This window comes from Triticum dicoccoides, chromosome 4B (assembly GCF_002162155.2).
Source record: "Triticum dicoccoides isolate Atlit2015 ecotype Zavitan chromosome 4B, WEW_v2.0, whole genome shotgun sequence".
Lineage (NCBI taxonomy): Eukaryota > Viridiplantae > Streptophyta > Magnoliopsida > Poales > Poaceae > Triticum > Triticum dicoccoides.
Window position 1 is genome coordinate 7,902,472 of NC_041387.1, and position 72,089 is coordinate 7,974,560.

Consider the following 72,089-nt stretch of genomic DNA (forward strand, 5'->3'; position numbering starts at 1 on the left):
CTCTGAATCAAGTGAGAATGAATCTGATGAAAACCTCAAGCCCAGCTATTCTAAACTTGCTAAGATTGCTGTGAAACAACAAAAGGCTTTTGAAAAGGTTCAAAACATGCTAGATAAAAGTGATGATATGTTGGGTGAAGAAATGGATCGCACTAAAACCTTGACTGAAAATCTTCAGAGACTTTAGTCTAGGTTTGACAACCTTCAAGGTCATCATAACACTCTCTTATCTAATCATGAGAAGCTTTCTTATGAATTTCTTCAGAGAAAGCAAGATCTTGAAAAGCTAAGAGTTAGTTATGAAGATCTTCAGAAGGAGCGCGATTCATTACTTGCTCAACAAATCATCGCTTCTCAAGAAGAATTTGTTCCTCCATGATTGAAATGCATTGAACGTGAATCTGCTAATTCTTCACCTGAATGTTTAAATGCTTCTAGTGCTACAAACTCTTCACCTGTCTCTGCTATCACTAATTCCTCATCTGAGGACATTGCTAGTATCACTGATGATGCAGGGCTGAAGGAATTGTACATGACATGCATGTACAAAAGCCTCAAAGGGCATCAGACTCTTTGTGATGTGCTTAAAAAGAAGATCCTCAACATGAACCCTAGGAAAGAGGGTATTGCCTTTGAGAGGAAACTCAATGCTGATGGTACATATTGGAAGCCTGAGCAGTACCCCAAAACCTCATGGGTTGCTGCAAAGGGTCCTCGAATTGATTCATCTAACCTATCTAGCTTCACATGTGAATCTCCTCATTCTTCTGATGAGTCATTTGACTCCAACTATAAACTGTTCAAAAATCAGAATGGTGAAGTATTTGCTAGATATGTTGGCACCAACTGCAGGAACGGTTCCCCTATGAAGAAAATCTAGGGTCCCAAAAGATGCCTTGAAAGTCTTCAGGTGAATGTCCTCATGACATCACCTATGAAGAATATGAACCCCAGATCAAATTCTTCATATGGACCAAATTCTTCATATGGATCCAAGTCCTCATACGGACCAAATTCCTCACGTGGATCAAATTCCTCAAAAGGATCAAAGTCCTCATATGAATATCATCGTGCTAACAACTCTGTTTTGCAAGGAAGAGCTAAGGGCTATGAATATGAGCATTATTCTTCTAATAATTATGTTCATAAGTCCTCGAAGAATTTCTTTGCTTATTCATATGCTTATCTTAACTCCTCTTTTGTGAAACGAAATGGATTAGCTTCTATGTCAGCTTTCTCGTATGGACCTTGCAGAGTGATGAACTCTTTGCCACCCCTTCAGATGTGGGTGGTGAAGAAAAAGAACTAATGTCTTCTGCAGGGTCAGGTCTCCAGACGTGCGTAAACGTCTGAAGAATTCACTGGAGACCTGAAAGTGTCTGAAAGGACGCAGGCTAATCATGAAGAAATGAACTTTCATTTCTCACGTCCTCATACTGCTTTATCTGTTGCATTGCTTGAAGAAATTGATCTGATGAATTGATGTCATATTCTTCACTGATGAAGTATATGAAGTTCATAAGTTGCACTAATTCATCTGCAGGATGATCAACCCAAAGCCACTGAGTGGGTCATCAATAGTGGATGTACAAATCACATGACTGGTGACAAGAATCTATTGAAGGATGCTCCCTTATCTCCATCGCATCTGAAGCATATCATCTTTGCTGACAAAGGCAAAAGTCAGGTATTGGGTCTAGCTAAGGTTGCGATCTCAAAGGATCGACACATGGACAAAGTCATGCTTGTCGAGTCCTTAGGATACAACCTCATGTCTGTCTCAATGCTTTGTGATCTCGATATGGTTGTTGTCTTTGGCAAGTATCGTTGTGTTGTGATCATGGAAGCTGACAATTCCAAAGTCTTCGAAGGCTTTAGGAGAGGAGACTTGTATATTGTTGATTTCTCTACAGGACCACAACCAGCCGTGTGCCTACTTGCAAAAGCTTTAGAAGGCTGGCTATGGCATCGACGACTTGGTCATGAAGGCATGAGGAATTTGCACACGCTTGCAAAGAAGAAGCACATCATTGGCATATATATATAATGTCAAATTCCTCAAGGATCACTTATGCGGAGCCTGTGAAGCTGTAAAGATGACAAATGCTAAGCATCTAGCGAAGACTATCATGACTACTACTCGACCATTTGAATTGCTTCACATGGATCTCTTTGGTCCTAACCATTATTCCGCAGTTTCAAATAATGCATCTCAATATGGCTTTGTTATTGTTGATGACTACTCTCGATACACATGGGTACACATTGTTACTTACAAACATGAAGTGCAGGAAGTCTTCAAACGATTTTCCTCGAGGGCTTCAACCAACTTTGGTGTGAAGATCAAGCACATCAGAAGTGACAATGGAACTGAGTTCAAGAATTCAGGTCTTGATGACTATCTTGATGAACTTGGTATTACTCATGAGTTATCTGCTCCTTATACTCCTCAGCAGAATGGCGTAGTGGAGTGCATGAACAGGACTCTTGCTGAGATGGCTCGCACTATGCTTGATGAATACAAAACACCTCGTTGTTTCTGGATTGATGCAATTGATACTGCGTGCCACATCATCGACAGAATATATCTTCACAAATTCTTCAAGAAGACTGCCTATGAACTCCTCACTGACAAGAAACCCAATGTGAGTTATTTCAAAGTCTTCGGTGCTAAATGCTGGATTAGAGATCCTCATCACAACTCAAAATTTGCACCGAAAGCACATGAAGGTTTTATGCTTGGTTACGGAAAGGACTCGCACACCTACAGAGTCTTCAACAACGTTCTTCACAAGGTTGTTGAAACTGTAGATGTGCGGTTCGATGAAACTAATGGCTCGCAAAGAGAGCACCTACCTTCTGTGATAGATGAACCAGCACCTAAGGAATCTATCAAGTTCAAGGCTACTGAGGATGTCATTCCGATCGAAGAATCTGCTGAAAAATTCATTCCAGAACATGAAGAACATCGAGCTAATGCACCTGAAGAAAATGCTGAAGAAAATGGTGCTGAAGAAAAACGTTGATCAAATTCCTCGACGACAATCCGCTCATCCTCGTGTTGCCAACGAAGTGCAGATTGAGAAAATCATCAGCGACATCAACATTCCAGGTCCTCTCACACGCTCAAGAGCTTCACATTTATCTAAGTTTTGTGGGCACTTTGCTTTCATCTCTATTACAGAGCCCACTAAGGTAGATGAAGCATTTATGGAGCCTGAGTGGATCCAGGCCATGCAAGAAGAATTACATCAATTCGAGCTCAACAACATCTGGGAACTGGTCAAACATCCAGATACTCGCAAGCACAATATCATTGGCACAAAGTGGATCTACCACAACAAGCAAGATGAAAATGGCCTTGTGGTGAGGAATAAGGCACGGCTAGTAGCTCAAGGCTACACACAAGTTGAAGGAATTGATTTCAATGAAACTTTTGCACCTGTTGCTAGACTTGAGGCTATTCGCATATTACTTGCTTATGCTAACCATCATGATATCACTTTATATCAAATGGATGTGAAAAGTGCATTCCTCAATGGTAAGCTTGAGGAAGAAGTATATGTAGCTCAACCCCCAGGTTTTGAAGATTCAAAGCATCCTGACAAAGTCTTCAGACTCAATAAGGCCCCTCGGGCGTGGTATGGTACTTTGAAGGAATTCCTCATGAAGAAAGGCTTCAAACCCGGTTCACTCGACCCTACTCTTTTCACTAAATCTTATGATGGTGAACTGTTTGTGTGCCAAATCTATGTTGATGATATTATCTTTGGCTGTACTGACCAACGTTACAGTGATGAATTTGCCTATATGATGAGTGAAGAATATCAATCTATGATGGGAGAATTGAAATTCTTCTTAGGTCTTCAAATTCGTCAACAATGCAATGGCATATTCATATCTCAGGAGAAATACCTCAAGGATGTACTGAGGAAATTCGACATGCAAGATTGCAAAGGTGTCAAAATTGCTATGCCCACAAATGGCCATCTGTGCACTGATGAAAATGGTATTGACTTCGATCATAAGGTATACCGCTCCATGATTAGTTCTTTATTGTACTTATGTGCATTTAGGCCAGATATAATGCTTAGTGTTTGCATGTGTGCCCAATTTCAAGCTACATCGAAGGTATCACACCATAAGGCTGTGAAGCATATTCTTTGATATCTAGCTCACACACCAACCCTTGGATGAGAAGAGATTTAGCAAGTTGCGGTGTGAGCTAAATATCTTAGAATTTTTGAATGTTCTTTGAATAGGACACTCATCCTAACACTTATGCATAAATTGATGACTTAGATGTGCAACACATAAAGAAACGTTTTTCCTCAATCAATGAAGACTAACAATCTAAGTGTGAAGTTTAACGAAGAATTTGATTCTCAGAACCCTACGACAATTGTATGCGGTTTCTGAAATCATCATTCTTATACTGTGGGTCACGCCACCACCAAAGTTGAAAATCCTCAATTTGAGTTTTTCCTCAGTTTTTGAAATTCCTCAGTTGTTCTTTTTCTTCAACTTTGCATCGTCTTCACCTTTTCCGTCATTTTTCTTCATTGGCTAAATTTATATATGAGTTTATGTCCTCTACAACATTCACTTATTTCTATTTCTTCAAGTTGCCTTTTTCTGCTAAGTGAATGTGATCGGACCCTTCCCCTCTATGCTAAACTCAACCCATTCTATTCACAAATTCTTCATGTGCGTTCTATTTGAAACTCGTTCAAAATCTCCACTGTGTCCTTGTGAGCTGAAGAATTTGCGAACATAACTTTTAACTTATCTTATCCAAATCTTTGGTGTTGCCGCTCAAACCGTTCCGCATCCCACGAAAACACTTATCTATTCTCACACGATCTCACACGATCTCCACTTCTCAGTATGTCATGTCAAGCGAATGAGAAGGGTCAGGGGCACGTTCGTCTAATTTCTTCGGGCGAACAGTTTTTTACCGTGGCTATAAATACCCCCTTCCCTTCCTCACTTCTCCTTCTCCGTTCGACCTCTCTCTAGCTCGAGCTTCGCAAACCCTAGCGCCGCCGCTACTTCATCATCACCGGTGAGGAAGAGCTTCACTGCCTCGACCTCGTCGCCGCTGTACTCGCGTCGGCCGCAGATTTCTTCACTCCTCCGCCGCCGTAGCTGTCTTCCTCTGCCGAGTTAGGGCGTGGAAGATCTGCTGACGAACTTCACATCTCCACTTCCCAGTTCATCGTGTTCTTTGTCCAGGGTAATTAAAAGGTACTTTTACTGCCCTCTTTCATTCAAATATTTTCTACAAAATCTTCAAAGGTGTTTATTCTTTAGATTCTCACACACTAAAACTCGTCACATGTCACCTGCTCTTGTTTCATTTCTCTAAGCTATATTTTTCTTCAAGATTCCTCAATTGTGTGGATTTCTGATCCGTACAACTCTGGAACCTAAGACAAAGAACACTTAGTGAAATTCTTCAAGACTCATCTGGTCAAAATCCTCAACTTTGTTCCTTTTACAAAACCTTCTGAGAACGCATATGACCCCTCCAAATTCCTCGCAACCATACTCTGTTCACAGGTACTCATGTCCGCTGCTGAATCACTAGGTTCTCATCAACTTAACTCATTTGCAGCATTCCTCTAAGAAAAGTTGCATACATCTTCAGAAAATTCCATCGTTCAAATTCCTCATCTGAAGAAAATGGCTGATGGAAAGAAACCACAGAAAGGAGGAAAGAGGCCTGAGGTCAACACTGCTTTTGAAATCCCTGAGGACATCTATGCTGAGTACTACACACCCCCCGAGGAAGATAAAAATCAGCGCAAGGTGCACATTCAAAAGATTGAGAGGAGATGGGCAAGAGAGTGGAGGGAGTACAGATATGTTACTCCACATGAAGAAATTCGCTGTTACCCCTCCATGCTCAAGACCTCCTTTGGCACCTGGCCAAGTAGCTGATCCCACCAGCCTCAATGTCACGACCGGATTTTCAACAAAATACTTATTGAGAAACCGATCTTTAGGTCCCAGTATAAGAAGAATTATCCTTACTGGTAGACAAATACTTGATGCAGAAGGCTAGTAGCATAAAATATATTACAGGGTTGAGCTGAGGCTACTCAACAATTTATTACAAACATGCCAATATTGTACATAAGGGCAGTCATGACGCAAGGGCGTGGTGGCATGCTACTGACTCGAGATAAAATTGGTGGTGGATATATCACAGTGGAGAGGATAACATGACTCCTAAACTGGCAGCTCATCGAGCGTCGGGGTGAGGCTCGATGAATTTATTCGGGTAGCGGAAGCGGATATAATACAGTGACCAAATCCAAGATCGCATGAGACTGACTAGGACTCCTCTAGGCGTCGGACTCGCTATCGAACTCTTCATCCATGAGATCGCCTTCATCAACATCTGGCCAAATCAATAAGCTAGGTGAGTACTTTGAAAGTACTCGCAAGACAGTTCAGACATAAGATATAATAAATGTATGCATGAATGCGTCATGAACAATTAACAATGTACATTCAAATAATAATTACTTGCACAACATGATAAGTAAAAGGAAGTCGGGCGGTAGTCTTCCCGAAATTCCAACAAAATAACTAAAAACCGATCGGGTGTCTGGAGCGACGCCTCGAAGGGTAAACAAAATAAATAATCATGCCGCAGTCGGGCGTCTAAGCGACACCACATAAATGGCTTATATTGAAAATAAATGACATTCGTGCCACAGTCGGAAGTCTGAGCGACATCGTAGAAAGGGCTTATATCGAAAGTAAAAAACAGGCGTGCCACAGTCAGACGTCTGAGCGACATCACAGAAAGGGCTTATATCAAAAGTAAATAACAAGTGTGCCACCGTCGGACGTCGGAGTGACATCGCAGAAAGGGCTTATATCAAAAGTAAATAACAAGTGTGCCATAGTCGGACGTCGGAGCGACATCGCAGAAAGGGCTTATATAAAAAATAAATAACAATTGTGCCAGAATCGGACATCTGAGTGACATCGCAGAAAGGGCTTATATCAAAAGTAAACAACAAGTGTGCCACAGTCGGACGTCTGAGCGACATCGCGGAAAGGGCTTATTACTCATATCTGATAAATTCACAAGATATAATACTCATAGGAAATATTCAACACATAATAATAAACGGGTTAGTCCATCCACAGGGACAAACATTTTAACCGGACTTAACGCTCATGTAATTTACCGGAGTTTTGCCACTGAGACTGATACTGACAAGATAAGTTGAACATAGTACTCAGACATGGATAAGATTGTTACAAAGGATTTTGACTCTGCAGAGTTTGTACTAATAATCCACAGCCAACGGATTTCCGTAGTCACGAGGACTAGTTCCATTTACGGTATTTCGGTAGAAACACATCTAACCAGTACACACCCATCCCACCTCACGATGCCAGGAATCACCCTAGACAACGTTCAAGAAAAAACTTTGAGACGGGGAGATCACAACCTCGAATAGCATGGGATCAAATTTATATACGCGTGCTCTAAGGGGTGCCCCCCTCTCGGTCCCAACCGGAAACACCCATGCCCCCTGACCGGATGACGGGCTTTAATCCAGGGCCATGGAACCCTCATCCCGGCCTCTCTATTTGGTGTGTACCAGGAAAGCGGTTTGCAACTTACTAAGCCATATCCCTTGTGGAAAACATGTGGTAGTACGGGAAGGGAAACAGATGGAAACGTGACTTGATTCATGTTGACACTGAAGTCAAAAGGCCTGGCTTAAGACTGGCATGCTACAACACTACCAACTTACCCATTCTCATGCCATCACATGGCCATGCAAACTTATAACCAACAACATATGGATTTTCGAACTCACTTGCCTCAACTTTGCGTGTATTAAAACATTTATCGAAATACTCATAAACATGCCAAGAAACTACTTAATGCAAACATGCAACGAACATTCATCATATCAAAAGTTCAAACATGCTTTCCTGGTTCGGAGTAGTCGGAGTCTAGCTTGGCGAAGTTCGCGGTTCCGTCACCTCCTCCGGTATCTACGGTATAAGAAAATACGTACTTAACGTAAATACCATGAGTGCACAGAAAAGTGTTCCAAATATTTTTCAAATAAACATGAAAAACACTAGACAGAAAAAATAAAGATGGCAGAAAGAGAATCAATCCAAAATCAGTTTCTGTTTAAAAGTTATAAAGGTTTTTGTCGGTGTCAAAACCGGCGGATCTCGAGTAGGGGGTCCCGAACTGTGCGTCTAGGCGGATGGTAACAGGAGACAAGGGACACGATGTTTTACCCAGGTTCGGGCCCTCTTGATGGAGGTAAAACCCTACGTCCTGCTCGATTGATATTGATATTGTGTATGTTTACAAGAGTGGATCTACCACGAGATCAAGGAGGCTAAACCTTAGAAGCTAGCCTATGGTATGATTGTAAGGGTTGTTGTTCTGTCCTACGGACTAGAGCCATCCGGTTTATATAGACACCAGAGAGGGCCAGGATTACATAGAGTCGGTTACAATGGTAGGAGATCTACATATCCGTATCGCCAAGATTGCCTTCCACGCCAAGGAAAGTCCCATCCGGACACGGGGCGAAGTCTTCAATCTTGTATCTTCATAGTCTTGGAGTCCGGTCGATGATGATAGTCCGGCCGATGATAGTTCGGCTGATGACGGTAGTCCGGCTAACCGGACACCCCCTAATCCAGGACTCCCTCAGTTTTAATCCAGGGACTCATCTGTAATGAAATAGAAAGTTTCCACGGGCTAACTTATAAAAACCGAAACGCTTCGCCTAAAAAGCCGTCTGCTGCAAAGGAAAACGTACTCTGCCCGAAGGCGTTTTCAGAAAACGATTCGAAAAAAAGAAAACACTAACGAGGGGTCCCACCCGTCAGGTTGAAATTTCAAACGGGGAGGAACAGAGCTCGTCGGCGCCCGAGAGCTGCGGTGGTCGCCGGCGGTGATCCACGGGGAGTTGATGATAGTCTTGGAGTCCGCTCGATGATGATAGTCCGGCCGATGATAGTTCGGCTGATGACGGTAGTCCGCCTATCCGGACACCCCCTAATCCAGGACTCCCTCAGTAGCCCCTGAACCAGGCTTCAATGACGATAAGTCCGGCGCGTATATCGCTTGGCATTGCAAGGTGGGTTCCTCCTCCAAATGATAGAAGATTGTGAACACCAGGATAGTGTCCGGCTCTGCAAAATAAATTCCACATTCCACCGTAGAGAGAATAATATATACACAAGTTCAATCTGCTGACGTTTTCTGTGGCATGACATCACGCCACTACCAAGCCATTATTTAAATCGTTTTTTACTCTACCACCTCAGCGCATTTTAGCGAAGCGGTTTCCTTGGCACGTCTTGTCGAAGCAGAGATCGTGTTTCCCCTTAATCCGGGATTCTCATCAATACGGACGTGGGTAACCCAACCGCGCCATTGATGGTGATGCTTGGGAGATAAGCAAGTTTTACCAGGCCGGTGGGGGACACGTAAACTTCGTCCGCCCATATAAGGGATAAGGATTCACCTTTTCACCTACGCCTTCTTCCTCCTTTGCTTATCCATCTCCACGCACCCGAGCTCCAGCGCCCAAGTTCGCGCATCTCGTCTCAACCTTCTCCTACCATGTCTGGAGCGGGAGGTAAATGGTTGGCCTCCACCATTAAGGAGGAGCACATCGCCAAACTGCGCGGCGCCGGATACCTCTCCAGCGACATCGCGCACCGGCTGCCCGACGAGGGGCAGCTCATCCCCACCCCCAGGCCCCATGAGAGGGTCGTTTTCCTTCCCCACTTCCTCCGCGGACTGGGCTTTCCACTTCACCCCTTTGTCCGGGGGCTCATGTTCTACTACGGCCTGGATTTCCATGATCTGGCGCCGAACTTCATCCTCAACATCTCGGCGTTTATCGCCGTGTGCGGGGCCTTCCTCTGCATCCAGCCCCACTTCGGCTTGTGGCTCAAGACCTTCAATGTCAAGCCGAAGGTAGTGAAGGGCAATCAAGCGGAGTGCGGAGGCGCCATGTTGGGCAAGATGCCCAATGTCCTTTGGTTCGAAGGGGCCTTCGTGGAATCCGTCAAGGGGTGGCAATCGGGGTGGTTCTATATCACCGAGCCGCGTGACCCTACATGGGCGGCGTCCCCCGAGTTTAGATCTGGTATCCCCACGCAGCTCACCTCCTGGAAAGAGAAGGGCTTGCTGTGGGGTAGTTCGGAGGAGCTGACGGGACTCCATGCCTGTATCCAGAAGCTGGTGAAGAAGCTCAGGCTGGTTAACGTGGTCCAAGTCATGCTCGTCTGCCGGATTCTCCCATGCCAAGAGCGGGCATTCAATCTGTGGGAGTTCGATCCGGAACAGCACCAGGCGCTGAGCAGCCTCTTCGACACGACGTACGAAGTTGCCTGGAGGGTGCTGTTCAAGGGCGCCGAAGCCCCCGCATCCGCGAATGAAGATCGCGGATTTCGCTCGCAGCGCCAAGCCAACGAGGTAAGTGATTCTACCCCTTTACGGGACACTTGCTTTTCATAGTTTGACTCTATGCGGGTTTTAATTTCCCCTTTTTCTGTGACAGGACTGGATGAGGAAGGCGGAGCAGATTATCTGCCCGACTCCTATGCCAGAAAATCCAATAGATGCCCATCTAGCGGGGCTACTGGTTCCGACACCGCACGTGGTGCCGGAGAAGAATTCCAAGAATGAGGCCACGGGTGCTCGAAAGAGTTCCCGTTTTCAGGTGTCCGACGACTCCGGGGATGACTCCTCCCCCGAAAATGAGGAGGAGAAAGAGGACTCTCTCCCAGAGGAGGGAGAGAGGAAGAGGAAGGCGTCCCCAACAGGGGAGGCCGAAGGGTCCAAGAGGGGAAGAACTATTCCCCCGGACAGCTCCGCCAACAGCAACGTTGGCGAGGAAGAATGGCCTTCAAGGGCCAGGCCTCCGGCGAGATCGTAAGTATCTGGATTCCTGAATGATTTATAATTTCTTTTTCTCTGCCACATAGTGTCGTTCTGATGCCGCATGCTGCCTGTAGTCCGGCCAGTGATGATCTTCCCGCTTCATCGAGCGGGTCGTTGGCTCCGTCGGATGTAGACTCCATCCCGACCGCCTCCACCCCTCGCAACGCTGAGGACGCCGAGGTGGGATCCCAAGAAGGGACCCATCGGGGGGAGTCTCCGAAGGCGCCACAAGGCGTCCTCCCGGACTTTGCGCCGGACTCCAAATCAGAACCCGCAGTGGTTCAGGAGTCCGGCCGGCGGCCCCTTCGAATGAAGGGCAAGACCGTGACGCCATCGGCTTCCGTCCAACCGGAGGCGCCGGGCAATTTGTTGGAGGCGCTGCAGAGCGCTTCCATCGAGGAACAACACCACACTATTATGAGTGCGGTGATTCAGAAGGTGCAGCTCGCCAAGAGCGGGCTGACCGAAGCCTGCAGTAGCCTTCTATCATGCTTTGAGGTAAGAAGTTAAAAATATGCAATGTAATACCGCATAGACAGTAGCCCCTGATGCTCGGTTCAGTGTTCGGGAAGAAAAGCCGGACTGAGGATCTAAATAAAAGATATACGCAGGGTTGCTAAAAATTATGTCAATATGGGTTGCAGGCTACGCTGCTGACCTCTGCCGCGCTGACTGCGGAGGTCGGTGCTTTGAAGCAGGAGCTCGAGCGGTCCGAGCAAGAGCTCGGCCGCGCCAGGAAGCAGCTCCAGGACAAAGAAGGTGAGTAACACCACTTTGAACTTGTACCTTACAGAAAAGGATTTAGGTTGCCACGAAAAATGACAAGTATAACATGTGTACTGCAGGGGCCACGAACGAGGTGGCGACCCTGAAGGAGGCCGTGTCCGCGGCCGAACGCAATGCGGCCATGGAACAGGCAGAGCGAGAAAAGCAGGAGGCGCGGGCGGCGGTGGTTCAGCAAGAGCTCCAGGCTCTCATGGAAAAGCATGAGAGTTTGGAGCGTGACTCAAAGACTCGAGAGTCCGAGCTTGCCTCGGCTCTCGAAAGTGCCAAAACTGCCAAGGCCGATGCCCATAAGTCCCTTCAGGAGATTGAGTTGATGAGGAAGATAGCGGAGGGTAAGGCATTTTTCATGCAAAGCAAACATGTGAATGTAAATTACGTGTTACTTACCCGAATTCGGAGTTCTCCAGGGGCGTTTGCAGATCTGCCTCGAAGCGTGTCTGATGCCGCCGCATTCTACCGAGCCGAGAAGGGGAGCTCAACGGAGAAGGTCTTCTGGTCTCAGTATGCTGAGGCCGGCCATCCGGTGCCCCCTAGCGACTAGCTGAAGCAGCTGGTCGAGCTCCACAAGGCGGCAGAGCAGGCCATGAAGGGCCTCATAGTCCGGCTGTGGCCTGGAGAGGCCATGCCTGGGAGCTACTTCGGCCACGTGCGACGGTTGTTTGATGCGTGCCCCTGGGTGGAGGTTATCAAGCGCTCCGCCTGTATTGAAGGCGCTCGTCGGGCCCTTGCCCGCACAAAGGTGCATTGGGGCAAGCTGGATGCGGAGAAGCTAATCACTGACGCGCCACCAGCGGGCAAGGAATATCGTACGCCTGAGATGTACTATAAGACTGTCCTGAAGGGCGCCCGCAAGATTGCGGATGAGTGGCCCAGGGATGTAATTATTGAGTAAATTCGCAATGTGTTATCTTGTGCGCTGAAAACTTTGTTCATATGCGCTAAGCAACGCTTGTTAATATAAAATATTACCTTCTGTGCGGCCGTTTATTAAATCTGAGAGATGGAAAGTCGTCGGCTTCAGCCCCCATGCCACGAGTGCTGGGGTGTTCGGGATAAACTTGAGCACTCTTGTTCCCATTTTTGGGTCCATCTAGGGAGGCGCTCAACACAACGAACAAGGCAACCGGACTTATAGTGCTTGAACACTATCACTTAGCCATAGAATTCTATAATTTTAAATTTCGGCGAAGCCCCTAGTATTCGGAAGACCGAATTGGGGCGCTATCCACGCCTTCGTCGGACATTATCCGGAACTTCGCTCGAAGCGGCGTAGGTCTTTAGGGACCCGAAAGGACCTCTCGAACAGCGACCAGTCTCTCGCCTTATCATGACAGTCCGTTTTAGCTTTCTCCACTGAGGCGTTAACCCGGCTCAACCGGGGCGCAATCGCAGTGGTTCTCCCATTGCTACCTTAGCCGATAGAACGGAACGTAAGGTGCCAAACATGGGAGTCGGGCAAACCCAACTATTGACCCAAGACATGATTCGGAGCCGATTCATATAATGCTATAAGTTCGGGGTGCCGCACTTGTGAAAGTGTTCAGACTTTATCACACCATGATGCGGAGAACATAAGCCCCTGGTGTATTTGGCCGTACCAGAATGTACGGGTGCAACATGTCATAAATGAACATATATATATATAAGGTAATGCAATTATAGGAAAAAAAGTGTTGCATTTTATTCGAGAAGATATGCTATGAGTGCGGAATGATACAAATAGGGCGGAAAGCAAGGGATTGGACGAATTAAAGGCGTCTCCCTCCAGGGGTAGACCGCGGAATGTTGCATTTAACAAATTTAATGCTCGTGATGGAGACCACCTGAGTGTTCGCCGCGGCCTTTGTCCTTCCCTGGCTGTTGCATCATGAGTTCGGCAGGTTCGCCGCTGGACAGAGTTCTGTATAAAAAAGAGAGAAATAAAAGAAAAAAGAGCGACACACTTGGGAGCCCCTGGTGTGGTCGAACCGCACTCTGGGTCTATTGTTTGTTGTGCCTTTCCCCCTGTGCCCATGGTATCTCCAGGGCGTAATGATGTACGCGGAGAGTCTGTCTTACAATTTGGCGAGGGCTGGGGTTGAGGCCGCATTGCTATGCGTGCTCGGAACGTGCCAGGTGGTCTTGGTTGATGTTGCTCCGGGCGCGTTTGGCCGTGTCAGGTCGTTTAACGGCCGGACTCGAAAATTGCCTTAAAAGGCTGCTCTGTACTTCTGTCGTGAGAGCCGCTGTATGTTCCTCCGTTCGGAGGGAGCGTTCCATGTTTCTATTGACCGTGATGACTCCACGAGGGCCTGACATTTTGAGCTTAAGGTATGCATAATGCGGCACCGCGTTGAGTTTTGCGAACGCGGTTCGTCCGAGCAGAGCGTGATAGCCGCTGCGTAATGGGACTATGTCGAAGATTAACTCCTCGCTTCGGAAATTATCCGGGGATCCGAAGACCACTTCCAGTGTAACTGAGCCTGTACAACTGGCCTCGACACCTGGTATGACGCCTTTGAAGGTTGTCTTTGTAGGTTTAATCCTTGAAGGGTCTATGCCCATCTTACGCACTGTATCCTGATAAAGCAGGTTCAGGCTACTGCCGCCGTCCATCAGGACTCTCGTGAGGTGAAATCCATCGACGATTGGGTCTAAAACCAATGCGGCGAATCCGCCATGGCGGATACTGGTCGGATGGTCTCTTCGATCGTAAGTGATCGGGCAAGAGGACCATGGGTTGAATTTTGGGGCGACTGGCTCCATCGCGTATACGTTCCTTAGTGCACGCTTCCGCTCCCTCTTGGGAATATGCGTTGCGTATATCATGTTTACCGTTCGAACTTGAGGGGGGAATCCCTTTTGTCCTCTGTTGTTCGGAGACCGGGTCTCTTCCTCATTATCGCTGTGTAGCCCCTTGTCACTATTTTCGGCGATTAATTTGCCTGCCTGCTTGAATACCCAACAATCTCTGTTGGTGTGGTTAGCTGGCTTTTCGAGGGTTCCATGTATTTGACAAGAGCGGTCGAGTATTCGGTCCAAATTGGACGGGCCCAGAGTGGTTTTTGTGAATGGCTTCTTCTGTTGACCGGGCTTGGAGCCTCGGAATCCGGCATTGACTACCGTGTCCTCATTGCTGTCGCCGTTAATGCGGCGCTTGTTTTTGTTTCGACGCAACCTGCCGTTGTGGTCCTTTGTATCCGGACTGCCAGCGTTTTTGCTGAGGTTGTTGCTGCGAGCTAGCCAGCTATCTTCGCCCGCACAGAAGCGGGTCATGAGTGATGTGAGGGCTGCCATGGATTTCGGCTTCTCCTGTCCTAGGTGCCGGGCCAGCCACTCGTCGCGGATGTTATGTTTGAAGGCAGCGAGTGCCTCTGCATCCGGACAGTCGAAGATTTGATTTTTCTTTGTTAAGAACCGTGTCCAGAATTGCCTGGCCGATTCGTCTGGCTGCTGGATTATGTGGCTGAGGTCATCTGCATCCGGTGGTCGCACATACGTGCCCTGGAAGTTGTCGAGGAATGCGGCTTCCAGGTCTTCCCAGCATCCAATTGACTCTGCGGGCAGGCTGTTAAGCCAATGCCGAGCTGGTCCTTTGAGCTTGAGCGGGAGATATTTGATGGCGTGAAGATCGTCGCCGCGGGCCATATGTATGTGGAGGAGATAATCCTCAATCCAAACCGCGGGGTCTGTTGTGCCATCGTAAGATTCGATATTAACGGGTTTAAACCCTTCAGGGATTTGATGATCCATTACTTCGTCAGTGAAGCATAGTGGGTGTGCATCGCCTCTGTATTGAGCAATATCGCGACGTAGCTTGAGAGAGCGTTGTCTGCTGTGTTCGGCCCGGCCGGAGTAGTTGTATCCGGCGCGACGGTATTCGTCGTGGATCTTGGGGCGCCCACATGATCCATAGATGGATCTGGATTGTCTTGCCTTGTCCTCCAATATATCTCGCAAGTCCGGTGCGTTCCCCCGTGGCTTCATGCTTTTTGAGCGATGCCGGGGTACGATTTTGGTGGAGGGCTTGCACGCCTCTCTATCGCGGCCACGAGGTGGTCGGTCTGCCGTATTGTGCGCTGGTGATGCAGGTTTGTACGCTTCCTCCTCTAATCGGGGGAGCAACTTGCGTTTTGGGTAGCTTTTGGAGGGGCGTTCGAGTTCATACTCTTCGGCCGCGAGGACCTCGGTCCATCTGTCGGCCAGTAGGTCTTGATCAGCTTGAAGCTGTTGCTGCTTTTTCTTTAGGCTGTTTGCCGTGGCCATTAGCCTACGTTTGAAACGCTCTTGTTCGACGGGATCCTCAGGCACGATAAATTCGTCGTCGTCGAGGCTTGCCTCATCTCCGGAGGGAGGTAAGTAATTGTCATCCTCGACCTCTTCGGCTGCCGCCCTCTCTTGAGGGCTTGCTTCTGCCTCCTCCTGCGCTGGATCGTGCTGGAGGGAGTTGTCTTCGGCACTTTCTGGGGTGTTATTATCTCCTGTGCCGGAATCTCCATTCTTGCCGTGGTGGGATTTAGAGCGGCGCCGCTGATGTCGGTGCTTGGGCTGTTTCTTTAAGGAATCGGCCTCCGCTGCTTCTTCGCCGTCCCCATCTTTTGGGGTGTCCACCATGTATATGTCGTATGACGAGGTGGTCTTCCAGTGTCCTGTAGGCACTGGTTCTTGGTAGTCTCCGGCATCGTCGTCCATACCGTCAATGTCTTCGGAGTCGTAGTCGAGTACGTCGGTTAAATCGTCGATGGTGGCTACGAAGTGGGTGGTGGGTGGGCTCTGAATTTCTTCGTCGTCCGCGTCCCAACCATCCTGGCCGTAGTCCAGCCAGGGTTCTCCGGATAGCGAGAGATGCCTCAGTGAATTTATGATATCGCCGAAGGGCGAGTGCTGAAAGATGTCCGCAGCGGTGAATTCCATGATCGGCACCCAATCGGATTCGACTGGCAGGGGCGCAGGAGGTTCGGAGTCCGGTAGAGAGTCCGGCACCTCGGAGTCATGAGCTTTATGCGGGAGAAGGTAAGAATTCGGCTCCATCGCCGTAGAAGTTGCAGCTCCCGAGGCGGTGTCCAGCCATCCGTCCTCGATCCGAGCGATCGGCTCCGGACTATGGGTCGGAGCGGATTCGTGTGCGGCCTCCAAGGCGCTGTCCGGCGGCAGAGTTAGGTCATGCCCATCGTGACAGCACGGCACGCTCGGCTGTGGCCCGGATCCATCGAAGATCAAGTCCCCGCGGATATCGGTCGTGAAGTTTAGGCTTCCAAACCTGACCTGACGGCCAGGGGCGTAGCTTTCGATCTGCTCCAGATGGCCAAGTGAGTTGGCCCGCAGTGCGAAGCCGCCGAATACGAAGATCTGTCCGGGGAGAAAAGTCTCACCCAGGACTGCATCGTTGTCGATTGAAGAGGCCATCACGCCTATCGGTGACGACACAGAGGAACTCTCAATGAAAGCACCAATGTCGGTGTCAAAACCGCCGGATCTCGGGTAGGGGGTCCCGAACTGTGCGTCTAGGCGGATGGTAACAGGAGACAAGGGGCACGATGTTTTACCCAGGTTCGGGCCCTCTTAATGGAGGTAAAACCCTACGTCCTGCTCGATTGATATTGATATTGTGTATGTTTACAAGAGTGGATCTACCACGAGATCAAGGAGGTTAAACCTTAGAAGCTAGCCTATGGTATGATTGTAAGGGTTGTTGTTCTGTCCTACAGACTAGAGCCATCCGGTTTATATAGACACCGGAGAGGGCTAGGGTTACATAGAGTCGGTTACAATGGTAGGAGATCTACATATCCGTATCGCCAAGCTTGCCTTCCACGCCAAGGAAAGTCCCATCCGGACACGGGGCGAAGTCTTCAATCTTGTATCTTCATAGTCTTGGAGTCCGGTCGATGATGATAGTCCGGCCGATGATAGTTCGGCTGATGATGGTAGTCCGGCTAACCGGACACCCCCTAATCCAGGACTCCCTCAGTTTTAATTCAGGGACTCATCTGTAATGAAATAGAAATTTCCAGGGGCTAACTTATAAAAACCGAAACGCCTCGGCTAAAAAGCCGTCTGCTGCAAAGGAAAACGTACTCTGCCCGAAGGCGTTTTCAGAAAACGATTCGAAAAAAAGAAAACACTGACGAGGGGTCCCACCCGTCAGGTTGAAATTTCAAACGGGGAGGAACAGAGCTCGTCGGCGCCCGAGAGCTGCGGTGGTCGCCGGCGGTGATCCACGGGGAGTTGGGAGGATCGGAGAGTACCTACGTGCTCAGTGTGTCCTTCCGCGTCGGTGGGTGGTGGTGGAGGTCGTCGGCGAGCACCACGTCGACGGCGGTCCTTGCTCCGGCGGACGGCGGCTCGGGTGGAGTTGGATCTCGTCGGGGAGGGCTATGGAGGTCAAATTGAAGCCGGGGTTAGATCACTGGGTTCCCGAGGAGATTACTGGCGAGATTTGGGAGGCGGGGATGGCCTCACCGGAGTGGATCGAGCTGGTGGCCGAGGCGGATCGGGGCGGCCGGAGTTGGGGGAGGAGACCTCCTTGAGGTCCTCCTAGTGGCTTGGCGGGGGACTGGTGGGGTGCATTGGTGGTGCGTGCTCGAGAACGAGCTCGTGACCGCTTTATATAGGCGATCCGAGGCGGTGGCCGTGAACGAGGATCTCCGGCGATGGTTACGGCGGCGCAGTGCTTGGTCGGGGAGATTAGGGGGTTGAGCATCGACGTGGAGGGCGCGCTCCGTTTAGCATCTAACCTTGGCTGGATTGTGCGTGCTGGGTGGTTTCGGCAGAACGGGGCGGCGCGGGCCCGTCGGCGGCAGAGGGCGCGCTCTGTGCTTGCCGGGCCACGTCGACGGTGCTGCGGTGTGTGCTGGCATGCATGAAGCCACGCGGACGGCTAGGGAGCGTTGGGCGGCGCAGAACGGCGTAGCGAGCTGGCGCTGGCTCCGTTGGCCGCCATGGGTGGCTCTGCCACCGCAGAAGCTGCCGGGTCGGCGATGCTCGCCGCCACCGACACCTGCGTCTGTCCAAGAGGGCGTGCGGTGCTCTGGTCAAGGAAAAGGGGCCTTGCGCAATGCGCCAGAGTGCACGGGTGATCGATGACAAGCCACTGACGAAAAACGACACTGAAGATAACTCGGAAACTTCTGAATTTTACTGAAAGTGTACAGGAACAGTGTCGGCCTAGTGTTTGATGAAATGATTCAAGGATGAGAAAAATTTATCTGGGGCTGATCTTTGGTGTGGTGGCCTCTCAAAGCACCTGGGGACTGCCTGAATTTTGGTGGAATTTTTGGAGAAAGGAAAATATGAACTTCACCAAAAATGATGAATCAGGTCCAAACTTGCAGAGGTTGAAACTTGAAAATTTTGAAAAGAGGAAGAGTGGATCTTGATGGATCTAGGGTGGGGGTGCTAAGGACTATCCAGAGGAGTTGGTTTGAGATCAAAACTCAAAGGAAAACTGGTACTTCCTTTGTAAATCATCTAGGCTTAGAATAAAAGACATAATTGTTTTGGGGAGTAAAATAAATGAATTAAAATCCAAAAATGGGTTGAACTTGTTGGGACAGAAAGTTTGGGTTGCCCCAAAGTGTAGGGAGGGGTTTTGGGAGGATTTACCACATGAGGCATGGTAAAAACCATGGATGGTTTCAGAACAAAAGAAGCCCCAAAACCCATAGGGTTTCTACTTTTTAAAAGAAAATAAATTCCAAAAATATTTTTGAGATTGGAAACTCAGAATAAAGGTTTTTAATAACCAAACACCAGGGTTGAAGAAGGTACAAGAGAAATGAAATCCTTGCCATGGGGAAAAGTTTTGAGAGAGAGAGAGTTTTTAGGAAGGATTTAAATGACCTTCTTCAAAACAAACAAAGTTTTTGTTGAAAACAAAAATAAAAAATTTTGGAGTGTCACAACGGCTACCCCCTTAGGAAAAATCTCGTCCCCGAGATTTCAGCTGATCCTCAAATAAGTGTGGGTGCTCTGCCCGAAGAAAATCCTCTCTTTCCCAAGTTGCTTCATTCTCGGTGTGATTGCTCCACTGAACTCTGAAAAACTTGATGGTTTTCTGTCGTGTCCTCCTCTCAGACTCCTCCGATATTTTTATTGGACGTTCCCGATAAGTGAGGTCTGGTTGCACGTCAATGTCTTCATGAGATACTTGCTTCTCTGGGTTGCTCACGCACTTCCTCAACTGCGAGACGTGGAACACGTCATGGACATCGGATAATTATTCCGGTAGGTCTAGCTGGTAGGCTACTGTGCCTCTTCGTGCCACTATACAGAAGGGTCCGATAAATCTTGGTGCTAGCTTTCCCTTAACCTTGAATCGTTGCAGGCCCCTCATAGGAGATACTCGTAGGTACACAAACTCACCGGGTTCAAAACTGACTCCCCGATGTTTTTGATCGTAATAACTCTTCTGTCGACTTTGAGCTGTCTTGAGTTGATCCCTAATTATCTTAAATTTATCTTCAGCCTCCTTGAGCATGTCTGGGCCGAAGATATGGCTGTCTCCAGTTTCTGACCAATTTAGCGGGGTACGACATCTTCGCCCGTACAGAGCTTCAAATGGTGCCATTTGCAGGCTGGCTTGGTAACTGTTGTTGTATGCGAACTCTGCGTATGGCAAGCTTTCTTCCCAACTGGTTCCATAGGTGAGGACACATGCCCTCAGCATGTCTACTAGAATTTGGTTCACGCGTTCGGTTTGTTCATCAGTCTGGGGGTGGTATGTGGTACTAAACGCCAGTTGAGTTCCCATAGCTTGTTGCAATTGATCCCAAAATCGGGAGACGAATTGAGTGCCTCTATCTGATATTATTGTGTTTGGGACTCCATGCAAGCAGACGATACGGGAAAGGTAAAGCCTGGGAAGTTTCTGAGTGGTGTGGGTTGTCTTCACAGGGATGAAGTGTGCCACCTTAGTCAATTTATCTGTGATGACCCATATGGCATCATTCCCGTGTCGTGACCGAGGTAGTCCAAAAATAAAATCCATTCCAATTTCGTCCCATTTCCACTCGGGTATTTTATTTGGTTGTAAAAGTCTGGCCGGCTTCTGGTGCTCGGCCTTGATGCGTTGACAAGAGTCACAACATGCAATGAACGTGGCTATGTCCCTTTTCATACCGTGCCACCAAATTTTTTCTTCAAGATCCTTGTACATTTTTGTTCCTCCAGGATGAATTTAATACGGAGCGGTGTGGCCTTCAGCTAAAATATGCTGCTTAAGGTCCTTGATATTTGGTACGCAAAGCCTCTCTCCGTACCACAATATTCCCTGGTCGTCTATGATGAACTCTGAGGCCTTGCACAAACTCACTTTCCGTTTTATGCCTTCAATGCTGGGGTGTCCATGCTGAGCCTCCTTAATCTTTTCTATCAGGATAGGCTGTATTTCCAAATTCGACAAACTACCTTTGGTGACCACCATCAAATTGGTTTAGCAAACTCCTGCCGAAATTCAGGTCTCAAGTTTGGTAGGTTGTCGTTGTCCGAGCTAGGGTTCCGACTTAGAGCATCTGCCACTACATTTGCTTTTCCTGGATGGTAGTGGATTCCAACATCATAATCCTTTACTAGTTCCAACCAGCGTCGTTGCTATAAATTTAGTTCCGGTTGTGTGAAAATATACTTGAGGCTCTTATGGTCTGTGTATATTTCACAACGATTTCCAAGTAGGAAATGTCTCCACTCCTTGAGTGCATGGATGACTGCTGCCAACTCTAGGTCATGAGTAGGGTAATTTTCTTCGTGCTTGCGAAGTTGTATGGAGACATATGCGACCACCTTGCCTTCTTGCATCAATACACATCCGAGGCCCTTCCGGGATGCGTCACAATACACCTCAAAATTTTTGTGTATGTCGGGCACAATTAATACTGGTGCTATCGTCAATTTCCTTTTTAGCTCTTGGAAACTTTTCTCGCAAGCTTCGGTCCATTCAAACTTCTTGTCCTTTTTGAGTAACTACGTCATTGGCTTTGCTATGGTGGAGAACCCTTCAATAAATCTTCTGTAGTATCCTACCATTCCCAAGAAACTTCGTACGTCCGTTACGTTGGCTGGTGGTTTCCAGCCAAGTACGGCCTTGACCTTTTCCGGGTCTACGGCAATACCTTCCTGGGTCAGTACGTGGCCCAGAAAACCTACCTGTCTTAGCCAAAATTCACACTTGCTGAACTTGGCGTACAATTGATGTTTCCTTAGTTCTCCTAGTACGATTCGAAGGTGTTCAGTGTGCTCTTCTGGTGTCTTGGAGTATATCAGAATATCGTCGATGAATACCACAACAAAATTGTCCATAAACTTCATAAATACTTTGTTCATGAGGTGAACAAAATATGCGGGGGCGTTTGTTAGTCCAAACGGCATTACCGTGAACTCATGCAGTCCGTATCTGGAGGTGAAGGCTGTCTTGGGGATATCCTCTGTTCGTACATTTAATTCATGGTATCCCGACCTTAAGTCAATTTTTGAGAAGACCTTGGCCTGAGCGAGCTGATCAAATAAATCATTTATCCTTGGCATTGGGTATTTATTCTTGATTGTGACCATGTTAAGTGCTCGATAGTCTATACACAATCTCAGTGTCCCATCATTTTTCTTGGCAAATAAAATTGGTGAACCTCAAGGTGAGGAACTGGCTCGTATATATCCTTTGTCCAGTAATTCTTTTATTTGCTACTTCAATTCTACCAACTCGGATGGTGCCATTCTGTATGGTTTCTTGTAAATGGGAGCGGTTCCGGGTGCTAGATCAATGCTGAATTCTATCTCTTGGTCTGGTGGCATGCCTGGTAGTTCTTCGGGAAATACGTCTGGAAATTCACATACTACTGGAACTTTGCTTAATGCAGAAACGTCCACCTTGTTCAACCTCGGTTGCCGAGATATCCGTCTCTCTTTGGCTGAAACTTTTATTGTCTTCCCGTGATGGTGGGTGAGAATTATGGTCCGGTTGAAGCAGTCAATAAATCCTTTGTTGGTGGTTAACCAATCCATCCCTAAGATGACATCCAGTCCTTTATTTTCCAATACAATAAGGTTGGCATGAAACTTCAATCCTTCAAACTCAATAACCACACCTTGGAAGTAACTCTGAGTCACGTGCTTAATCCCAGGGGACTTGATGATCATGGATTTTTCCAAGGGAAGCACCGAAAAATTATTGTGCAAAGCAAATCTCTTCGAAATGAACGAGTGAGAAGCTCCAGAATCAAACAAAACTGTGGCAGGTACTGTGTTGACAGGGAACGTACCGAGTATGATATTTGGGGCGTTTTGTGCTTCTTCTCTGGTCACGTGTTTCAGATGACCCTTCCTGTGGTTATTATTGGGGTTGAAATTGTTTCGCTTGGGCGCTGAATTATTTCCACCGTTGTTCGGCTTTGGGGTCGAGTTCCTTGGCTTGGGACACTGCTTGGCATAGTGCCCTTCTTCTCCACAAGCGTAGCAAGTAACGCCTGGGCGATATGTGAACTCCTTGTCCCTTGCATGGAAATTCTTGATTGGGTGTGACACATTCGTCGTGGGTTTGTGTGTCCCACTTTTCTGAAATTCCGTCTTGCTTCGGTGGTTGCGGGCAAGAGTAGTCTGGTCCCTTTTGTGTTTGCAGAAATCCTCCAAGCTGCATCGCTCATTTTCCAGGGTAATAGCCTTATCCACCAGTGTTTTGAAATCTGGGTAAGTGTGCACAACCAGTTGGCATATAAGCGTGGGTGCCAGGCCGTCCAAGAAATTTTCCATCTTCTTGCTTTCAGTCATACGCTCTTCGTTGGCGTAGCGAGACAACAGAGTAAACTGGTTGTTGTATTCTGACACCATCATGGTCCTTTGTTTGAGGTCATCAAATTCTCTCTTCTTGATCTTCATAACACTTTTAGGAATGTGCGCCCCACGAAAACCTTCTTTGAACTCTTCCCAGGTTATATCATTTTCGTTTTAGGTGCATGTGTAGGAAATTTTCCCACCATGATGCAGCTGCTCCAGTGAGATAGTGCGGTGCATATAGTACTTTCTCACGGTCTGAACACTGTGCAATAATTAATTTTCTTTTCATGTCTCGAAGCCAGTCGTCGGCCTCAAGAGGTTTGTCAGTATGAGAAAATGTTGGGGGACGCGTCTTCTGTAGCTCAGACAACTTGTATTGCTGCTGATACTGTCCACGGTGATTTCCCATATTGATTGACTTGGTTCATCATTTCCTGATGTTGTTGCCGACTCTGTTCATAAAGGCGGCATACTTGGGTAAATGCTATTTCACTGCCCTGTTGACTTGACTGCCCCTGTGTGAAATTGTTGCTTGGTGGTGTGCCATAATTTTCCTTTGGCGGATTTGGCATGGAGCGTGTCCAAGGACGAGACATTTTTCACTCTGGGGATATATTTTGTAAAACTCATAAGAAAAGAAAATGGGTCGCAAAAGTCAATAAATTCACAAATACGAGAAATTTTAAAAGCTCCAAGATTTTTCAAGAGAATAAACGATTGCGCACGGAGAAGGACTGCTCCTTACATATCTTACACGCAAGCAGTAATTATACAATACTTCACTCAGGATATGCGTACATATTTCTGACATGTTATTTAGGCTAGTGCACTCCTCCCAGTTCCTACATGATGTGCAAACAAGCTACTTCTCACAACCTATATACATATAAACATATCGTACAAGTCGGTACATCGCATGGCGGATAAGCGCGCTCAGTCGGAGATGGTAAGGATCTCCCTTGGCCTGCCGAGGGTGAGGCGCAGTGAGGCTGGGGACTCAACCTCCTCCTCGCTAATAGGCTCCAGACGTGAAGCGCTGCGCTGAGTTGATGGAGCGGGCGCCATAGGCGGAGCGACACGAATAGGAGTAGGCGCAATAGGTGGTGCAGAACGGACTGGAGTGGGTGCAATGACTTGGTTGAACTCCTCAGTGGTAGGCAGGCGACGATCAATGGCGAGAATGGTAGGAGAATAAGATGCCGAGGATGAGACGAAAGTCAGTGGTGGTGCAGTGTGCAGGAGCTCCCTCCTGTTGGCGGCACAGCCATGGACTGAGTCCATGCGGGCAGCCACAAGGTCTCCACCAGGTTGTCGAAGGCTGCCTCCAGAGCTCAGAGGTACCCGACAAGCATCTCAATAGCCTCGTCTCGCTCTCCTCTTGGGCAAGCGAATGAGTAGTGACAGGTGTATGGCACGTGGCACAGAAGGTAGCGGTAACGACGAGTCTTCATTGAAGGAAGAACATCCCGGAGACGAGCTATCGCCTCACGGGCAGCCATCTGCATAGCATGCCTCTCCGTAGGCATGGCTCTCCCCAAGAACGGGAAGCGACGTAACTCAACACGCCCTCCCTTGAATTGCACCGCGGCCTGGTGCATGGTCAGACTGTCGTTGATCTTGTCTGGGTAGAGTGTGAAGACTGGGCGCACCGATGGCCCCATCGCGACCTGGACGATGAAGGAGAGGAGCTTGACGAACCCCTCAGGCACGTTGGCGAACACCTGTGACTCACAAGCGTTACCAGCCATCTACAAAAGTAGGCAAAAATTCTGAATGGTCAGATCATAAATTTATGCTGACTGTCAGAAAATGGCTACATTTGCAAAAATAATAAATTAACTCTATTATGCTAATAACCGATTAGCGATCGCACCTAGTGGCTTTCTACAGTCAGCCTGGCTCTGGTACCAAGTTTGTCACGACCGGATTTTCAACAAAATACTTATTGAGAAAGCGATCTTTAGGTCCCAGTATAAGAAGAATTATCCTTACTGGTAGATAAATACTTGATGGAGAAGGCAAGTAGCATAAAATATATTAGAGGGTTGAGCTGAGGCTACTCAACAATTTATTACAAACATGCCAATATTGTACATAAGGGCATTCATGACGCAAGGGCGTGGTGGCATGCTACTGACTCGAGATAAAAGTGGTGGTGGATATATCACAGTGGAGAGGATAACATGACTCCTAAACTGGCAGCTCATCGAGCGTTGGGGTGAGGCTCGATGAATTTATTCGGGTAGCGGAAGCGGATATAATACAGTGACCAAATCCAAGATCGCACGAGACTGACTGGGACTCCTCTAGGCGTCGGACTCGCTATCAAACTCTTCATCCATGAGATCGCCTTCATCAACATCTGGCCAAATCAACAAGCCAGGTGAGTACTTTGAAAGTACTCGCAAGACAGTTTGGACATAAGATATAATAAATGTATGCATGAATGCGTCATGAACAATTAACAATGCACATTCAAATAATAATTACTTGCACAACATGATAAGTAAAAGGAAGTCGGGCGGTAGTCTTCCCGAAATTCCAACAAAATAACTAAAAACCGATCGGGTGTCTGGAGCGACGCCTCGAAGGGTAAATGAAATAAATACTCATGTCGCAGTCGGGCGTCTAAGCGACACCACATAAAGGACTTATATTGAAAAAATGACATACGTGCCACAGTCGAACGTCTGAGCGACATCGTAGAAAGGGCTTATATCGAAAGTAAATAACAGGCGTGCCACAGTCGGACGTCTGAGCGACATCGCAGAAAGGGCTTATATCAAAAGTAAATAACAATTGTGCCACAGTCGGACGTCTGAGCGACATCGCAGAAAGGGCTTATATCAAAAGTAAATAACAAGTGTGCCACAGTCGGACGTCTGAGCGACATCGCGGAAAGGGCTTATTACTCATATCTGGTAAATTCACAAGATATAGTACTCATAGGAAATATTCAACACATAATAATAAACGGGTTAGTCCATCCACAGGAACAAACATTTTAACCGGACTTAACGCTCATGTAATTTACCGGAGTTTTGCCACTGAGACTGATGCTGAAAAGATAAGTTGAACATAGTACTCAGACATGGATAAGATTGTTTCAAAGTATTTTGACTCTGCAGAGTTTGTACTAATAATCCACAGCCAACGGATTTCCGTAGTCACGAGGACTAGTTCCGTTTACGGTATTTCGGTAGAAACACATCTAACCAGTACACACCCATCCCACCTCACGATGCCAGGAATCACCCTAGACAACATTCAAGAAAAAACTTTGAGACGGGGAGATCACAACCTCGAATAGCATGGGATCAAATTTATATACGCGCGCTCTAAGGGGTGCCCCCCTCTCGGTCCCAACCAGAAACACCCATGCCCCCTGACCGGATGATGGGCTTTAATCCAGGGCCATGGAACCTTCATCCCGGCCTCTCTATTTGGTGTGTACCAGGAAAGCGGTTTGCAACTTACTAAGCCATATCCCTTGTGGAAAACATGTGGTAGTACGGGAAGGGAAACGGATGGATACGTGACTTGATTCACGTTGACACTGAAGTCAAAAGGCCTGGCTTAAGACTGGCATGCTACAACACTGCCAACTTACCCATTCTCATGCCATCACATGGCCATGCAAACTTATAACCAACAACATATGGATTTTCGAACTCACTTGCCTCAACTTTGCATGTATTAAAACGTTTATCGAAATACTCATAAACATGCCAAGAAACTACTTAATGCAAAGAAGCAACAAACATTCATCATATCAAAATTCAAACATGCTTGCCTGGTTCGGAGTAGTCGGAGTCTAGCTTGGCGAAGTTTGTGGTTCCGTCACCTCCTCCGGTATCTACGGTATAAGAAAATACGTACTTAACGTAAATACCGTGAGTGCACAGAAAAGTGTTCCAAATATTTTTCAAATAAACATGACAAAAAACTATACTCAAAAATAAAGATGGCAGAAAAAGAATCAATCCAAAATCAGTTTCTGTTTAAAAGTTATAAAGGTTTTGATCCAGTGACTCATCTGTAATGAAACAGAAAGTTTCTAGGGGCTAACTTATAAAAACAGAAAACGCTTCGGCTAAAAAGCCGTCAGCTGCAAAGGAAAACGTACTCTGCTCGAAGGCGTTTTCAGAAAACGATTCAAAAAAATAAAACACTAATGAGGGGTCCCACCCGTCAGGTTTGAAATTTCAAACGGGGAGGTACAGAGCTCGTCGGCGCCCGAGAGCTGCGGTGGTCGCCGGCGGCTATCCACGGCGAGTTGGGAGGATCGTAGAGTACCTACATGCTCAGTGTGTCCTTCTGCGTCGGTGGGTGGTGGTGGAGGTCGTCGGAGAGCACCACGTCGACGGCGGTCCTTGCTCCGGCGGACGGCGGCTCGGGTGGAGTTGGATCTCGTCGGGGAGGGCTGCGGAGGTCAAATTGAAGCCGGGGTTAGATCACTGGGTTCCCGAGGAGATTACTGGCGAGATTTGGGAGGCGGGGATGGCCTCACCGGAGTGGATCGATGTTGGTGTCAAAACCAGCGGATCTCGGGTAGGGGGTCCCGAACTATGCGTCTAGGCGGATGGTAATAGGAGACAAGGGACACGATGTTTTACCCAGGTTCGGGCCCTCTTGATGGAGGTAAAACCCTACGTCCTGCTCGATTGATATTGATATTGTGGATGTTTACAAGAGTGGATCTACCACGAGATCAAGGAGGCTAAACCCTAGAAGCTAGCCTACGGTATGATTGTAAGGGTTGTTGATGATGTTGTCTAGTCCTACGGACTAAAGCCATCCGGTTTATATAGACACCGGAGAGGGCTAGGGTTACATAGAGTCGGTTACAATGGTAGGAGATCTACATATCCGTATCGCCAAGCTTGCCTTCCACGCCAAGGAAAGTCCCATCCGGACACGGGGAGAAGTCTTCAATCTTGTATCTTCATAGTCTTGGAGTCCGGTCGATGATGATAGTCAGGCCAATGATAGTTCGGCTGATGATGGTAGTCCGGCTATCCGGACACTCCCTAATCCAGGACTCCCTCAGTAGCCCCTGAACCAGGCTTCAATGACGATAAGTCCGGCGCGTATATTGCTTGGCATTGCAAGGCGGGTTCCTCCTCCAAATGGTAGAAGATTGTGAACACCAGGATAGTGTCCGGCTCTGCAAAATAAATTCCACATTCCACCATAGAGAGAATAATAATATATACACAAGTTCAATCTGCTGACGTTTTCTGTGGCATGACATCACACCACTACCAAGCCATTACTCGAATTGTTTTTTACTTTACCACCTCAGCGCATTTAGCGAAGCGGTTTCGTTGGCACGTCTTGTTGAAGCAGAGATCGTGTTTTCCCCTTAATCCGGGATTCTCATCAATACGGGCGTGGGTAACCCAACCGCGCCATTGATAGAGACGCTTGGGAGATAAGCGAGTTTTACCAGGCCGGTGGGGGACGCGTAAGACTTCGCCCGCCCATATTAGGGATAAGGATTCACCTTCTCACCTACGCCTTCTTCCTCCTTTGCTTATCCATCTCCGCGCACTCGAGCTCCAGCGCCCAAGTTCGCGCATCTCGTCTCAACCTTCTCCGACCATGTCCGGAGCGGGAGGTAAATGGTTGGCCTCCACCGTTAAGGAGGAGCACATCGCCAGACTGCGCGGCGCCAGATACCTTTCCGGCGACATCGCGCACCGGCTGCCCGACGAGAGGCAGCTCATCCCCACCCCCAGGCCCCATGAGAGGGTCGTCTTCCTTCCCCACTTCCTCCGCGGACTGGGCTTTCCACTACATCCCTTTGTCTGGGGGCTCATGTTCTACTACGGCCTGGATTTCCATGATCTGGCGCAGAACTTCATCCTCAACATCTCGGCGTTTATCGTCGTGTGCGAGGCCTTCCTCTGCATCCAGCCCCACTTCGGCTTGTGGCACAAGGCCTTCAATGTCAAGCCGAAGGTAGTGAAGGGCACTCAAGCGGAGTGCGGAGGCGCCATGTTGGGCAAGATGCCCAATGTCCTTTGGTTCGAAGGGGCCTTCATGGAATCCGTCAAGGGGTGGCAATCGGGGTGGTTCTATATCACCAAGCCGCGTGACCCTAAATGGGCGGCGGCCCCCGAGTTTAGATCTGGTATCCCCATGCAGCTCACCTCCTGGAAAGAGAAGGGCTTGCTGTGGGGTAGTTCGAAGGAGCTGACGGGACTCCAAGCCTGTATCAAGAAGCTGGTGAAGAAGCTCAGGCTGGTTAACGTGGTCCAAGTCATGCTCGTCCGCCGGATACTCCCATGCCAAGAGCGGGCATTCAAACTGCGGGAGTTCGATCCGGAACAGCACCAGGCGCTAAGCAGGCTCTTCGACACGACGTACGAAGGCGCCTGGAAGGTGCTGTTCAAGGGCGCTGAAGCCCCCGCATCCGCGACTGAAGATCGCGGATTTCGCTCTAAGCGCCAGGCCGACGAGGTAAGTGATTCTACCCCTATACGGGACACTTGTTTTTCATAGTTTGACTCTATGCGGGTTTTAATTTCCCCTTTTCCTTTGACAGGACTGGATGAGGAAGGCGGAGCAGATTACCTGTCCGGCTCCTATGCCAGAAAATCCAGTAGACGCTCATCTAGCGAGGCTGCTGGTTCCGGCACCGCACGTGGTGCCGGAGAAGAAGGCCAAGAAGGAGGCCACAGGTGCTCGAAAGATCTCCCGTTTTCAGGTGTCCGACGACTCCGGGGCGGACTCCTCCCCCGAAAATGAGGAGGAGGAAGAGGACTCTCTCCCAGAGGAGGGAGAGAGGAAGAGGAAGGCTTCCCCAACAGGGGAGGCCGAAGGGTCCAAGAGGGGAAGGACTATTCCCCCGGACAGCTCCGCCAACATCAACGTTGGCGAGGAAGAATGGCCTTCAAGGGCCAGGCCTCCGGCGAGATCGTAAGTATCCGGATTCCTGAATGATTTATAATTTCTTTTCTGCGTCACACAGTGTCATTCTGATGCCGCATGCTACCTGTAGTCCGGCCAGTGATGATCTCCCCGCTTCATCGAGCGGGTCGTTGGCTCCGTCGGTTGTAGACTCCATCCCGACCGCCTCCACCCCTCGTGACACCGAGGGCGCCGAGGTGGGATCCCAAGAAGGGACCCATCGGGGGGAGGCTCCGGAGGCGCCACAAGGCGTCCTTCCGGACTTTGCGCCGGACTCCACATCAGAACCCGCAGTGGTTCCGGAGTCCGGCCGGCGGCCCCTTCAAACGAAGGGCAAGACCGTGAGGCCAGCGGCTTACGTCCAACCGGAGGCGCCGAGCAATTTGTTGGAGGCGCTGCAGAGCGCTTCCATCAAGGAGGAACACCGCACTATTATGAGTGCGGTGATCCAAAAGGTGCAGCTCGCCTAGAGCGGGCTGACTGAAGCCCGCAGTAGCCTTCTATCAGGCTTTGAGGTAAGAAGTTAAAAATATGCAATGTAATACCGCATAGACAGTAGCCCCTGATGTCAATATGGGTTGCAGGCTGCGCTGCTGACCTCTGTCGCACTGACTGCGGAGGTCGGTGCTTTGAAGCAGGAGCTCGAGCGGTCCGAGCAAGAGCTCGGCCGCGCCAGGGAGCAGCTCCAGGACAAAGAAGGTGAGTAACACCACTTTGAACTTGTACCTTACAGAAAAGGATTTAGGTTGCAACAAGAAATAACAAGGATAACATGGGTACTGCAGGGGCCACGAACAAGGTGGCGACCCTGAAGGAGGCCGTGTCCGCGGCTGAACGCAATGCGGCCACGGACTGGGCAGAGCGAGAAAAGCAAGAGGCGCGGGTGGCGGTGGTTCAGCAAGAGCTCCAGGCTCTCATGGAAAAGCATGAGAGCTTGGAGCGTGACTCAAAGACTCGAGAGTCCGAGCTTGCCTCGGCTCTCGAAAGTGCCAAAACTGCCAAGGCCGAAGCCCATAAGTCCCTTCAGGAGATTGAGTTGATGAAGAAGATAGCGGCGGGTAAGGCATTTTTCATGCAAAGCAAGCATGTGATTGTAAATTACGTGTTACTTACCCGAATTCGGAGCTCTCCAGGGGCGTTTGCAGATCTGCCTCGTAGCGTGTCTGATGCCGCCGCTTTCTACCGAGCCGAGGAGGGGAGCTCAACGGAGAAGGTCTTCTGGTCTCAGTATGCTGAGACCGGCCATCCGGTGCCCCCTAGCGACCAGCTGAAGCAGCTGGTCGAGCTTCACAAGGTGGCCGAGCAGGCCATGAAGGGCCTCATAGTGCGGCTGTGGCCTGGAGAGGCCATGCCTGGGAGCTACTTCGGCCTCGTGCGACGGTTGGTGGATGCATGCCTCTGGGTGGAGCTTATCAAGCGCTCCGCCTGTATTGAAGGTGCTCGTCGGGCCCTTGCCCGCGCAAAGGTGCATTGGGGCAAGCTGGATGCGGAGAAGCTAATCACTGACGCGCCACCAGCGGGCAAGGAACATCGTACGCCCGAAATGTACTATAAGGCTGTCCTGAAGGGTGCCCGCAAGATTGCGGATGAGTGCCCCAGGGATGTAATTTTTGAGTAAATTTGCAATGTGTTATCCTGTGCGCTGAAAACTTTGTTCATATGCGCTAAGCAACACTTATAAATTTAAAATATTACCTTCTGTGCGGCCGTTTATTAAATCTGAGAGATGGCAAGTCGTCGGCTTCAGCCCCCATGCCACGAGTGCTGGGGTGTTCGGGATAAACTTGAGAGCTCTAGTTCCCATTTTTGGGTCCATCGAGGGAGGCGCTCAACACAACGAACAAGGCAACCGGACTTATAGTGCTTGAACACTCTCACTTAGCCATAGAATTCTATAATTTTAAATTTTGGCGAAGCCCCTAGTATTCGGAGGACCGAATTGGGGCGCTATCCAGGCCTTCATCGGACATTGTCCGGAACTTCGCTCGAAGCGGCGTAGGTCTTTTAGGACCCGAAAGGACCTCTCGAACAGCGACCAGTCTCTCGCCTTATCATGACAGTCAGTTTTAGCTTTCTCCACTGAGGCGTTAACCCGGCTCAACCGGGGCGCAATCGCAGTGGTTCTCCCAATGCTACCTTAGCCGATAGAACGGAACGTAAGGTGCCAAACATGGGAGCCGGGCAAACCCAACTATTGACCCAAGACATGATTCGGAGCCGATTCATATAATGCTATAAGTTCGGGGTGCCGCACTTGTGAAAGTGTGCGGACTTTATCACACCATAGTGCGGAGAACATCAGCCCCTGGTGTATTTGGCCGTACCAAAATGAACGGGTGCAACATGTCGTAAATGAACATATATATATATATATATATATATATATATATATATATATATATATAAGGTAATGCAATTATAGGCAAAAAAGTGCTGCATTTTATTCGAGAAGATATGCTATGAGTGCGGAATGATACAAATAGTGCGGAAAGCAAGGGATTGGACGAATTAAAGGCGTCTCCCTCCAGGGGTAGGCCGCGGAATGTTGTATTTAACAAATGTAATGCTCGTGATGGAGACCACCTGAGTGTTCGTCGCGGACTTTGTCCTTCCCTGGCTGTTGCATCATGAGTTCGGCAGGTTCGCCGCCGGACAGAGTTCTGTATAAAAGAGAAAAAAAAGAAAAAAAAGAGCGACACAGTTGGGAGCCCCTGGTGTGGTCGAACCGCACTCTGGGTCTGTTGTGGTAGTGCCTTTCCCCCTATGCCCATGGTATCTCCAAGGCGTAATTATGTACGCGGAGGGCTTCTCTTACAATTTTGCGAGGGCTGGGGTTGAGGCCGCATTGCTACGCGTGCTCGGAACGTGCCAGGTGGTCTTGGTTGATGTTGCTCCGGGCGCGTTTGGTCGTGTCCGGTCGTTTAGCGGCCGGACTCGAGAATTGCCTTAAAAGGCTGCTCTGTACTTCTGCCGCGAGAGCCGCTGTATGTTCCTCCGTTCGGAGGGAGCGTTCCGTGTTTCCATTGACCGTGATGACTCCACGAGGGCCTGGCATCTTGAGCTTAAGGTATGCATAATGCGGCACCGCGTTGAATTTTGCGAATGCGGTTCGTCCGAGCAGAGCGTGATAGCCGCTGCGGAACGGGACTATGTTGAAGATTAACTCCTCGCTTCGGAAATTATCCGGGGATCCGAAGACCACTTCCAGTGTAACTGAGCCTGTACAATTGGCCTCGACACCTGGTATGACACCCTTGAAGGTTGTCTTTGTAGGTTTGATCCTTGAAGGGTCTATGCCATCTTGCGCACTGTATCCTGATAAAGCAGGTTCAGGCTACTGCCGCCGTCCATCAGGACTCTCGTGAGGTGAAATCCATCGACGATTGGGTCTAAAACCAATGTCGCGAATCAGCCATGGCGGATACTGGTCGGATGGTCTCTTCGATCGAAAGTGATCGGGCAAGAGGACCATGGGTTGAATTTTGGGGCGACTGGCTCCATCGCGTATACGTCCCTTAGTGCACGCTTCCGCTCCCTCTTGGGAATATGCATTGCGTATATCATGTTTACCATCCGAACTTGAGGGGGGAATCCCTTTTTTCCTCTCTTGTTCGGCGGCCGGGTCTCTTCCTCGTCATCGCTGTGTAGCCCCTTGTCACTGTTTTCAGTGATTAATTTGCATGCCTGCTTGAATACCCAACAATCTCTGTTGGTGTGGTTAGCTGAATTTTCGGGGGTTCCCTGTATTTGACAGGAGCGGCCGAGTATTCGGTCCAAATTGGACCGGCCCGGAGTGGTTCTTTTGAATGGCTTCTTCTGTTGACCGGGTTTAGAGCCTCGGAATCCGGCATTAACTGCCGTATCCTCATTGTTGTCGCCGTTAATGCGGCGTTTGTTTTTGTTTCGACGCAACCTGCCATTGCGGTCCTTGGTATCCGGACTGCCAGCGTTTTTGCTGAAGTTGTTGCTGCGAGCTAGCCAGCTATCCTCTCCCGCACAGAAGCGGGTCATGAGTGATGTGAGGGCTGCCATGGATTTCGGCTTCTCATGTCCTAGGTGCCGGGCCAGCCACTCGTCGCGGATGTTATGTTTGAAGGCAGCGAGTGCCTCTGCGTCCGGACAGTCGACAATTTGATTTTTCTTTGTTAAGAACCGTGTCCAGAATTGCCTGGCCGATTCGTCTGGCTGCTGGATTATGTGGCTGAGGTCATCTACGTCCGGTGGTCGCACATACGTGCCCTGGAAGTTCTCGAGGAATGCGGCTTCTAGGTCTTCCCAGCATCCAATTGACTCTGCGGGCAGGCTGTTAAGACAATGCCGAGCTGGTCCTTTAAGCTTGAGCGGGAGATATTTGATGGCGTGAAGATCGTTGCCGCGGGCCATGTGTATATGGAGAAGATAATCCTCAATCCAAACCGCGGGGTCTGTTGTGCCATCGTAGGATTCAATATTAACGGGTTTAAACCCTTCAGGGATTTGATGATCCATTACTTTGTCAGTGAAGCATAGTGGGTGTGCGGCGCCTCTGTATTGAGCAATATCGCGACGTAGCTCGAGAGAGCGTTGTCTGCTGTGTTCGGCCCGCCCGGAGTAGTTATATCCGGCGCGACGGTATTCGTCGTGGGTCTTGGGGCGCCCACGCGATCCATAGATAGATCTGGATTGTCTTGCCTTGTCCTCCAATATATCCCGCAAGTCCGGCGTGTTCCCCCGTGGCTTCATGCTTTTTGAGCGATGCCGGGGTACGGTTTTGGTGGAGGGCTTGCATGCCTCTCTGTCGCGGCCACGAGGTGGCCGGTCTGCCGTATTGTGCGCTGGTGATGCAGGTTTGTATGCTTCCTCCTCTAATCGGGGGAGCAACTTGCGTTTTGGGTAACTTTTGGAGGGGCGTTCGAGTTCATACTCTTCGGCCGCGAGGATCTCGGTCCATCTGTCGGCCAGCAGGTCTTGATCAGCTTGAAGCTGTTGCTGCTTTTTCTTTAGGCTGTTTGCCGTGGCCGTTAGCCTGCATCTGAAATGCTCTTGTTCGACGGGATCCTCAGGTACAACGAATTAGTCATCGCCGAGGCTTGCCTCGTCTCCGGAGGGAGGTAAGTAATTGTCATCCTCGACCTCTTCGTCTGCCGCCCTCTCGTGAGGGCTTGCTTCTGCCTCCTCCTGCGCTGGATCGTGCTGGAGGGAGTTGTCTTCGGCACTTTCTGGGGTGTTATTATCTCCTGTGCCGGAATCTCCATTCTTGCCGTGGCAGGATTGAGAGCGGCGCCGCTGACGTTGGCGCTTGGGCTGTTTCTTTGAGGAATCGGCCTCCGCTGCTTCTTCGCCGTCCCCATCTTTTGGGGTGTCCACCATGTATATGTCGTATGACGAGGTGTTCTTCCAGTGTCCTGTAGGCGCTGGTTCTTGATAGTCTCCGGCATCGTCGTCCATACCGTCGATGTCTTTGGAGTCGTAGTCGAGTACGTCGGTTAAATCATCGACGGTGGCTATGAAGTGGGTGGTGGGTGGGGTTTGAATTTCTTCGTCGTCCGCATCCCAACCATCATGGCCGTAGTTCGGTCAGGGCTCTCCGGATAGCGAGAGATGCTTCAGTGAATTTATGATATCGCCGAAGGGCGAGTGCTGAAAGATGTCCGCAATGGTGAATTCCATGATCGGCGCCCAATCGGATTCGACTGGCAGGGGCGCAGGAGGTTCGGAGTCCGGCAGGGAGTCCGGCACCTCGGAGTCATGAGCTTTATGCGGGACAAGGTAAGTGTTCGGCTCCATCGCCGTAGAAGTTGGAGCTCCCGAGGCGGTGTCCAGCCATCCGTCCTCGATCCGAGCGATCGGCTCTGGGCTATGGGTCGGAGCGGATTCGTGTGCGGCCTCCAAGGTGCTGTCCGGCGGCAGAGTTAGGTCATGCCCATCGTGACAACGTGGCACGCTCGGATGTGGCTCAGATCCATCGAAGATCAAGTCCCCGCGGATATCAGCCATGAAGTTTAGGCTTCCAAACCTGACCTGACGGCCAGGGGCGTAGCTTTCGATCCGCTCCAGATGGCCAAGCGAGTTGGCCTGCAGTGCGAAGCCGCCGAATACGAAGATCTGTCCGGGGAGAAAAGTCTCACCCAGGACTGCGTCGTTGTTGATTGAAGAGGCCATCAAGCCTATCAGTGACGACACAGAGGAACTCTCAATGAAAGCACCAATGTCGGTGACAAAACCGGCGGATCTCGGGTAGGGGGTCCCGAACTATGCGTCTAGGCTGATGGTAACAGGAGACAAGGGACACGATGTTTTACCCAGGTTCGGGCACTCTTGACAGAGGTAAAACCCTACGTCCTGCTCGATTGATATTGATATTGTGGATGTTTACAAGAGTGGATCTACCACGAGATCAAGGAGGCTAAACCCTAGAAGCTAGCCTACGGTATGATTGTAAGGGTTGTTGATGATGTTGTCTAGTCCTACGGACTAAAGCCATCCGGTTTATATAGGCACCGGAGAGGGCTAGGGTTACATAGAGTCGGTTACAATGGTAGGAGATCTACATATCCTTATCGCCAAGCTTGCCTTCCACGCTAAGGAAAGTCCCATCCGGACACGGGGAGAAGTCTTCAATCTTGTATCTTCATAGTCTTGGAGTCCGGTCGATGATGATAGTCCGGCCAATGATAGTTCGGCTGATGATGGTAGTCCGGCTATCCGGACACCCCCTAATCCAGGACTCCCTCAATCGAGCTGGTGGCCGAGGCGGATCGGGGCGGCCGGAGTTGGGGGAGAGACCTCCTCGAGGTCGTCCTAGTGGCTTGGCGGGGGACTGGTGGGGTGCAGTGGTGGTACGTGCTCGAGAACGAGCTCGGGACCGCTTTATATAGGCGATCTGAGGCGGTGGCCGTGAACGGGGATCTCCGGCGATGGTTACGGCTGCGCAGTGCTTGGTCGGGGAGATTAGGGGGTTGAGGATCGACGTGGAGGTCCACGGGCTCCGTTTAGCATCTAACCTTGGCTGGATTGTGCGTGCTGGGTGGTTTCGGCAGAACGGGGCGGCGCGGGCCCGTCGGCGGCAGAGGGCGCGCTCTGTGCTTGCCAGGCCACGGTGACGGTGCTGCGGTGTGTGCTGGCATGCATGACGCCACGCGGAGGGCTAGGGAGCATTGGGCAGTGCAGAACGGCGTAGCAAGCCGGCGCTGGCTCCGTTGGCCGCCACGGGTGGCTCTGCCACCGCAGAAGCTGCCGGCGTCGGTGATGCTCGCCGCCACCGACACCTGCGTCCATCCAAGAGGGCGTGCGGTGCTCTGGTCAAGGAGAAGGGGCCGTGCACAACGCGCCAGAGTGCACGGGTGATCGATGACAAGCCACTGACGAAAAACGACACTGAAGATAACTCTGAAACTTTTGAATTTTACTGAATGTGTACAGGAACAGTGCCGGCCAAGTGTTTGATGAAATGATTCAAGGATGAGAAAAATTTATCTGGGGCTGATCTTTGGTGTGGTGGCCTCTCAAAGCACCTGGGGACTTCCTGAATTTTGGTGGAATTTTTGGAGAAAGGAAAATCTGAACTTCACCAAAAATGATGAATCAGGTCCAAACTTGCAGAGGTTGAAACTTGAAAAATTTTAAAAGAGGAAGAGTGGATCTTGATGGATCTAGGGTGGGGGTGCTAAGGACTATCCAGAGGAGTTGGTTTGAGATCAAAACTCAAAGGAAAACTGGTACTTCCTTTGTAAATCATCTAGGCTTAGAATAAAAGACAGAATTGTTTTGGGGAGTAAAATAAATGAATTAAAATCCAAAAATGGGTTGCACTTGTTGGGACAGAAAGTTTGGGTTGCCCCAAAGTGTAGGGAAGGGTTTTGGGAGGATTTACCACATGAGGCATGGTAAAAACCACTGGATGATTTCAGAACAAAAGAAGCCCGAAAACCCGTAGGGTTTCTACTTTTTAAAAGAAAATAAATTCCAAAAATATTTTTGAGATGGGAAACTCAGAATAAAGGTTTTTAATAACCAAACACCAGGGTTGAAGAAGGTACAAGAGAAATGAAATCCTTGCCATGGGGAAAAGTTTTGAGAGAGAGAGAGGTTTTAGGAAGGATTTAAATGACCTTCTTAAAAACAAACAAAGTTTTTGTTGAAAACAAAAATAAATTTTTTTGGAGTGTCACACTCAAGCGCGGTGAGGACTATCCTCAAGAATGGGCCAAGCGCCAGGCCAAGTTGGCCAAACAGGCAAAAGATGCAGTGGGGAAATTCAACGAGGATTCTGCTGCTGCTGCTGCCTCTGCTGAGGCCTCTACTGTCAAGCCTAAGAAGGCCATGGCAAAGAAGCCTGCGCATAAGCCAAGTGCTTCACCTTCAATGCCCTCACGGCCAAATTCCTCAGAAATGCCCTCACGTCCAGATTCCTCAAAGCCCTCACGGCCAACTCCTCAAACTGCTCCTACTCCTCCAAAGTCCTCAGCCCGTCCGCCAAAGTCTTCGGCTGCTCCATCCAAATACTCAGCACCAGTGCATCTCGCCACGTGTCAAAGGACAACAGGCATATCTATTGCCTCAGGAGCCTCTGCAAGTTCCTCAGCTGCTACAAGTTCCTCAACTGGCCCCTCTCTGCTGAAGAAGAAGACTACTGCTGGACGAGGTCCTCGACCAAGTCCTCACAAGAAGTAGGTTGCTTTCCAAGTGCCCTCTGATGATGATGAGGCTGATGATGAAGAACTTGCTGAAATCATCAGAGACAGACAAGTCAAGGCCGCTAGTGCCAAAGGAAGCAATGTGCCACTGCTTTTGGATCCGAAGCTGATCCTAGACTTCATCGATCTCTGGCACAAGGATCCCAACACACCTTTGCCTGAGATGAACCTCACATCAGGTCAAAGTCATGTTTTGACTGCCTTCATTGAAGAAGAGAAATGGAAATTTGAGAAGGCAAGGCAGTTGAAGAAAGCTCAGTACAGGAAGGTGCGCTTCCTGAAGAAAAACATTGTCTCTATGACAACTGAAGAACTAGTGAAGATCCAGGCTGAAATCAAAGGCCTCAGTGATGACTTCAATGCTTACTATGCTGATTGGCAAGGAGCCAAGGTCAGGTTTATAAAACTGACTGAGAAATACACTTCAAAGGTTGCAGCTCCATCACAACCAGAAATTCCTTAAGCCGAAGTACCTGCTCAACCAACAGAAGAGCACGCCAGCACCGCTGATGAAAATCAGGCTGCTGAAGAAAATGTGAGTTACAGTGCTGATGACTGCATTCCAGCCGCTGAAGAAATTGCTAGGGCATCCACTAGTGGTGTGCCTGAAGAAAATGAAGAAGTCAGGGCAACGACATCAGTTGTGCCTGAAGAAATTCAACCCAATTCGTCTGCTCCTCCTGCGCCTACTCCAACTCCGATCCTTCCGTCTGCATCAGATGTGAAGAAGACCAAGGCTGCAGAGCGTGCAGCTGTGAAGAAAAGGAAGGCATAAACTTCATCAGATTCTTCAGCTCTGAAGGAGATGAAGAAATTGACAAGCTCATTTGCAAATCCAATTGATGTTGTTCCTGTTTCCAGCATGCCATCAAAGGAAATCGTCCCTTTCGATGAAGAATATGTGATCCCCAGTGGATCTGATGAAGAAATTCCCTCTGCTGCTTCCTCAGAGCAGATATATGAAGAAATTGAAGCAGACGCAATCCCTTCAACTCCAATTGTCTCCTCGCCCATGCCTCAGTTCACTACTGAAGAGGCCGACGTTGAGGAATTGGATGAACAAAATTCCGACATGGACATTGGGAGTACCACTCCGTTGATGAATGATGATTTTTGGGATAGTCAGCATCCCAACTCCCCTTTGTTCATGCCATTGCAACAAATTCCTCAGTCCCCTGCACAAACTGTTCAAATGGGCTCTGAAGAAAATCAAGCCACTGCATCTATTCATGAAGAAATTCCAGCCACTAGTGTTGAAGAAACTGCTGCTGCTGAATCTTTGAAGACACAGAATGCCACTGAAGAGGAACCATAAATTCCTCAGCCTGAAGAACCTGAGATTGCGATTCCTGAGGTTGTGATGCAACTGACTGACACTCCTCAACCCAAGCCAAAGGATCCATTCTCAAGGAAGCAAAAATTCAAAAGTGATGATTTCTTCGGCGAGCACGTATTCTTCACTGACTACCACCCCTACGACTCTACTCGCATTAGAAAGAGGCGTTTCTGGACTGCCAGCCAGGCAAATTTTTATTCCTCAATGTTGTTCAACAAAGACAAAGTCTTCGATCATGAGCACATTCCTCATGTGGATATGGAATCTCTGTCGTGTTTTGTAACAGTCCTCAGTGTTCTTCACGATGCTGGACTGTTAAATTTCTGCACTAACATCTGTGATTGGAATGAAGAACTCATTCTCCAATTCTATGCAAGGCTGCACATCACCGGAGACTCTGAAGATGTGAATTCATGGGTGTTGGACTGGATGACTGAAAATACTCACTATAAGGCACCAGCTACTGAATTGCTTCGTGCTTTGCCTCTCAGTCCTCCCCTTGAAGCTGCTCGTTGCATGTACCAAGAGCCTGAGCTTACAAATCACTATATGCAAGTGCTGATGAAGCCATTGAAGCCAGGTCAGGCCCCAAGAACAAAATTCCTCGTGAAGGAATTGTTATATGTGCCTCGGACTGTCTATCGCATTCTGACTAAGACATTGAGTCCTATCAAGGGCCACGACTCGAATGAAGAAGAAGTCGTTGGCATCATGAAGAATCTGCTTTTCAATATCATGCATGGCGTTCCCGTCAACTTCCATGATTTCTTCATGAGGACTCTGGCCAATTTCTCAATGTCACCATTTGAGTTGAAGCCTTATGCTCCGTGGATTTGGAGATTCATCAGAACAAGGTCTTCACTCAACTACAAAGCTGAATCATTGCAGCTACTTGCCCCCGATTGAAGTCCTCAAACGGACATTTTCCTCAGCTGATGACAAGGGCAAGGCTTCTACTATTGTTGATGAAGGCATTCGTCCATTGGATGGCCAATTTCTCAAAGCTGCATCTTATTTCACCAATGATGACTCTGCCACTCATGACTCTGCCGCCAACGCAACCAAGCCAAATCCTCAAGGCACAACTCCCAGGGTGATGACTGATCATGAGCTTCTCCTCAGTCTTCACCAGAAGGTTGATCGGAATCACAAATCGGTCAAGCGTCAGTTTGGTTCAATTTTTCACAACATGACTGCTACCCACAATGTAGTGAACAAAAACCATTACTACCTTCATGAAACCCTCAACCGCACCTGGGCTATTCTGTCTCACATTTATAGCGCAGAAGATCTGAAGAAAATGGGTCTCAAGGAAGATTTTTACTGGTCTGCTCCTCAATCGAAGAAATACAAGAAGGTCAAGGTTCCTTCCTTGGTGGCCAACTCGTATTCTTCATCGCGGGACACCGATGAGCATGAAGACTTGGACGACACTGCGGCAGGCCCTACATCAACACGCGACCCCAACAACGCTGGCGCTCCTTCATCATCTTGATATTCTTCAGGGGCGTTAGTCCTCAGTTTCGATCATTTTGGTCACTCAATGAAAAAGGGGGAGAAATTTGAGTTAGTCTTCAAGCGGTTCTATTTATATGGGCGTTTTTTTCTTAAGTTACAACTCTCGTTCTTCTAATGACTTTGCTCAATCGAGTTGTAAACTTAAACTGTATGGTGGCCTGATACTTTTGCTGTGGTTTTTCTGCATGCTTATTCCTCATTAATGTTTATGCACGCATGCTGAATTACATCAGTCACCATATTTCATCATGCATTTCAAATTCTTCATATTATGTCAACTGCGTGTATGAATTACAAGATATAGGGGGAGATCTCCATGATTCTACTCTTCAAGTGTGCATTGCTTCAAAAGCAAATTCCTCACTATGCACATCTTTAGGGGGAGTTCTTCTATATCTTGCAATCAAATTCCTCAATATCAGTATTTACACTTCGTATGATTATCCCCGTTGAAAACTTAACCTATATTGTCATCAATCACCAAAAAGGGGGAGATTGTAAGTGCATCTAGTGCCCCTTAGTGATTTTGGTGTATTGAAGACTTATAGGTTAAGGGACTAATATGTTTATGAGTGTACACATGTCTATAAGTCTATGAGGAGTTTGATATTTACAGAGAAAGTCGACCCCTAAAAATGAAGTTCTTCGACTGAAGACTTTGGATTTCTGAAGACTTTCTGAAGACTTTGAAAGTGAAGAAATTGGTGTGACCTTGAAGACTTGGTATTCATTCGAGGAACATGAAGCGTGAAGACTTTTGTTTTCGTAGTTTCATTTTCTCTTTCTTGAGTCATAGGAAACACCGTACTATTAAAGGGGGTCGAGGAAATACTAAGGAAAATTTTCCATGTGATGGTCAACTCAAAATCCTACACCTATCAATCCCTTCGAGTGAAGCCATTGGAAATCTCATAAATTTCAGCCATATTCTTCAGTGACAGAGACGAAGTTCTTCTGGTCTCTGAGGAATTTGTTCTGACTGAGGAGTTAGGAATTCGCCAGTGTGGATTGCCTACACAGTGAGGAACATGATAGCCCTGAGGAATTTGATACTCAAATTTCCGACAGTTATTGTGCCTTGTGCCAGCTGTCCCATAATATCTACCCACCTAACGGTCATATCATTGAAGGGCATTTATGTCTTATCATGTCGGGCTGCTCCCTAGGCTATAAATAGCCGCCCCCTACAACCACTAGCTGGTTGGCTGCTCCGACAGAAACTGACACTTGCATTTGAGAGCGTCCCATCCTCCGAGGACTTTGAGCGAAAATCATCGAGTGAGGAAAACCCAAACCCAAACACCTACAAACCCAAAGTGATTGAGCATCACTGAAGAGATTGATCCTGCATGGATCCGATGCTTATTACCTTTGAAGATTGTGCTTCTTCCAGACGGTTAGGCATCATGGTCTAGAGCATCCAAGAGGAATTGTGGATCGCCGAGTGACCGAGTTTGTGAAGGTTCGGAAGTCACCTGAAGACTTACAGCGAGTGATTGGGAGAGGTCTGTGTGACCTTAGCTCAAGGAGAATACGGTGAGGACTGTGTGTCCGAGACTGTGTGTCCTCAGGTTTAAATACCTAGCCGCTCCAACCAGATGTACAACTGAGACAGTAGTTGGAACTGGTCTACCAAATCATTATCTTCACCAAGCTTACTGTTTCTATTTCCTCAACTCTATCATTACCTCATAACTGTGTTGTGCACTTGTTCATATCTGTGTTTCAAGACTTTGACTGAAGACTTTCTCAATTTCCTCAGTTCAATTTCTTCAGTCTATTTGTCTTCATCCTGTGTTATCCTGTGTTTATGCTTTCTGTACTCTGTGCTTGTCTTCATTTCATCATGATGACCATGCTTGTGTTCTGCTATTCTTACTTTTGAGTACTTATTCCGCTGCAAGTATTTCTTCGCTAAGGAATTTCCTCGCCCGCAAATTCCTCAGTGAAGAATTCATAAAAATCGCCTATTCACCCCCCCTCTAGTCGATATAACGCACTTTCAATTTCTCACCCATAGCGATGCTTAAGTGTGTCCGAATCATGTTAGCAATTGCCACATTTTATGATTATGAAATTTGGCAAATGGATGTCAAAACTGCATTCTTGAATGGATTTTTGGAAGAAGAGTTGTATATGATGCAACCAGAAGGTTTTGTCGATCCAAAGGGTGCTAACAAAGTGTGCAAGCTCCAGCGATCCATTTATGGACTGGTGCAAGCCTCTCGGAGTTGGAATAAACATTTTGATAGTGTGATCAAAGCATATGGTTTTATATAGACTTTTGGAGAAGCCTGTATTTACAAGAAAGTGAGTTGGAGCTCTGTAGCATTTCTAATCTTATATGTGGATGACTTTTTTTTTGAATCGTGCCTCAACCCCTTTCCATTAAAAGCATAACGGAAATACATAGTTCAGAGTACCAAAAACCCAAGAGTCAAATTCAACATAAGGAAACTAGAACAGGGGGGCGAGTTCAAGGCACCACTGGGAAACCCACCATGAGCACTCGTCATCGAGCAGCTCATTGTGGGGCGAAAACCCAGTGACACCTGTGATCACGCAAACCTATAGGATCTAAACACCAAGGAGCCTCCAAAAGGAACCCGAAACAGTCTAAATTCACCAAGCTTACAGGCTCACAAGAGAGCAAATAGAGCACTCGCGCAGGAGTGAAGGCAGCCTATCCTGACAGACGAAAATTTGAAGCCTCGAAGAGATGTAGAAGGGATCAGTTCGAAGCAGAGTTGGTTGGAGCCGCGCAGATCATCATCATCATCGAAGCACTGGACCTGAGCATCTTGGCTCCGCGCTCCATGGCCTCCCGATCATCACCAGCCATCAAACCTGCCCAGTACATCAATAAACCACAAGCATCATACACCACATTAAGAGGGCTTTTGAGGTCTTTATGTTCAAAAGTAGCCTGGTTACGATTGTTCCAGATTGCCCAACAAACTGCTGCCAAACCAGAGGTGTAAAATTTGGTTCCATCAGGAAGGAAGATATAACACCAGGAAAAGTACTGCCAAATGTTATTCGGACAGAGAGATGTGCCCAGCACACATCCAACCGTCCTCCATACCAGCCGAGCAACAGGGCAAGTAAAGAAAAGATGTTGTGAGGTCTCCACATTATCACAAAAAGAGCATTTAGGATTGCCTGCCTAGTTGCGCTTTCTCATGACTTCTCTAGTCAAAATTGCGTTTTGGAACACTTGCCAAAGAAAAATTTGGATTTTGAGGGGGATTTTTGCTTTCCAGATCCATCTATAGTCACATCCAGCCAGATGCCTTTCCAAATAGGTATAGACTGATTTGGTTGAGAATTTACCTTTTTTACCCAACGCCCAACTAATATGATCAGTCTCGTCAGATAATTGCCAGGAGTTAACCACCTCAACCAGATCCTTCCACTGATCCGTGAGGGGAGGGTGCAAATTTCTTCTGAACAGGTCACTACCGTCAAAAATTTTAAACTCAGCAACAGTAATCTCTTGATAGTTGCAGATGTGGAATAAGGCTGGGAATTTATTTCTCAAGGGGCAGCACCTCTAATAGAATCAATCCAAACTCTGCCTACATTACCAGAGTTCGAGATCACTTTCCTCCCTACCAAATACACTTCCTTTACTTTCATAATAGCTTTCCAAATAGGGGAATCCCCAAACTTACTTTTTACTGAGGGGATCGTGTCATTTCTGAAATATTTAGCACAAATCACCTCCTGCCAAAGCCCTTGCTGGGTTTCCAATTTCCACCACCATTTGGTGAGTAGGGTGATATTTTGTCTATGCAGATCTTTAACTCCTAGCCCCCCTTTGTTTTTGGACCTACAAATTCTAGACCACTTGACCAAGTGGTATCTTTTCCAACCATCAGTTTCCTGCCAAAAGAACTTTTTTCTGTGCTTATCTAACTTCTCAATCACTTTCTTAGATAGCATAAACATAGACATGTAGTAGAATATGATGCTAGTAAGGGAGGAGTTGAGTAAGGTCAGTCTCCCCCCAGAAGATGCTGCATTTCCAATCCAAGATTCACAGCATTTGAGGAATCTATCATCCACAAAATCCCAGTCTAATGCACGAAGAGTGGAGTAACTCACAGGAACCCCTAGATATTCCATAGGAAAATGCCCAATTTGGCAATTAAAGAGCTCGGAGTAGAAGGTAAGTATGTCATCATCATCCCCTATGCATAAAACTTCACTTTGAAGGAAATTTATTTTAAGCCATGACATGAGCTCAAAAATATACAGCAAGAGTTTCAAATTGATTGCAGCTTCCTTGTCATGCTCAAAGCAGATGACAGTATCGTCTGCATATTGGAGGATAGCAACATCCCCATTGATCAGATCTGGACCGAGGCCTGTCAGCATTTTCTCTTTTTGTGCATTAAGGATAATTTTAGATAGGGCTTCTACAACCATATTGAATAAGAAAGGAAAGTGCGGGTCCCCTTGTCGCACTCCCTTGCAGCTTCAGAAATAGGGGCCATTTTTGTTATTCAACTTGATGTTAATGGTACCATTCTTAAGGATATTATGTATCGAGCCACACCACACAGGGCCAAAACCTCTGTTTTTATGGCACTCAAGAAGGAAATCCCAATTGATTTTATCATAGGCTTTTGCGAAATCGAGTTTCAGCACCACACCAACCTTTTTCTTACGCTGCGTATGATGCAGAATCTCATGAAGGGTCAAAATACCATCCGTAATGTTCCTATGCTTTATAAACGCATTTTGATGCTTGCTGATGAGGATATCAGCAGAAAGGGTCGCTCTATTGTCCAAAACCTTGGTAATAAGCTTATAAGGGCATCGCAGGAGGCAGATTGGTCTATATTGCTAGATCCTTTTAGCTCGTTCACTTTTGGGATAAGAGTTATCACTCCATAATTCAAACGAGCAACATCTAAAGGTTGTTATGAAAAGCATCAAACAAGCGCGTGATATCCCCTTTCACAAAGTCCCAGCAAATGTTTATAAAACTCCGCTGGTATGTTATCCGGGCCAGGGCCTGGTTGCTCTTCATACCGAAGAGAGCTTTTTTCACTTCTTCCTCGGTGAATTTACTAGTGAGCAAAGTATTATCATCCTCCGTCAATTTCTCACTATCGGTCCACATATTAGGGGAAAGGTGAAAGAGGTTTCCTCTAGCAGGACCGAAAAGTTCCTTATAGTAGTTAGTAGCATGAGCTAAGAGGTTGGTGGTCCCCTCAATCGCAACTTCCCCGTCCGTGAGGGATTGGATTGTGTTTTTTCTCTTCTTGCCATTCGCCACCCTATGATAAAAGGTTGTATTAAGATCACCCTTTAAAAGCCATCGCTCGTTTGATTGTTGTAACCAAGACAACTCTTCATTAAAAAGGATATCATTGACCTCAGTCTATAAGGTTGTTTTCCTCTCATAAAGACCAGGTTCGAGCGGTCCTTACTCTTCTTTACTTTCAATCTCTTCCAACACCATTTTGATTTCCTTCTTTCTTTTCTTAGCATGACCAAAAACATTCGACCCCCACCCTTTAACGTATTTTTTTGAGCTGTTTCAGTTTGACATTAAGAATATCAATAGGATCAGCAGCCCGGACAGGTTGTTCCCATATCTTCTTGGCTATGGGGTAGAAGTTTTCGTCTCGCAGCCAACTAAGCTCAAATCTGAACTCATGTTGGTGAGGCATCCTTTTTTTGCTCGCTCCAGAGGATAAGAGGATAGGATTGTGATCAGAAACATCCCTAACCAGTTTACGAACAGTAACCAGAGGAAACAAGTCCTCCCAGTCGAAACTCATCAACACTCTATCCAGTTTCTCAAGGGTAGGGTGTTTTTGGATGTTAGTCCATGTATATTTGCCTCCCCCCATGTAAATCTCCCGGAGATTTAAAGAACCTATTATGGAATTAAATTTATCCATATAAGGGGATCGGTTCAAGGTTTGTTCTTGTCACAACTCCCTCTGAGGATATTAAAATCACCACCCACTATATATGGGACATGTGTGTGAGCACACATAGAGGCTTGTTCTACAAGAAAATCATCTTTACTGTCGTCATGGGCAGCTCCATAAACTATAATGTGGGCCCATACACTCTTGAGATTAATATCATATAGGTTGGCTTGCAAGCAAAATCTACCAGGGGTCTAGGATATAACATCTAAGGTCTCTCTCTTCACACCACACAAGATCCCCCCTGCCTTGCCTATTGATGGAATCCAATTCCAATCAAAATGGGCCGCAGGGTCTATTTTCCTTATACTTTTAGGAGGGAAGTTCTTTTCTTAGTTTCTTGAAGGCATAGGAAATCTAGGGAATGATCTTTTATCATGTCAGAGAAGCAGGTACTCATTCCTTTTTTACCTGCTCCTCTACAATTTCAAAAAATACCATTCATTTAATCACACTAGGTTTTCTCCCCTGTTTGACATTCCTACCAGGAGGCTGGGTAGGGCTGCCATTTTTTCTCTCTCAAGATCTTTCTTCCCTTTTTGACTTCTAGTAACAGGTCTAGATATGACAATATTACTCTTTCTTTCTCTTTTCTTTCTAGACCTAACTATAGTAAAAGGTTCCTCATCCACCTCATTTTCCTCACTCCATCTCATGTCCAAGGGGGTCTGATCTCCTTTCCCATTAGTCAATAACAGGATATTATTATTGCAATTTTTATTATCTACCTTATCATCCAAGGAGTCCTTATTTTGGTTCTTTCCAATTCTCTTAAAATATCAATATTAGCAAAGTCAGAATCTGGCATCACAACACCCATCTTAACAGCTTTAAGAATGAGGACAGGATCTGATAAGGTATCAAAAGAGTTAGGTTTTGATTTTGTTACCTTCCATGTTCCTCTTTTTTGCCGCAGCAGCAGCCTTGTCCTCCACACGCTCCAGTTTACTCTGCACATTCCTCAAGCTGAAGCGCAAATTCTCCTCAGTGACTAAAGGGGGGTGGGAATCACCTCAACATTCATCTCAGGGGATTCCACCCTGTAATCTTTGCTTACTTTCAGCGCTGAATCATGTTGCCCCACCACCTCCACAACCTGTGGCAAGGATTTAACCACATCAGAATAGGTTTTCACTGTTTCTTTATATTCAGGATTAGGTTTCATCATATCCTGTTGACACAAAGTACTTACTTTTTCTTTCTCCCCCTGCTCATGTTCATACTTCATAGTTTCAATAAGCACTGTAGTGTGGAGAGAATCATCAGATTCCATGCTCTCCTGTGATTCCCGAATCGGGACAGGCACCTCTTGATGGGGAATGGGGAGAGATTTCCTTCCAAGCCCAGTCGAGGTGCTGCCCATCTGAGCTCCATGATTCATATCTTGTTTCATTTTTTTATAGTTTCCTTCATCAGAATTAGGAGGCACCCTTATCTCATTTGTTTCACGATTAGGGTCCCTGATCAGCACCTGCTCCACCTCATAAGAAAAATCATAAAAGTGCCCTCCCAAAACTGACTCCGCAATCCCAGGTATAGCGCCAACATTTCTGCACCCTAGCTTCACACGCACAGAATCAGGGCGATGCAAGGTTGCAGTATCAATTTCCAGGGGAACCCCCACCAAAGAGGCCACGAATGCTATGTTTCTCTCACTCCTTTTATCGAGTGGGACGTTAATCACCCTCACCCATGCAACTTCCATTATCCCTTTCGACCCCACAGCTGAAGACCACTGAGTGGCATGAATAACAGCCCCACTCGTTTTCAAATTAATTTTTCCCACATAGCAAATTTGTGCAACAGCCCGTGGGTTAGGAAAACGAACTACAAATACCCCAGGACCAATGGCATAGGCTGAACAACGCCATCCAGTAGCAAGGTAGTCAGATAAATCCAACTCCATCTGCCTGGTCGACATCTCACCCTCCACAATAGTAACAACAATATTATTGGACCTTTCCTTAAGCTGACTAGCTGTGCAGGAATCATGGATGTAGTAAAACCCCTGCCCCTTGGATTGAAAAGCACACATCAGGGCAATACACTCCCAAGGAATGAATGTCGTGCAAACAGATGCCAGATGACCTAATTTTTTACACCACTCGCAGAAAACTTGAGGGCATCTAGCAGGGGGATGTTCAATGGATTTGCAAATGGGGCAGGGGATGGGGTTTTTGGTAGGAGGCACCTGAGTGATGTTCTGCTTGCCATGCGGGCGGCGAATTGGTGACGAAGTTTGTCCACTTCCTGTGTCCACCGACACCATCATCGGATGCTGCTTCTCCACCCAGACACCACCATCTTGAGCTTCATGGCGCCTGGTGGCCGCAGCCGCATCCCAGCTCGAGGTGTCAGCTGTCGCAGAGCTGGGATTGGACGAGCCAGAGATGGTGTGGTCGCCGCCACCTTCACTCCGCTTCCAGGAGTATTTTCTCTTGTCTCCACCACGGTCGTTGTCGCGGCCGGCCATCCTCCCCGCACCGCGACCCGTGTCGCGTCCCGCATGGCCCGCATCCGCGCCTTGGCGCCGCTCCCCCTGGTACCCACACCCCGCATCAGCCGCCATGGGAGGCGAGGCAGCTACCTCCGCGAAGGATCGAGGATCTCCGCCCACCTTGCCTCTCCACCACCCCCACTCCTCTCCAGATCTCGATCTAGGGTTTTTCTCCGCCGTCCAGAGGTGGGCGAGGGTAGAGTCTAGGTCAAGTAGGGGCTGGGGCGGATATTTATACCCCCACCGCGCACCCGTGGTCGCGAGTGGATGCTTGGATGCGCACCCATGTGTCGCCCATCCGCCATGGATGGATGGGGGCCCAAGGTCGTGCCCGTGTCGCACCGCACCCGATCCGTCGTGTACCGCCCATCGGTGTTTCCGTGTACCGCGCCTGGTTGCTTCGCTTTCTCCGCCGTGTCTCCCGCCGACGCGCCCGACGCCGACAGGTGGTCTCGCACCTTTGCGAAGTAGCAGGGAAACAAGATCACGTCTCCGATGTCGATGGACTCGCCCTCGCGGAGATACCGCGCGTCCATGATGACACCGAGCTCGTAAAAGAGGACGAGACGCAGCGCCCCTCAACGAAGGACGACCTCCCCGTCGATGAACCGGAGAGCGCCCGTCATCAGGTCGGCGGCGAAGGAGACCCGCCATCGCACGTCTTGGTCCATCGCCCCTCGAAGGAGACACCCATATATGTGTGGATGACATATTGTTGATTGGAAATGATATATAATTTCTGGATAGCATAAAAGGATACTTGAATAAGAGTTTTTCAATGAAAGACCTCGGTGAAGCTGCTTACATATTGGGCATCAAGATCTATAGAGATAGATTAAGACGCTTGATTGGACTTTCACAAAGCACATACCTTGACAAAGTTTTGACAAATTTCAAAATGGATCAAGCAAAGAAAGGGTTCTTGCCTATGTTATAAGGTGTCACTACAAAAAAAAGACACACCCGTGACATTTTGGGGCGAACGAAATTTGTTTCTGTCATACATATGACACTTCTATGACGATAATTGTGACAAAACCAGGTATCATCATAGATGTGGTGGGCTCCTACTTCTATGACAAAAAATTATGACAGAAAATGGGCTTTTCGTCCTAGGCGGGCCAGAGACGCAGCTGCATGACATTCTTTGGACCGTCCATGACGGAAAAAACCGTGGTAGAACCGAGGGTGAGGAAAATTTCGAGGAGTTCCCGGTTACGGTGGGAGGTTGGGGGCCGAGCAATGCACGTTTCTCTCGTACACGTATGCACGTGTGTGCGAGGCGCTGGCTCTAACGGAACCCGATCGAGGCGTTGGGCTCTAACTGAACCCGAGCGATTGCACTGTAGGCTACGCGTTACTGAACCCGAGCGATCGATCGATGGCTGTTAACTGAACCCGATCGAGCGATTCCTTCGCTACTGCTGCTAACTGAAGCCGATCGATGCTGCCTCTCGGATGAATAGTGAGCGTTGCGGGGGGGGGGGTTGGATGAACAGTGAGCGGTGGCGTTGCCTCTGGATGAACAGGACCCCGTGGTGTGGTGGAGGGCTGGATGAACAGTAGGCGGTGGAGGGGTGCCCGTGGAGGGGTGGTTGAACATGACCCCGTGGTGTGGAGGCATGATTTTAAATAGCGGATAGCGGGGTGATAGCGGATTGAGGTCGTCGTAGCGGAATACGGATAGCGGGTGATATTGCGGACGCTATGCGCCCGCATAGCGCTTTTGTAAAAGCACTTGCAAACTACATATTATTACGTATATTTCTAATTAGTTGAAAACAATATGACACTTGAATTGAATAATTGGTCCATCAGGAAATATTCAACCATGTAAGTAGTAACCATGCAACCATATAAGCACTTGAATTGAACAGAATTATGCAAACAGCCAACCATATCATGATATCAAACAACAACCACCAGCATATTTGGTTCATAGGCACTCATCATCAAATAAATAAGTTCAGACTTCGTAGTCTACATCCATCAAGCCATGACCTAATTACCATCCATCCATCACAGAATTAAAAACAGAAATGAGTGCATGACACATTAACAAAGTTGACAAGTGACAACAAGAGTGCACGACACCGTCAGGCCACAACCATCACGCAAAATAAAACAGATTCAAGTCAGATCATGCAAGAAGCAAGATTCAAGTCATTCACCATCCTCTTCATCTTCAACAGTCAGATCAATGTCCACTTCTTGGTCTTCACCATTGTCCTCCTCAGCTTCTTGGTTCTCATCCTCTTCTTCCATTTCCTCTTCTTCTGCCACTTCCTCCTCTTCCTCCTCATCTTCGACATCTTGATTTGTACGAGCTCTTTTGCCTCTAGTTCTTGAAGCTACAGATTTTTGTTTCCCCTTTGAATTGATGTCAATTTCAGCTTCATCTTCAGATGACTCATCATCTTGTAGTAGCTCTTCATCCAACATCCACTCATTTGGTGGCTCATCTTCAATGTATTTTGCAAGCAGTGGGTCCCTTTCCCTCTCAGAGTACTTCGAGTCCAGCCTCTTGTTGAACATCACATAAACAAGATCATTCAACTTCTTCTGTTCTAGTCTGGTCCTCTTCTTTGAATGTACCTAAAATACAAATACAATAGTACATTCCATTTAGTAATTCACATGATGCAAACAAAAAATGGTAAGAAACTAAGCAATTGAGGAATAGCTTAATTGGGGATGTTATTACGCTCTCAAATGCAGACCAATTTCTTTCACATGCCGAAGAACTACAAGTTAAGCTCAAGATTCTAATAGCCATCTTCTTCAAGTCCTTTGCAGAAGTTCCATGCACGGTCCACCATCTTGCTGCAAACAAGCAAGTCAAACAAATAAAGAAGTACATCACTACCAAGTTGCAACATTCAGGAAAGACTCTCACAAGTTCTAGCATTCTTACCAGGAGTAATAGTTGCTACTTTGCGTTGTCTAATGGCCATGTCAGTTCCAAATGAATCTATGGCTTCAGTATAATAACTAAGCTGGGAGACAATATTGTCTTGCACCTCTATGTTATTTTTGTACATAACAGATGCACACTCTATGACTGCTTCCATGAAATCTTCTTCAGCCATTTCACTCTGTCTATCATAGTAGAAGAAAGGGTTCAAAAAATAACCAGCTTTGTGCAGCACTGTTTTCATCTTGTTATCCCACCTTCTATCTATGATCTCCCAAATAGGACCATATTTTTTCTCAACATGGTTGAGCCGGACTCCTATTTCCTGCTTTGCTTGGAGAAGATCACCATATAAGAACCCCATGGCTGGAGTGTCTCCATCAACCCGCCTAAGCACATTGGCAAGTGGCTCAAAATAATTCACTAGCAGGTTTATCTTGGCCCAAAACTTATTGTCCATTACGAGCTTGTACACACGTTTGCCCAATGGCTTCTTAGCATAACTACTGCCAGCCCAATCATTTGATGCAAACATTAGCTTCAGCTGCTTCCTCTTCCCATACAAACTCTTCAAGTTCAAGTAGTGACTTGCAAATCGATTAGCACCAGCTCTGACTAAATCACCTTTGGCATACTTGCGAAGAATAGCCAACAATCTAGTGTGTGCATAAAAGAAATTTGTGATGGTCTTACCATTGGTAATTGTTGAGCTGACTATGGGTATATTTCCAATGTCTTGGAGCATTAGGTTGATTGTGTGGGCCGCACATGAGGTCCAGAATATTTGAGGATGCTTCTGCTTAACTGCAATATTGTTACTTGCATTGTCCGTGACTACTTGAACAATCTTTTCAGCACCAATTTCAGAAATGCAAGACATGGCCAAGCTGAAGATGAACTTGGCATCGTGAACCTCCATTGAAGCTTCAATGGCACAGAGGAAGCACACGCCTCTGGAAGAATGGGCAACAAAATTCATTAAGCTCCTTCCTCGATGATCTGTCCAGGCATCAGTCATTATAGAGCATCCAGTAGCAACCCATGCCTCCTTTTGGACCTTCAACATTTCATCTACCTTGCTAACTTGTATCTTCAACAAAGGATTGGCAAGCTGATAAGGTGTCGGTGGCTTCAATCCTGGACCAAACTGTCCAATTGCTTCCACCATTCGAGCAAATGATTTAAGACTAGCAAGATTATGTGCAAGCGCACCCTCAATGAAGAACTCGCAGATATAGTCATAAGTTGTCTTTGCTTCTTTGATCTTGTAATGAGCATTCACCGTTGTTTGTTTCCCTGCTCCTGGTCGTGCACGATACCTGTCCATTGGACCCTTGATCAGAGGCTTCTTAGGAAGTTGAGAGCTTCCACTTGCTGCAGGAGAAAACTCAACAATTTCACAATCTTCATCCTCATTCCCACCCTGATCATACATCCCTCTGACCTCCTCTTGCAGCGCCAACATTTTGTTTAGTGATTTATCCTTCTTTTTATCATTCTCAACTATCAATGCACTCATTTGCTCTCTAACATGATCAGGAACCTGCGTGCAAGGTACACAGTCCTTTCTCAGTCCAGCCGAGTGCTTCTTAAATCTTGTAATGGCACCATTATAAAAGTTCAAGCAATATTTGCACCCAACTCTGTTCTTGGTCCTAAACTCATCAGTAATTGGTAAAGCATGCTCCCAGGCTGCATCTTTTCTTGTTCTACCAGCCGTGGTTGCTGCTGCAGACGACGCCCCTGATCCGGCTGAAGACATTGTGCTAGTAGCCTACAACTGCAGGAAAAGAAACAAACATAAGCTATTAATTTGACTGAATTACCAGTGCAGATCATGCATGGTGCAGATAGTTGATTTGTTGAATTACAAACCTGTGCAAGTGTATCACTATAAACTGAATTTATAAACATAAATTTAACAGTACAAATAAAATGCAGAGACTGTAATGAGTATAGTACTATTGTGCTAATTTATCATTATCACACTAAACTTTGTGCATCTGGTGTTTCAATACTTGTTCTAGCCGAGAGAACTAGTAACTAGTAAGTGGTTAGTGCCGCAGTGAGCAGTGGCCTATGTACGGACGTACTATTATATAATTGTATGCTCTAAGCCCCTTGCTCCCCGCCCAATTTCATCTATGTACTAAACTATGCATTGATTTGTGTATATGGTGAGAGCTGCCCGATTAGAGCAGAGCAGAGCAACCGGACGTAAGGAGCAGAGCACGAGCAGTATGGAGTGGAGGCGTGGAGCAGGAAGGGGACTGCCTCGTCGCTGGTCACCGTCCTACTGCGGATCTGCGTCGAGCAGGAAGGGGACTCCCTCTGTCGTCGTCGTCAGAAATGGCCCGTCGTCGACCCAGGGAAGTGCGTCGAGCAGGAAGTGGCCGCCCAGCCGGCTGCCGCCTCAACGAACGGGAAGGGAGCAGGGGCTATGGGGGTTGAGCCATCAACCGTCCATCCGGCCTCTCCGTCCGGCCTCCGGTCATCCGGCGTTAGCTGTGCTACCGCTGGGGATCCGCCGCCCGCCAAAAAGAAGGGGAACGAGAGGAGTGCGCTGATTTAGGGTTAGGGCTCGCCGGTTCAGTGCGCGTCTCAAATTTATACCAGGTACAAGCCCGCTATGACCGCAACCAACGCTACCTAAACGTACGCTATTGCGCTCTGACAGCCGCTATAGCGGCCGCATCATGCCAAACACGCTATTTCCTAGCGCAGCGTTTGACTTGTAGCGGCTAGGACACGCTACCGCAATAGCGGCCGCAATACTGTTCATAGAGCCCGCTATTTAAAACCTTGTGTGAAGGGCTGGATGAACATCAGACGGTGGAGGGGTGCCGGTGGAGGGGTGGTTGAACAGTAGCCGGTGGAGTAGCGCATGGTGGAGGCTGGATGAACAGGAGCCCGTGGAGGCTGGAGGAGGTTGACGGTAGCCCGTGGAGGCCGGAGGAGGTCGACGATGGAGATGATCAGTATCCCGTGGAGTCCCGTTTTGCGGTACGCCACACCCCTCCCGATGAACAGGACCCCCGTTTCGACCGTAGGAGGTCCATTTTGTCCTTTTTGCGGTACGCCACACCCCTCCCGATCAACAGGACCCCCGTTTCGACCGTAGGAGGTCCGTTTCATCTGTTTTGCGGTACGCCACACCCCTCCCGATCAACAGGACCCCCGTTTCGACCGTAGGAGGTCCGTTTCCTCTGTTTTGTGGTATGCCAGACCCCTCCCGATCAACAAGACCCCGTTCCGAACGTAGGAGGTCCGTTTCCTCCATTGTGCGGTACACCAGGCCTCGTTTCCATCGCCTGTGCCGTCCAAGCCCTCCCGATGAACATGACAACGCATTCCATTCCAACCCAGCCGGTTGGCTCCCACGCGTTTCGTTGCCTCCCGATGCACACGACGCATTCCGTTGCCTCCCCATGAACACAACGCATTCCGTTGCCTCCCCATGAACACGACGACGACGTTGTTTCTCCGTTCCGACCCAGCCATGTACACGAGCTCTGGCCGTACGTATGCGCGAGTAGGCGTTCGAGACCCCGCCCGTATGTACACATACGTGGCCGTATTTTCTTTCTTGCACCCTGGCCGCTGTACGTACGTGTACATGCTACGTGCGCGCCTCTACTACGACACGTACGCGCCTCTATTACAACACGTGCGCGCCTCTACATCCACCAGTATATATGTACGTACACGTTCGCGACCAGAATGACAACGCTACGTACGCTTCGACCAGGTGGGTCCTGACTGTCAGGCACTTCCTTGCATGCGAAGATGTAGCTGGTGGGTCCCAGCAGTCAGGGGGGCGAATCATTTTTTTGCCCGGACGCACTTCCTTGCGTGTGAAGATGTAGCTGGTGGGTCCCAGCGGTCAGGGGGGCGAATCATTTTTTTTGCCCGGACGCACTTCCTTGCGTGCGAAGATGTAGCTGGTGGGTCCCAGCTGTCAGGGGGAAATGTTTTTTTCATGAAATACGGTGGCCCGTCCGGTGGGTCCCCGCTGTCAGGTGGAGGAATCATTATTTTGCGCGTAATAAGGAGGCACTTCCTTGCTGCGGCCGTGGACCCAGCTGTCAGCCTCTCCACGTATAGTCCACGTCCGATGGAAGTCGTTCCTTGACCATGTTGACCACGCCGTGCCGAGAGCACCACGGCGGTGGACGACGGAGAGGACTAGGAACGGGACGACTTGGAGCCGGGGAAGACGCAGCAGTGGATGCCCACGTGAAGAGGAGTACGAGGGTTCACTAGTTCGGCTGCGGTGTGAGGCTGCCGTCGCCGCAGAATAACAGGGGGTGCGGTTGAGTAGAGGGATGGCCTGGCCAGCGGTGGGAGTAGTAGGGGGCGGTGAGGCCTCCGCGGCATCACAGCCGGCCACGGGAGGCAGGAGCACGCGGCATGACCAGCGCTGGTTTGGGCGGCTGGAGCAAGAAGACCAGAGGTTGAAGAAGCACTACGGCCGTTGGATGAACATCGTACGGTAACAGGAGCTAGAATCGTTCATATTGACTAAGTTGACAAAGCCCTCCGTCCCCGTCAACTTGGTAGGCCCACAAGTCAGCCTCCCACTATGCTGGGTTCCAGCTGGCAAGGGGAGTATTCATTTTTTTTGTGCGTAATAAGGAGGCACTTCCTTGCGTGCGAAGATAGCTGGTGGGTCCGACATGTCAGCGGGGGGCTCGTTATTTTCGTGAAATACAGAGGCCCTTCTGGTGGATCCCAGATGTCAGGTGGAGGAATCATTATTTTGCACGTAATAAGGAGGCATTTCCTTGTGTGCGGCCGTGGACCCAGCTATCAGCCTCTCCACACACAGTCTACTTCGGATGGTGTCGTTCATTGACCACGTTGACCACGCCGCGCTGTGCGCATCCAAGGTGGTGGACGACGGCGAGGCCCCGGACAGCAACGAGCCGGAGATGAGAAGACGCGGGGGTAGAGTCGCAGACGGAGAGGTGTACGAGGGTTAACTGGTTCTAGTGCAGTGTGGTTCGGCAGTCGGTGGAGAAGAACAGGAGGTGTGGAGGGGTGGAGGGATGGCCTGGCCAACGGTGGAGTAGCGCTTCAAAGCGAAGCGTGCTAAGCAGAGCTGCTAGCAGCAGGAGGCGGGAGGTGGTCCCGACGGCGCTGGAGGAAGAAGACGAGAGATTGAAGATGGATGCCGGTCGTTGGATGTAATTCCAACGGCTAACATATCAGAATCATTTGTTGACTAAATTGACAACGACTTGCATTGGCTTCGAACTATTGGCCCACATTTCAGCCTCCAAAAATGTGGCACATATTCAACCCATTTTTTCAGAATTTACAGTCTTTTTTTTGCGCAGTAGAATTTACAGTCAATTTGATATTTTTTTTGAATTACAGCCATTAGCTGGGTTGGGTGAACAAATAATGTAGCGTCCATGCGGCCCATTTATTTTATTTTCTAAAAAATTACAGGCCATTTGCACTTTTTCGAAATACACGATTTTTTTGGGCTGATTCTAATTATAATGTTTGGTTGGGCCAGCAATGTTATCAAAAAATAAAAAGGGGCTGCGCATTTTGTTATAAATATATTTAAATAATAAGTGATATTATTACATTCATCCTTAAATCTTACCAAGCTTTTGTACACAATCACTAGGATTTTCGTGCCAAAACAATCCACGATTTTATTTGTTAAGAAATTATTTTTATAAGTTAATAAGATGTGGGATATTGTTTTCTTACATATGTAAGTATCTGTTAAATATATGATGACAATAAAAATAATATATAATAACATATAAAATAATTTAAATATATATAATATAGTTAGAAGGGAAACATAAGTTGGACCTGGCGTTCCTATTCTTATATAAAAAAAATAGAACATACCTCTGCGTTTTCTTCAAAACAATACATAAATTGGGCTGCCAAAAATAAAACCTCGGATGGGAGGTCCATAGGCCGGTCGATACATGACGTCCCTAAGAAAATACAAACAGGCCTATGAACCTCCCATCTGAGGTCGTGGGCTGCGCATGTTAAAAATGAAAGCCTAGACGGGGCAGCCCAAAACCACGTCCAACACTTGCCAAAACTTTGTCCCTCGTTTTCTCTGTGTTTCGCACACTCGACATTGTGTGGGCATTTTGACTGTGCATCATATGAAGATGTGGTATGCATGAATGTTGATCAGCATGATGTTAACTGCCTGGTAGTTCCATTCTCGACCATGAATAAAACTTCCAACATGATGTTAACCCTGTTTGAAAAGGCCGTGTTAATATAAATGCTCTGCCTCTGAAAGTTGCAGTTTCTTATCTGAAATAGAACTTGCAGTTTCTTATCTGAAACTGAAACTTGCAGTTTCTTCTCTGAGAATCACATTGTCTGCACTTTTATACTCCTATGAAACTAAATTTTTTTAAGTGCTAAAAATAGATCTCTAGAATTCATAAAATACTTCATATGCTCAATACTGCAAATCCAAAATTCAAAAGACATTCATATCTGAAAGTACTCTCAAAATACACAACACAAAACACAATTCACTACCTACAAATACTGACAACCCTAAGGTCCTCCTGACAATTCACAACCTGCCTAACTATTGGGCTGGGGGGGGGGCAGCCCCCTCCTATTCCTCGGCGGCTGATACGTCTCCGTCGTATCTACTTTTCCAAACACTTTTGCCCTTGTTTTGGACTCTAACTTGTATGATTTGAATGGAACTAACCCGGACTGACGCTGTTTTCAGTAGAATTGCCCTGATGTTGTTTTATGTGCAGAAAACAAAAGTTCTCGGAATGACCTGAAACTCCACGGAATATCTTAGAATAAATAATAAAAAATACTCGCCAAAGATGAAGACCAGGGGGCCCACACCCTGTCCACGAGGGTGGGGGGCGCACCCCCCTACCTCGTGGGCCCCCTGGATGCCCTCCGACGCCAACTGCAACTCCATATATTGGCTTTCGGGGAGAAAAAAATCAGAGAGAAGAAATCATCGCGTTTTACGATACGGAGCCGCCGCCAAGCCCTAATCTCTCTCGAGAGGGCTGATCTGGAGTCCGTTCGAGGCTCCGGAGAGGGGGATTCGTCGCCGTCGTCATCATCAACCATCCTCCATCACCAATTTCATGATGCTCACCGCCGTGCGTGAGTAATTCCATCGTAGGCTTGTTGGACGGTCATGGGTTGGATGAGATTTATCATGTAATCAAGTTAGTTTTGTTAGGGTTTGATCCCTAGTATCCATTATGTTCTGAGATTGATGTTGCTATGACTTTGCTATGCTTAATGCTTGTCACTAGGGCCTGAGTGCCATGATTTCAGATATGAACCTATTATGTTTTCATGAATATATGTGTGTTGTTGATCCTATCTTGCAAGACTATAGTCACCTATTATGTGTTATGATCCGACAACCCCGAAGTGACAATAATCGGGATACTTCTCGGTGATTGCCATAGTTTGAGGAGTTCATGTATTCACGTTGTGCTAATGCTTTGTTCCGGTTCTCTATTAAAAGGAGGCCTTAATATCCCTTAGTTTCCAATAGGACCCCGCTGCCACGGGAGGGTAGGACAAAAGATGTCATGCAAGTTCTTTTCCGTAAGCACGTATGACTATATTCGGAATACATGCCTACACTACATTGATGAATTGGAGCTAGTTCTGTGTCACCCTATGTTATGACTGTTACATGATGAACCACATCCGGCATAATTATCCATCATTGATCCGGTGCCTACGAGTTTTCCATATACTGGTTCTCGCTTATTTACTTTTCCGTTGCTACTGTTACAATCACTACAAGATACCAAAAATATTACTTTTGTTGTCTTTACTTTTGTTACCGTTACCACCACTATCATATTACTTTGCTACTAAATACTTTGCTGCAGATACTAAGTTTCCGGTTGTGGTTGAATTGACAACTCAGCCGCTAATACTTGAGAATATTCTTTGGCTCCCCTTGTGTCGAATCAACAAATTTGGGTTGAATACTCTACCCTCGAAAACTGTTGCGATCCCCTATACTTGTGGGTTATCAAGACCTTTTTCTGGTGCCGTTGCCGTGGAACATAGCTCTATTCTTTGAGTCACTTGTGATTTATATTTGCTGGACACTATGAAGAACTTGAAAGACGCTAAGACAACTATTTATCCCTCAACTATGAGGGGAGGTAAGGAACTGCCATCTAGCTCTGCACTTGATTCACCTTCTGTTATAAACAAGCTAGCGACACCTAACCCTGCTTCTGCTATTTGTTCCAATATGTCGCATGTTATTGATGATGCCACTTCTGCTATGCATGATACTTATGATGAAACTACTTCTATGCTTGATACTACTGTGCCTCTTGGTGAGTTTCTAGATGAACAAATTTCTAAGTCTAGAGAAAGAGAAATTATTGAAACTGAACACGATGATGTTAGTGATGACGAAAATAGGCCTGCTATTCCTGAGGGTTACCTTTTTAATGCTGAATCTACTGAAGCTAATCTTCCTTTCCAGGATAGTCTTGAACGTAATAGGTTGCTAGTTAAATGGAGTAAAGAATCTTTTAGAGGTAGGATGAGACCCGAACCTGCTTTTGCTACTTCACCTATCTGTGTTCCTGATCAGGATTATTATGATTTTTCTGTTGATCCAGATATAATTACTTTGGTTGAATCTGATCCTTTCTATGGCTATGAATCTGAAACTGTTATGGCACATCTTCGTAAGTTAGATGATATAGCGGCCCTGTTTACTAATAATGAGAGATCGCGCTACCTTTATTTACTCAAAATATTTCCATTCTCATTAAAGGGTGATGCTAAGATATGGTTTAATTCTCTTGATCCTGGTTGTGTGCAAAGTCCCCAGGATATGGTTTATTACTTCTCTGCTAAATATTTCCCTGCTCATAAGAAACAAGCTGCTTTGAGGGATATATATAATTTTGTGCAAATTGAAGAGGAGAGTCTCCCACAAGCTTGGGGGAGGCTTCTCAAGTTACTTAATGCTTTGCCTGATGATCCTCTTAAGAAACCTAAAATACTTGATATCTTTTATAATGGACTAACTGATGCTTCTAGAGATTACCTGGATAGTTGTGTTGGTTCTCTTTTCAGGGAAAGAACACCGGATGAAGCTGAAATTCTATTGAATAATATGTTGACAAATGAAAATAATTGGGCACCTCCTGAGCCAACTCCCGAGCCAGCTCCTGAGCCAATTACTGAGCCTATTCCTAAACTAACTCCGAAGAAGAGAGGTGTTCTATTTCTCAGTCCCGAAGATATGCAAGAGGCAAAGAAATCTATGAAAGAAAAAGGTATTAAAGCTGAAGATGTTAAGAATTTACCTCCTATTGAAGAAATACATGGTCTTAATTTACCGCCTGTTGAAGAAGTATATGATCTCAATTACTTATTTAATGAAGAACCTCCCGACATCCCGACACAGGTAGTAAAGGTAAATTCTCTCTACAGATATGATAAAACTGAAGTCCCTCCTACTAAAATTGCTAGTCAGTGCTTGGATGAGTTTGATGACTTTTTGTTTAAGCAAGATGACTTTAATGCTTATTTTGGTAGACAATTAAAACAGAATACCTTTATGATTAAACGCTTGAGTGATCATATGGCTAATATTAGAGGTGAACTTAAACTTGTTAGCAAACATGCTTCTATGGTTACCACTCAAGTAGAACAAGTACTTAAAGCTCAGAAAGAAGTGCTTAATGAAATGAATAGTAAGAAAAATGATTATGCCATTATTGTGGCTACTAGAACTGGTAGAATGACTCAGGAACCTTTGTATCCTGAAGGCCACCCTAAGAGAATCGAGCAAGATTCTCAGAGAAATAATGTTGATATGCCTAGTTCTTCTAAAAGGAAGAAAAAGAAAAATGATAGTACTGTGCAAACTTCTAGTGAACCTATTGCTGAACCACCTGATAATCCAAATGATATTTCTATTTCTAATGCTGAAACACAATCAGGTGATGAACATGAACCTAGTGATAATGCTAATGATAATGTTCATGTTGATTCTCAACCTAGTAATGATAATGATGTAGAAGTTGAACCTGCTGTTGATCTTGATAACCCACAATCAAGGAATCAACGCTATGATAAAGGAGACTTCGTTGCTAGGAAACATGGTAAAGAAAGGGAACCATGGGTTCAAAAACCCATGCCTTTTCCCCCGAAACCATCCAAGAAAAAGGATGATGAGGATTCTGAGCGCTTTGCTGAAATGATTAGACCCATCTTTTTGCGTATGCGATTAGCTGATGTGCTCAAAACAAATCCTTATTCTAAGTATATGAAGGATATTATTACTAATAAAAGAAAGATACCTGAAGCTGAAATATCCACCATGCTTGCTAATTATACTTTTAAGGGTGGAATACCAAAGAAACTTGGAGATCCAGGAGTACCTACTATACCATGCTCCATTAAAAGAAATTATGTTAAAACTGCTTTATGTGATCTTGGAGCCGGTGTTAGTGTTATGCCTCTCTCTTTATATCGTAGATTTGACTTGAATAAGTTCACACCTACTGAAATATCTTTGCAAATGGCTGATAAATCAACTGCTATACCTGTCGGTATTTGTGAGGATGTGCCTGTTGTGGTTGCAAACGTTACTATTTTAATGGACTTTGTTATTCTTGATATTCCTGAGGATGATAGTATGTCTATTATTCTTGGAAGACCTTTCCTTAATACTGCAGGGGCTGTTATTGATTGCAACAAAGGCAATGTCACTTTTCATGTTAATGGTAATGAGCACACGGTACACTATTCGAGGAAACAACCTCAAGTTTATAGTATCAACTCTATTGGAAAAATTCCATCGATTATATTTGGAGGTTTTGAATTTCCTCTCCCTACTGTCAAGAAGAAATATGATATACTTATTATTGGGGATGTCCATATCCCCGTTGAGGTAACATAGTGTTATTCGAAATTTCTCCGGTTTCATGTGAAACGGAATGAGTTTGTTAACAAGACTTGATCAACCTTGTTAGTGGATTCCTTTTGATGAGCATGAGATGGATGAAATTAGAAGCACAACCTTCTGTACCCTCTTTATATTTTCTGTTACTTAGTAGAAATAAAGTAAAATAGTATTTTTCTGTCTGTCTTCCGACTTATCCGTGCAATATAAAAATATCCCGAAAATAAAAGTCCTCAGAATGCCATGCCAATTTAATCTGATTTTTTCGGGAATATTTGAGGATTTTTAGTGCAAAAATTACCGCGGGGGGAGCTGTCACCTGGTCACGAGGGTGGAGGGCGCGCCCTACCCCCTGGGCGCGCTCCCTGCCTCGTGGGCCCACGGTGGCCCTCCTCCACTTATCCCTGCACCCATCTTCTTCCTCTGTCTCACACAAACCCGAAAAACCAACTCAAGCTCGTGTTCCAGCAACTTTTGCTGCGATTTTCGATCTCCTTGCTCAAAGGACCTCTCGCAAAACTGCTTGGGGAGATTGTTCCTTGGTATGTGACTCCTCCATTGGTCCAATTAGATTTTGTTCTAGTGCTTTATTCATTGCAAATTTGTGCTACATAGGTGACCATGTTCTTGAGCTTGCATGTCAAATTTATATGGTTCCAAGTAGTTCTAATGCTTGATATATGCTCTAGGCACTTGTATGAGTAGTTGCTATCAGTTTTATTGAAGTTGGTTCACTTTTGTTTGAAGTTACTAAAAATTTCAGAATTATTTTTCAGAGGAAACAATATGCTTAGGAGGATGTTCCAAGGTGGTTCTTCAAGGAAGCAAGGTCCCAGGCTTGCAATGCGTGATGGTGACGAGGAACCACCAAGAGACGCTCCCCTGAGGCCCTGTGAATGGCCTTCGGAAAATTTTATGAATCAAGTGGGAATTAATGAAGAATTCTACGCATATTTGCGTAATGCCGGTCTTGAGGACTTTGAAGCTGATAAATGCCCCCAGTATCGTTACCTCACAAGTTCATTTGTGGGGAGGTTTGATTTTTCATCTTCGCGTAATTCTCCTTCAGTCATGTTTGACCTTTATGACAAATCTTATACCATGGACTTAGAAGATTTCACTCTTGCATGCAAACTTCCATCTTGGGGTAGTATCAGGGATCCCCCTAAACCTGAATATAGAGACTTTCTTGCTAGAATAATTGTGGGGGAATCTAGAGATATAGCGCAGGCCACTATAGGGAGCATTCACTTTCCTGCTATACATTATTTTGCTCTCTTCATTGGTAGATGCATAAATGCTAAGGATGAAGCATGTCACATGTGTGCCCCTGATCTCAGCTTTCTCAGAAGCGCTGTGTTAGGGGACCAAGCTTATCATATGGGAGCCATTGTAGCTCGTAGGTTGCATCTTAATAGACGTAACGGAGATTTCTTTGGAGGAATTTTTTTGACAGAAAGACTGTAAGGGAACCCCCTACAGTATAATTGGTGCAACAACCCCAAATTGCAAGTACCATGCCTTGAACCTGGGTGGGTGGGAAGGCATCAGCCCCTTCCCACCACTAGGCTATGCCTTAGTCTGCTTCTTTGGAGGAATTTATGCAACCCGCTTAGCTAATTTTCTTGATGTAGACATTCATGAGGGTGATATGGAGTTACCCCCTTCTTACTTAGATCTTGATTCTATGTTTTCTCACCAGTTCATTGAGAGGACTGGACCACCTTTCAGTATCGACTAATCTTTAACAAATGGCATGTGGTCCGTGTTGCTCTTCCTGCTCCTACCTTCTTTGATTTTCAGGCGAGAGGAAAATATATTATTACCAGAGAGGAGGCAGATGAATATGAGAGGAGAGCGGAGGCAGCTCGATGCCACGCTGCAATTCAGGAGGCGATAGCAGCTGCATCGCAGTACGACCCCAGCTACACCTACGGGTATCCGCCAGGCCATCCCTGGCAATAGACCAACTTAGGCCAAAAGCCTAAGCTTGGGGGAGTACGTATTTCCCACCGACATTACATTCATGTTCACACACACTCATTGCTAGATGTCGGTGTTCATACTCTTTCACTGTAATATTCATGTTAGTTTATTTTCTTTTTCCTGCTTCTTCTTGTGTGTTTATTAAACCTTTAGAAAAACAAAAAAATTAGTACTACTTTATTTCTTTGCTGTAGTAGTTAAAAAGGAAAACCCAAAAATATTTCCCGTTCTTCTTTTGCTTGTTGGGAGCTTTCCCGTGTAAATAGTTTCATTTTCTTTTCTTTTCTTTTCTTTGGGGGTCGAGAAGACCATATTGAAAATGCTTAGTGGCTTTTATATGCTTTATTGCTTATCGAACTTAGAGCCCATATTACTTGTCTTCTCTCTTGAGTTGAATGCTTGCAGATTCCAGCTTAGTCCAATGCACGTGCACTCTTATTATTATACACACCGTTCGGTCGTGCAAGTGGAAGGCAATAATGATGATATATGATGGACTTATTGGGATGAGAAAAGCTGGTGTGAACTCGACCTCTCTTGTTTTTGTAAATATGATGATTCATCGTTCCTGAGTTAGCTATTATGAAGTAAACATATTTGCAATGACATTTAGAGATTATAGTTGCTTGTGCCATGCTTGATTAGCTATGAGTTATAATGGTTTACCTTGCGTGCCAACATGCTATTAGAATGATTATGATGTGGTATGATGGGATGGTATCCTCCTTTAAATGAATTGAGTGACTAGACTTGGCACATGTTCACGCATGTATTTGAATCAAATCAACATAGCCTTCATGATATTTATGTTCATGGTGGATTATATCCTACTCATGCTTGTATTTGGTGTAAATTAATTTTGATGCATGCTTACGACTGTTGCCGCTCTCCCAGTTGGTCGCTTCCCAGTATTTTGCTAGCCTTCACCTGTACTAAGCGGGAATACTGCTTGTGCATCCAAACTCCTTAAACCCCAAAGTTGTTCCATATGAGTCCACTATACCTTCCTATATGTGGTATCTACCTGCCGTTCCAAGTAAATTTGTATGTGCCAAACTCCAAACCTTCAAATGAATTTCTGTTTTGTATGCTCGAGCAGCTCATGTGCAACTAGGGCTGCCTATATCTTCCATGCTAGGTGGGTTATTCTCAATAGGAGTGGACTCCGCTCCTCATTCACGAGAAAGGGCCGGTAACCGGGATGCCCGGTCCCATGCTTTATGCAAACTAAATCAAAATAATTGCAAACAAAACTCCCCTTGGGACCCATTGAATGTTGGAGGCACTCGTTGTTTCGAGCAAGCCATGGATTGATGCTTGTGGAGGAAGGGGAGTATAAACTTTAACATTCTGTTTGCGAACCGCCTATAATTTGTTTAGCATGGAAGATATCGTCATCTCATAGTTGTTGTGTTGACAGCAAAAGTATGCTGCTCAAAATGTTATTCAACCTCTATTTTAAAACTGAGCTCTGGCACCTCTACAAATCCCTGCTACCCTCTGCGAAGGGCCTATCTATTTACTTTTATGTTGAGTCATCATCCTTCTTATTAAAAAGCACCCGCTGGAGAGCACAATGTCGTTTGCATTCATTATTATTGGTTTATATTGGGTATGACTTGATTGGATCTCTTTTACGATGAATTACAATGTTTAGTCAGTCCTTGATCTTTAAAGGTGCTCTGCATTTATGTTTTGCGGTCGCAGAAAGGGCTAGCGAGATACCATTTTGTTATATCATGTTATGATTATTTTGAGACAGTGTTGTCATCCGAGTTTTATTATTATGGCTTGCTAGTTGATTATGCTATTGATATGAGTAATTGTGAGACCTACGTGTCATTGTGAGTATGGTTAGTTCATAATAATTGCCGAGGCTTGAATGCTGGCTTTTCATGTTTACAACAACAAGAGCAAACAGAGTTTGTAAAAGTTTTTCTTTTTTCTCTTTCAGTTTATCAACTAAATTGCTTGAGGACAAGCAAGGGTTTAAGCTTGGGGGAGTTGATATGTCTCCGTCGTATCTACTTTTCCAAACACTTTTGCCCTTGTTTTGGACTCTAACTTGTATGATTTGAATGGAACTAACCCGGACTGACGCTGTTTTCAGCAGAATTGCCATGATGTTGTTTTATGTGCAGAAAACAAAAGTTCTCGGAATGACCTTAAACTCCACGGAATATCTTAGAATAAATAATAAAAAATCCTCGCCAAAGATGAAGACCAGGGGGCCCACACCCTGTCCACGAGGGTGGGGGGCGCGCCCCTCCCCCCTGGGCGCGCCCCCTACCTCGTGGGCCCCTGGATGCCCTCCGACGCCAACTCCAACTCCATATATTGGCTTTCAGGGAGAAAAAAAATCAGAGAGAAGAAATCATCATGTTTTACGATACGGAGCCGCCGCCAAGCCCTAATCTCTCTTGGGAGGGCTGATCTAGAGTCCGTTCGGGGCTCCGGAGAGGGGGATTCGTCGCTATCGTCATCATCAACAAACCTCCATCACCAATTTCATGATGCTCACCGCCGTGCGTGAGTAATTCCATCGTAGGCTTGCTGGACGGTGATGGGTTGGATGAGATTTATCATGTAATCGAGTTAGTTTTGTTAGGGTTTGATCCCTAGTATCCATTATGTTCTGAGATTGATGTTGCTATGACTTTGCTATGCTTAATGCTTGTCACTAGGGCCCGAGTGCCATGATTTCAGATCTGAACCTATTATGTTTTCATGAATATATGTGTGTTCTTGATCCTATCTTGCAAGTCTATAGTCACCTATTATGTGTTATGATCCGACAACCCCGAAGTGACAATAATCGGGATACTTCTTGGTGATGACCATAGTTTGAGGAGTTCATGTATTCACTATGTGCTAATGCTTTGTTCCGGTTCTCTATTAAAAGGAGGCCTTAATATCCCTTAGTTTCCAATAGGACCCCGCTGCCACGGGAGGGTAGGACAAAATATGTCATGCAAGTTCTTTTCCATAAGCACGTATGACTATATTCGGAATACATGCCTACATTGCATTGATGAATTGGAGCTAGTTCTGTGTCACCCTATGTTCTGACTGTTACATGATGAACCACATCCGGCATAATTATCCATCATTGATCCGATGCCTATGAGTTTTCCATATACTGGTTCTCGCTTATTTACTTTTCCGTTGCTACTGTTACAATCAATACAAAATACCAAAAACATTACTTTTGCTGTCTTTACTTTTGTTACAGTTACCACCACTATCATATTACTTTGCTACCTAACACTTTGCTGCAGATACTAAGTTTCCAGGTGTAGTTGAATTGACAACTCAGCTGCTAATACTTGAGAATATTCTTTGGCTCCCCTTGTGTCGAATCAACAAATTTGGTTTGAATACTCTACCCTCGAAAACTATTGCGATCCCCTATACTTGTGGGTTATCAGCGGCAGACAGCCGCCCCGTGAGACGATGTGAACGGCGAGGGAGACGACGGCGGGGAAGCGTCGTCGGGCCAACTACTTTTCTCCTCTTGCAGTTGGGTTCGGTCGACGAAGACTCCACTGGCTCGCTCTGGCAGGACAACCTCACAAACGGCACCCTGTAGATGCTCGATCCTTCAATCTCTGGTGGATGCTCCATCTGGGATCGATACTCCCACCACCGCTCCCTCACGGTCGGATACGGTGAATCTGTTTGCTCCATGGCCCAGAGGAGCAGCTCTATGTACTCCGGCGCGACTCCCTCCGGGAGTATCACCGCCTTTTCGCTCTGTTGCAGATATTTGGCCATGGATGTCACCGTCGCCGCTAGTTGGTCCTTGTTGTCAAACCAAGACTGTATCTCCAACATCCTAGCTAGCTTCACAGGGTCGCCGTCTACGATCCTCACGTATCGGTTCTACTCCTCCATCGATCTACTTCTCCACAGCACCTTCACTCGCCGGCAGGTGGTTTTTGAATGGAAGAGGAGAGGAGCAGCGCTGGTTTTGGATTAGAATGGGAGAGGAGCGACGGTGGTTTTGAAATGGAAGAGGAGAGGAGCGGCACTGCATTTAGATTGGAACAGGAGAGGAGCGACGGTGGTTTAAGAGGAGAAGAGCGGAAGAGCGACGCTGGTCTTGGAAGTATTTTTTTGTTGTTTTGCGTATTTTGGGTCAAAGTTTGACCACGTACTGTATTTGACAAGCAAAATGTGAATGCATGTCACCAAAAGTTGTATCATTTGGTTCGTATCTGAATGTACTTTCAAATTATATTATTTTTGCAACGTATAACATATATTTTATGTGCGAAAATCATGGTCAATTATGACCCAAAATAAAAGGGAGACTAGTTAATGTGGGGTCGCTTTCTTAATTGAAGGGTAAATTGATTTTGATTTTGATCCAGTCACAGCGCGCTGGCCCTCTTGTCCAATCCTAAATCGCTGCCGCACGCTCCTCTCCCTCTTCTCCATTGCAAAACCACCTCCTCTGCTCTCCATCATCTCCATTCCAAAACCACCGTCTCGCCTCTCCCTCTTCTGATCTTCTCCATTGCAAAACCACCTCCTCTCCTCTCCATCATCTCCATTCCAAAACCACCATCTCGCCTATCCCTCTTCTGATCTTCTCCATTGCAAAACCACCTCCTCTCCTCTCCATCATCTCCATTCCAAAAACACCGTCTCGCCTCCCCCTCTTCTCCATTGCAAGACCACCATCTCTCCTCCCATCTTCCAAAGCTAGCACCGGACCACTCAGAAGGACATCTATGGAGAGGATGCAGCAGCGAATCAGGCAGATCGCCGGCGGTGACCAGGCAAAGTTAGCCAGGTTGAAGGAGATCCTTAGTTGGTTTGACAATGAGTGGGAGATTTCGAGGACGGTGTGGGCCATGTGGCAATGTATGCGAAAGATCGAGACGGCGGCGATGAGGGCGGCGATGTACATGTACTCCTCGGCGGCAGTCACGCCGCAGTCCTCCGAGTTCATCGAGTATCTCCTCTGGGTGATGGAGCAGACAGATTTGCCCGAGGCGACAGTCAGGCGGAGGTGATGGGCGTACAGGTCGAAGGTCGAGCACCCAGAGGATAACGAATCGATCGAGTATGGTGTGCCGTTCGTGAGGGTGCAGAGCCAGTCGGAGCCACAGGAGTATTCGTTCTCCCACCGCAAGAGGAGGCCGGATGGCGCGACATCGGTTCCCCGCCGTTCTCCACGGTTCCCTTGATGCTCGCCTCGTTTCAACGGCGGCTGTAGGGTTTAAGGTAAGCTTCGCACTAACCTAATCTTCCACCTGCTCATGCTTACAATCAGTGTGACAGCTAATGAAAATCATGCTTACAATCAGTCTCCGAGTACTATGCCAATCACCCTAAAATAGATCTGCACCTTTGGGTCAAAGTTGTGACACAGTGTACAAATAAAGAAAAATAGATTGGTGCTTCTTTCAGAAAAGAGTACTCCCTAGAAAACTGCCAATATAAGCTACTAGTATTTGGTTAGATGATTTGCTGCTGAGAAAGATCTGTCCACAGAGAGCGCCACACATCCCACTGGTGTTGGTGGATGCCAATGCGTGCATGCAGCATGGTTGGTGTCGTTAATTTTTACTTGGCACATCTCGCACTCTGCATATATGCCGGTTCCATACGTACATTTGTGTAGTTCCACCAAAATGCAGCTGAATAACCCTGTTTGCACAGATAATGAAAAAGTGTGATTACATTATAGTGGAACTAGTTGATGAAACATACAAAATAAATAGAAGAAAATATTGCGATAGTATCATAGTATGCCATGCTGCGAGGGCGAGATGGGCCCTGCGACGCCTCATACGGTACGCCTCATACTGGACATCGTCCCAAGTCTCCCAGATACACCTTCTGCCAGGGATGAACAT